Source organism: Nansenia antarctica, assembly GCF_963989245.1.
Source record: "Nansenia antarctica genome assembly, chromosome: 1".
Taxonomy (NCBI): Eukaryota; Metazoa; Chordata; class Actinopteri; order Argentiniformes; family Microstomatidae; genus Nansenia; species Nansenia antarctica.
In genome coordinates, this window is record NC_137674.1 from 24109656 (window position 1) to 24181744 (window position 72089).

At 42.1% G+C, this 72089-nt stretch overlaps 2 protein-coding genes across 2 annotated transcripts; both read left to right on the forward strand.

The window, feature by feature from the left end:
- Positions 1–10552: 10552 nt before the first annotated feature.
- cd93 (CD93 molecule) lies at positions 10553–12563 on the forward strand (the record flags this gene model as incomplete). Its single annotated transcript, XM_080541527.1, has 2 exons — positions 10553–12135; positions 12554–12563. 2 exons carry the CDS (start codon positions 10553–10555, stop codon positions 12561–12563), a joined length of 1593 nt encoding a protein of 530 aa, XP_080397653.1.
- A 15409-nt stretch (positions 12564–27972) lies between these two features.
- Positions 27973–45149, forward strand: LOC308167253 (calpain-1 catalytic subunit-like; the record flags this gene model as incomplete). The annotated part of the gene is made up of 20 exons (XM_080541642.1): positions 27973–28209; positions 29899–29968; positions 30077–30195; positions 30671–30804; positions 31342–31516; positions 32012–32086; positions 32464–32549; positions 33650–33724; positions 34515–34672; positions 37051–37217; positions 37467–37478; positions 37639–37847; positions 38378–38420; positions 38898–38955; positions 40024–40085; positions 40553–40621; positions 41431–41509; positions 44061–44177; positions 44316–44368; positions 45050–45149. 20 exons carry the CDS (start codon positions 27973–27975, stop codon positions 45074–45076), a joined length of 2025 nt encoding a protein of 674 aa, XP_080397768.1. The 3' UTR covers positions 45077–45149.
- Between the last annotated feature and the right edge of the window lie 26940 nt (positions 45150–72089).

A 72089-nucleotide genomic window follows, 5' to 3' on the forward strand; every position in this document is an offset into this window, starting at 1 on the left:
CCTATTCTAACATTTCCTATTCTCTGCAACCTTATGTACCCTAGGGTTGTCATATTGCACATAGTGTTATTGCACATTCATTTAAAGTGTCGCAGTTTGCAGGCTTGAAATGTACACATTTGTGCCTCAGCACTACACCTGATTTTCAATCCAGCAGCTGCCATCAATCCGTCCAGACTGTCCAGGGCCCAGAACCTAGGTCTTTGCTGTGTTCAGGGCCTGGATGGCCCTGGGGTAGAAGCTGAGCTTCAGTCTGTTTGTCCTTGCGAACATGGTCCTGTACCGCCTGTTCGAGGGCAGCCGAGCAAAGTGTTCGTACCCAGGGTGGGATGGGTCTCTGGAGATCTTGGAGGCCTTCCTGAGGCAGCGTGTGTTGTACAGCTCTTCCAGAGAGGGGAGGGGGGCGCCGGTGATCTTCTGGGCCGTTCTCACGACTCTCTGTAGCGCATTCCTCTCTGCGGCTGTGCAGCTGGAGAACCAGTTGCAGATGCAGTAGGTGAGGATGCGCTCCACTGCGCAGCGGTAGAAGGCCACCAGCATCTCCTGTCCGATGTGGTCTTTCCTGAGGACTCTCAGGAAGAAGAGCCGCTGTTGTGCCTTCTTGATGATGGCTGCTGTGTTGTTCTTCCAGGACAGGTCATCCTGTATGTGCACCCCCAGGAATCGGAGGGTTGAGACTCTCTCCACGCTCCCTCCGTCGATGAGCAGGGGCTGGACCTCAGATTTTTTCCTCCTGAAGTCCACGATGATTTCCTGGGTCTTTGACTGGTTTAGCAGCAGGTTGTTAACCTTGCACAGCTTGCTCAGCTGCTCTACCTCATCCCTGTACGCCGCCTCGTCCCCCCCCCGAGATGCAGCCCACCACGGTGGTGTCGTCTGCAAACTTTACAATGGAGTTGCTGGGGTGGACGGGGGTGAAGTCGTAGGTGTAGAGGTTGTAGAGGATGGGACTTAGCACGCAGCCCTGGGGGGACCCAGTGCTGAGTCTGAGGGCTGTGGAGGTGTGGGAGCCCACCCGCACCCTCTGGGGGCGGTCGGACAGGAAGTCCTTGATCCATGCACATATAGAGTGTGATAGTCCCAGGTCTAGTAGTTTGGTCACTAGCCTGTCTGGAAGGATGGTGTTGAAGGCAGAGCTGAAGTCCACAAAGAGCAGTCTCGCGTAGCTGTTTCCCCTCTCCAGGTGGGATAGAGTGGAGTGGAGAGTCGTCGCGATGGCGTCCTCTGTGGACCTGTGGGCTCTGTAGGCGAACTGGTATGGATCCAGGTTGGGCGGGAGGCGTGTGACTATGTGGGCCCGGACTATGTCACTCTCTCACCAGCCTAGCATGTTGCTCAACCGTGGTTGAAGTTTTGTTTTGTTTCCAAACATGTGCTGTCATATTTATGAATAAGCCTCATTCTTTGCTTTTCTAACAGGATTATTAATTCTCTTGCAGAATAGTAATCACATTGTATGGATCCCCCAAAAAATATACAGCAGATCCCATTCACAGGGCTCTCAAGTCTCACGCATTGGGCGTGAGACACACGCATTTCAACCCGTTCACACGCTCACACGCCACACCTTGTCTCACGCCCAATGCGTTAGACTTGAGAGCCTTGTATTCAGGTGTAAATTAATTAATTACCTCAATTAATTACATTCTCTATCGCTTTAACACGTTTAATGAAAGCATGGCTCATTTTCTCTTAACTCTTAACACAAATCCCAAAACTCACACACAAAACCTGAATGCATTACTTTCTCACAGCCTGCGTTACAAACGTCACTTCTCTTCTGCCTTCCTCTGAGAGACAGGGGGAGAGAGAGAGAGAGACAGAGAGAGAGAGAGAGAGAGAGAGAGAGAGAGAAAGAGAGAGGGAGACAGAGAGAGAGAGAGAGAGAGAGAGAGAGAGAGGGGGAGAGATAGGAAGAGAGAGAGAGAGAGAGCGCGAGAGAGAGAGAAAAAGAGAGAGAGAGAAAAAGAGAGAGAAAGAGACAGAGGGAGAGAGAGAGAGGGGGGGGGAGAGAGAGAGAGAGAGGGGGGGGGAGAGAGAGAGAGAGAAAAAAGGGGAACTTTCTGAAAGATGAAAGGCAGTGGGAGAGGGATGCAGCTGGATGACACAGAGGATGCCACCCTGTTCCTCTCTATGACTGGAGAGATTACTAAGATCACCAATACTTTTCTTTTTTCTTTTTAATGATGTTCCAAACTGTTGGTTTTGGCCAGCCTAAGGTTTTGGCTGTTTTAGGGTTTTTCTTTCCAGCCAAATAGTGGAGTCCTTGACATTCATTGGCACCTCTTTCTTCCCAACAGGACCCCAACCACACGCACACTACAAAAATAAACATATTACAGTATTACAACTACTGCACACTACTGGATTACTTGTAGACTATTGGATTTATTTACTACCGTACTGTATTGTATTAGGGGTGGCTGTGGCGCAGGAGGTAGAGCCGCCGTCTAATGATCGCAAGGTTGGCAGAGCGGCGGTTCGAGCCCCGGCTGGCCACATGTCGAAGTGTCCTTGGGCAAGACACTCAACCCCAAATTGCTCCCAGTGAGCGGGCCGGACGGCGCCTTGCATGGTAGCTTGCCGCCATTGGTGTGTGAATGTGTGTGTGAATGGGTGAATGAGAGGCCGTTGTAAAGGCGCTATATAAGTGCATTCCATTTGTATTAAAAATGCAACAGCTAGCATGTTACGAAGTTTCAGTCACAGCCCGAGCGTAACCCACTGCCTCGGTAACAACTTATCAATCTATCAATTTGCAACGACGACAGGCCTAAGATAATTAGCTCATTAGGTAATTTGCTGGCTATGAATTGCCACTGTTGGAGAGATACAGTATATCTCAAAAGTGAGTACACCCTTTAGATTTTTGCAAATATTCTGTCATATCCTTTCAGGGGATAACACTATCTTAATGAAACTTTGATATCACTTAAAGTAGTCAGTGTTCCTTGCCAGTGTGCTGCTTGAATAACAGTATAGATTTATTGTCCATTAAAAATTACTCAGTACACAGCTGTTAATGTCTAAACAGCTGGCAACAAAAGTGAGTACACCCCATAGTGAACATGTCCTAATTGTGCCCAATGATGTTGTTTTCCCGCCCTGGTGTCATGTGACTCGTTAGTGTTACAAGGATTCAGGTGTAAATGATAAGCAGGGCTGTTAAATTTTGTGTTTTGGGCACAATTCTCTCTGAATGCTGGACAACATGACACCTCATGGCAAGGAACTCTCTGAGCGGCTGAAAAAAATGATTATTGCGCTTCACAAAGATGGCCTTGGCTATAAGAAGATTGCCAACACCCTGAAAATGAGTTGCAGCACAGTGGCTAAGATCATACAGCGGTTTTCCAGGACAGGTTCCACTCGGAACAGGCCTCGCCAGCGTCGACCAAAGAAGTTGAGTCCACGTGCTCAGCGTCATATCCAGAGGTTGGTTTCCAAAAATAGACGTGCGAGTGCTTCCAGCATTGCTGCAGAGGTTGCAGAAGTGGGATGTCAGCCTGTCAGTGCCCAGACCATACGCCGCACAATGCATCAAATCGGTTTGTATGGCCGTCGCCCCAGACAGAAGCCTCTTGTTGTGGATCCCGCTTCAGCTCCACTCGTTTCCACCTCGGCACCGCTCGTTGAGACCAATCAGGCCCAATCTGAGACAGCTGCGCCGGCTCCAGCAGGTGTTTACAATCTCAGGAGGAGAGACCTGCATAAAAGGCCCCACAACCTGCCGTCTGATGCTTGATCAATCTGATCCCCAGTGGTTAGTCGTCTCGCTCCCTCGTTTGTCCCCAGTGAATGATATATCCGAAGTTAGACTTATTTATTTTTCTCAGTTGTTTTATTATTTTTCTCACCGTTGTTTGTTTTCTCTCCTCCACCAGTCCACTCCTGCCTGCCTGCCCTGCCTACCCTCCTGCCTGCCTAACGACTACTCCTCCTGCCTAAGCCCCTGCCTGCCTAACGACTACTCCTCCTGCCTAAGCCCCTGCCTGCCAGCGGCCTCGTACCTACGACCGAATCACAGCCATGCTGATATTCAGTATAACACACTCCCTCTTGTGTGATATTGCTTAATTAGACTATAGTTACCATTTAGACACTACTTACATGCGAGTGGTTACATTTCTCCAGCCCTGTCCCTCAGCTGTTTACTTTATTTATTATTTATTTATTTATTTATTTATGAAGTTCATTTATTGGAATTCCCTCCTATTAGGGCATTCTGTGTCCATGCTAAAGGACTGATATGGAATTGATATCTAGGTCTAAATAACTGTAGCGACTAGATAGAGTCCAGTAGTAAAAAAGTCGCTGAGAGAGCAGGGTCTGTGTTGATGTTATGACGCGCCCAAAACAATTCACTTGAGGAAAAATGGTACGTTTAAAGCATTTATTGAAATGGAACAATCAAACTAGTGAACGTACAAAATTAATCCATATAAAATAAGAAAATAACAAACAATATATAACGAAAATGCGGTCAACAAAAAATACAACGACCCTGTCTCCCCTCTCTCTCCACTACCACCATACAGGTGAACAGGTGTTTTAGTTACCTCGGGCTATCCCCGCCCATAATCATGTGACTTCCGGAAGGAAGAACATAACGTCATCAAAACAATAAACAAACAAGCAAATAAACTCACAAATCGTATTCATGGCTCCTACAATAACTATGAGATCTCCCACATTGCTGTTTATCTAGATAGTTACAAGATGAAGGGAAAATGTGAAATGTTATGACATCATGTTATGATGTAAGCATTAAATGTAGGGCTACATGAACTGCACTTCCAAAAGAAGTATAATAATAATAATAATAATAATAACTTGGATTTGTATAGCTCCTTTCATAAAACCCAAGGACGCTTTACAATTCTAGAGGAAAATGGTCAGACAGACAAAACAGAAAACAAACAAAGCAAAACAGAAACAGTGACTAGGGGCCAAAGGCCTTGGTGAACAGATGGGTTTTAAGGGCTGATTTGAAGGAGTCCAGGGGGCTATTCCACGAAGCTCGATAAAGTTCTAAGCCTCGATAATGTTAGCTTGCGTTCGGTTCCATCAATGTGGCTCAAATAATTCGCTGCTTGGTTGAGCTCCTTCTGAGTCAGATATAATTAGCCTGGTCGCGACCAGGCTAAAACACTGGCTATAGTAATACGTGCGTCAAAAAAGGCTCACAGGCGGAAACTAAACCCCGAACGACAGTTCCTCATGTGTCTTTTAGGAAATATTAGTTCCCACTTCACACGAGATAGATAGATTAGATAGTTTGACTGTGTGATAGATAGATAATTTGATAATTTGAAAGTGTGATCGATCGATAGATAGTTTGATTGTGTGATAGATAACTAGATATTTTGAAAGTGTGATAGATAGATAGATCGATGGATACATAAATTAAAAAGTGTAAAAAAAAAAGGAATAGGTATGTCTATCAACTTGCATTATCACTGTGGTCTGGCTGGCGCAGTGGTTAAGGCAGCCAGCTGGCGTTCCAAAGGTTGCGAGTTCGAGACTTGACTAGGTGATTTTTTTATTTTATTTTTACATTTAACCGAAGATTTCATGCAAAGGCTTCAAACACCATTGTAATCGTGTCAGTTCTTGTAAATTAGCCTGCACCATAATTTTATAGCCTACATACTTTTTTAGATGAGATTTTAGATTAGATTCAGACAACGAAATGCAGTAAAAAGTGTGTCCGAAGAGGGATTCGAACCACGTCTAAAAATGATGAATAAAACCTGTGGCAGTGGTCGATACCACTAGGCCATTGTGGCGATATGATGGTTTGTAGCCTGCTGCTGATATCACCACAGTAGTAATATTAATTTATTAAAATATTAACATATAACAATAACTGGGGCTAGTATGACCTACCGTATTTTCCGCCCTATAAGGCGCACCGGAGTATAAGGCGCACCTTCAATGAATGGCCTATTCTAGAAAAATTTTCATATACAAGGCGCACCGGCTTATAAGGCGCACCGGCTTATAAGGCGCACTGTCGTTTTTTTTTTGGGACTGGGGTTGCGTTATGCCCAAGCTCCACCTACTGCGTTGCGTCACCTCTCCATCGGTGTTGTGTCAACTTCCCGTTGTCCAAGCTCCACCTGAGCGTTGTCACCATCAACGTTCTACCTGCTCCACTGTCAAAAATATATATTTTTCCACCTCAAGTATCAGCCGTTCGTCATCCATTTTTGCAACAAGCGTCAAGGACCTGCGGTGATTCACAGCTGACTCGCGTGAATAGCAATTCGCAATAGCTGCAACCACGAGATATAGAGTAGTTAGCTACAAGCATTTTCAATCTGCTATTATCTCTATTAGTGGATTAACCGCTGTGGTGATTTAACAGCTGATAAAAATACATCAAGTAGACTACAAACAGAGCAAAACAACACCAGAAAACAACCAATAGGCTATACAATTATAACCAACAACCAATATGTGACAGCTCCTGGTGAAATGTGCAACGTACTTTTTCAGTTTTTACACATGCTTAAACTACAGATTGTAAGCTTTCAAATGATGTGTCATACATTCAAATCAGAGAAAGATTGAACACGACAGGCGTATTTGAATGTTGGTTCATCTCAAACACTGAATGGGAGAAAAGTGAATCTGACCAAACCACAACAAACGCTGCTAGCGGCTAACAGCTAACAAAACACATCGCTACGAAGGTCTAAACTGTATTTTAATAACATGACAACATACTGGGAGAACATCGACATGCTAAAAACACATAACTACACATAACTAGCTGAACACACAGTTCTTGCTTTTGAACACGAGCTAAAACGAAAGTATGTTTACAAATCAACCCTCCCTTACCGGTAGCCTCCGGCAAACGAGAATAATGAATCCAATACACAAATGATAAGTGTTTAGTGATCGTTAAACTGTTGTTTATTATATCGAGTGGGTACTTTAAAACTTCAAGTTGAAAGCACCAAGAATCTCACTTTGTTCCCTCGGAAACTCTGTTTAGTCTTCTTTACTTGGGGTCTTGTGGTGTGGGACTGTGAGTAAGCACAACACCGGTGTTTACTGATTACCGTAATGCTGCAAGCGGTGTGAGTGTCCGAATTGAACAGTTGGGTGAGTACGGCATCCATTCAGAGCACATGATAGCATAACAATAGCATTCGCGGAGATTCCAAGATGGCGGCCGTCGTTTACTGATTACCGTAATGCTGCAAGCGGTGCGGCTTTGTAGTTTACCAGTCGTACTGAAACATTTTATTATTATTAAAAAAAAAATATTGGTTATGTAATTTTTACATTTTGATCCATATATAAGGCGCACCGGGTTATAAGGCGCACTGTCGTTTTTTTTTTTTTTGGGGGACTTTTAAGTGCGCCTTATAGGGCGGAAAATACGGTACGCATTTAATCGGTCAGCAATTTCTTGCCAAACCATTTCCCTCGCCTTGTTAATTGCGGCAGTATTGCACTATTTTACATCTTATTTTTCCGTCTTCATAAAGATCAATAATTCGGGAATGCTGCGCAAATGTAGTACCCCTGCAGAGTGGAGTATCTTCATTTCGACAGATCGACTCTTCGGGGCTCTTTATGTCTGCGTGCACGCGCCCATATCGAAGATTTGTAAGCCTGTCTTCTGTGAACACTGATGACACAAGGCTGATCCTCGTTCGAGGAATCACCTGAGGCTTGAATTCCAATCCCGAGTTGCCTGATCGCCTGATTTCTTTCAATCGCCGATATACTAAGCCACCTTTAGTGGAATGGCCCCCAGGGGTGGGGGCCTTGCGGATCTCTATGGGGAGAGAGTTCCAGAGGGTAGGTGCGGCCACGCTGAAGGCTCTGTCCCCAAAGGTCCGTAGGTTGGTGCGGGGGGTGGACAGCATGTATACATTTACATTTTTGACATTTAGCAGTTGCCCTTATCCAAAGCAACTTACAATAAGGCCAGCATAAATGCAGGATTAAGACCGAAATAATATAGTCTAATATAATATACGTCTGGATTAGGTGTGTGTTGTTATTTCCAATCTTGTTGGACTGATTCAGATGAGCAAAATCACATTGCCGTGTGATAGAAGACACATTCTGAACAAAGGGTTTCATTGGCCTCTGCTGAGCGGTGCTTGTCTGGCTGGGGGGGCGTGCCGCACCGTTTCCTGCAATTGAAGTTGTGCCGCTTCCTGTCTTTAAACAAACACAGGAAGTGATCTCAGCAACTACATTTATCTACATACCACAGGCAGTCAGAGACAATACAACACTGAAGTCCACCAAAAGATGTCTCTGGGGCAGATTGTAAGTCGCTTTGGAATAAGGCGTCTGCTAAATGCCAAAAATGTAAATGTAAATGTATGTGAGCCACAAGTTATTTGTATATATTTCTCTCTTCTTTAATGCAGAATTGGTGATATCACATAACATTACATAGACATAATCAAACTGTACACCCACAACCTGACTAATCGTGACGTTAGAATTATAAGGTTCTATCTCCATTTTTGTCAAAATTGAGTTTTTTTACATAATCTGATCCATTAGGTGTTTATTAATGCCTGTGTGGTGTTATTTTTAAAATGTTGAAATGTTTGAGTAAGTAATTAATAAAATACAAAGTTTCCATCTTACAAAACATAATGGAATGTAAAAACTTTGACGCTCAATATCTCTGAACTACCCTAAACGGAGATAGAACCTTATCATTCTAAGGTCACGTAATGCCAACCTCAATAATGGCTTCCAGCCTCTCTCCTCTCCACCTTGCCGAACATTCTAGAAGTATCCCTATTGTCCCTATTCTTGGATTTCATATCACATGAAACTGTGAGCCGAATTCCAACTACATTTTTAAATGTGTAATACATCAAATAACAGAGTGAGATCTCAGGTTTATTATGGTATTTGTTGATCTTGAAGCTTGTGTCAAAATTAAAGTATTCAAGGTTGGAAAAACGTGTGACAACTAGCCCCTCTTAGATGGTTGTCACAATGGTAAACATTAGAGTTGACTAAATAATTAAATTAACATTATAAAAACCCATCCTTTTAATACTGCCTTTAAACTACAAAATAATTAAATTAAGATTATATAATGATGATTAAAGCACTTTGAGCTGCAACGTTTGCAGGAAAAGCGCTATACAAATAAAGTTATTATTATTATATTATTATTACTTCTAATGATAAGGACACACATCTCAGTGTACAATTAAAGGGGCAATCTTGGATTCAAACAACAACAACAACAACAACAACAAACTTGTCAAGTCATCCCTCCCATCCCAACTTTGGTAAACTGTTTAGGAGAAATGTAACCACTCTCAAATTCATAGAGCTTTAGCTGGACATGTGGAGTATTATCACAAGTAAAAGCAAACTACAACCTGACCATCCTTTTTCAGGATAACTAGCGGATAACTAGACATAGCTCTCTTATAACTAGACATAGCTCTCTTATGCCTGAGCAAATGATGTGATGGAACACAGCTAACCAACCATAAACATAATTTTTGTCAGTTTTAGGGGGGCTATGTATAAATATACGTTTTCTTTTTATTTCTGAATGGTGAAAACAATCTTTCTTCAGAAAGAAAACATTAAATAAAAGCTGAGAATCTCTACTTTAACCTCATAGTAATTGTTTGATTTCAAATTCAAACTGTTGTTAGGTCCAGAGTAGGAAAGGGTTCTCTCTCTCTCTCTCTCTCTCTCTCTCTCTCTCTCTCTCTCTCTCTCTCTCTCTCTCTCTCTCTCTCTCTCTCTCTCTCTCTCTCTCTCTCTCTCTCTCTCTCTCTCTCTCTCTCTCTCTCTCTCTCTCTCTCTCTCTCGTCCCAATCAGTTACAGCCCAAGGGAGACTGTGTGTGTGTGTGTGTGTGTGTGTGTGTGTGTGTGTGTGTGTGTGTGTGTGTGTGTGTGTGTGTGTGTGTGTGTGCGTGCGTGCGTGCGTGCGTGTGTGTGTGTGTGTGTGTGTGTGTGTGTGTGTTAGAGTATACATAGAGCTAAAAGAATACTAACTGTTTCTTCCTTTTTCTTTCTTTCCCTTATCAAGGGCACTGTATTTCAGCACACACCGATTGGTAGGCCTATACCGAATGAATGCTGTCATTAGACATCACAATCACTCAAATAGGAAAAAGATGAGATGACAAATGAATACAAACAAATGCATAAAAACGTAATCGAACGATTGTGACTCAAACAGAAATAAATGATGTTATGACGTTATAATGTAGTAGTAGGGCTAATAAACAACCTAACCGACGTCACGTTCTCGGGACGGAGACATCTGGAAAACAAGTCTAAACACTGACCGCTCGAGCTATTGTTTCTCTTCCCAGAACGGAACCAGTTTCTGGGGGAGACAAAAGAAATCTGCAGCTAAAGATTATTTCCGTCTTTAGTTTATGCACAAAACAGGATGCAGGAGCTTGAATGCTCGATTCAAATTCGCACATACATACACTTGCCTCCGAATAGGAAGCCTCGTGCAAAAGCCATTCATTGCCAATAAGGTCCGCATGGATTATATGCCTATATGTATTTAAATCAATGATTTCAGTTGTTTTGGATTATGTGGAAATAATGTTGTTGATCATTCTACTACACCTACCTATCTGGGGGTTAACTGGAGCCGACACTGGTGTAGCAGCAACTGTGTGTACATCTAATGCCTGCTTCACTTTGCACCTGGAGAAGGTGAGCTTTGAGGACGCGCGTATGAAATGTGAACATAACGGAGGCTACTTGGCAACAACTAAGGACCAAAGTGAAGTGGTCGAGCTTCAATCACTTTTCTACCGGATCGACGGCAGACATCGTGATTTGAGCCTGATATTTTGGATTGGATTGAAATTGCGTAAAGGGGACTGCATAATAAGTGGTATGACTCTCAGGGGTTTTAACTGGATATCTGGACATAAACATTCTCACTATTCAAATTGGGATAAGGAGCCGCGCAGCACTTGTACAGAGGAACGATGCGTTGTGATACATTACGCTCGTTCAGATCACAATGATTTCAAATGGACCGATGGATCTTGTAAAGACAACGCTTTTTACGCGTGTAAATTCAAAATCAACGGCATGTGTAAACCTCTGCTGCTGGCGGGACCAGGGGAGATGAGTTACACGCTCCCATTCTCTACAAGACCATTGAGTATGGACAATAAGATGACTGCTTTACCATTTGGAACATACGCTAAGGTGTCATGCAATGACGAGACTTACTATCCTATCATCATTTGCAAATTAATAGACGGGGTCTATGGCTGGGATGTCCCCGGTCCGTTTTGCGTTTCAGAAAAGCAAAGCTGTGGCTCCGAAAACGGCGGATGTGAACATTTGTGTTTTGATGGCGACACAGGTGTCCATTGCGGATGCAAGGAGGGCTACGAGTTAGGACATGACAGAGTGTCTTGTGCCATTACGGACACGTGCCACGGTTCTCCATGCCAATACCAATGCGTGCCAGAATCGTCAGGCTTCTCGTGCATATGTCCAACGGGCTTCCAACTAGATCAAGACGACCATTCTTGCATTGATATCGACGAATGTCAAAGGAATGCATGCGATGGACATGTTTGCATCAATACCCCAGGTAGTTACACGTGTCAATGCAAGGAAGGCTACACAAAGGTCGACGACAAATGCCGCGATATAGACGAGTGCACTGAAAACAGGTGTCCTCAAAGATGTCTCAACTCCCAAGGATCCTTCTCCTGTTATTGCGTCGCCGGTTTCACTTTATCCGATGATGGTCACTTGTGTATAGACATAGACGAATGTCTCAACATATTGAATCGATGTGAGGTCACGTGCACCAACACCCTAGGTAGTTTTAAGTGCTCTTGCCAACAACATTTCCGATTACATCCCATAAATGGAATCACCTGCCTGCCAGATCTCACGGTTGCCTCAACTGCTGCGCCACAAAGTGACGACAAAGTCACCTTTACGCACGGCGAGACGGTTGAGACCATAATCGTCTCGACGGTTGATTCACTTAACGAGTCTCAGTACACCGTCGGACTAGGCCTACTACCTCCACATGCTAGAGGCGTAATTACGCACGAGGAACCGTCCAGCAAAACCACGTTTGGAACGACTGTGCACGATAGCACACCGTTGAACTCGTGGGTGTTAATTTGTGTTATTGGTTCAGTCGTCCCGCTTCTTATTCTAGTCGCAGTCACCTCGGGTATTGTGATTTTTCGATGTAGTCGGTCAAAAAAGGACTCCAAGAAGAAATGCGCAACTGCTGATAGCTATTGTTGGGTGTCCTCTGGTTTGGAGACTCGGTTAGAAAAATTAGAAGGGTCAAAAATGACGGATGGTATATAATAACTCTCTTCCACAAGACATCCGCAATATTGACTCTCTCCCCACGTTCAAATCCTGTCTGAAAACCCACCTTTTTAAACTGGCGTATTTTGTATTGATGGTTGTTTTTTTAAGTATTTTGTTTTGTCTTGTTTTGGTTGTTTTTGTTTGTTTGAATCACTGTTTTAACCTGTTTGAATCTGTGGCTTGTTTCTAATTATGCTCTGTAAGGTGTCCTTGAGTGCTCTGAAAGGAGCCTATAAATAAAATGCATTATTATGATTATGATTATGATTATGATTATGATTATTAGGCCTATTATTAATAATAATGGCTCGGCAGAGTATAGGTACAAATTGACGCATTTATTACTGTGTGTGTGTGTGTGTGTGTGTGTGTGTGTGTGTGTGTGTGTGTGTGTGTGTGTGTGTGTGTGTGTGTGTGTGTGTGTGTGTGTGTGTGTGTGTGTGTGTGTGTGTGTGTGTGTGTGTGTGTGCGTGTGTGTGTGTGTGTGCGTGTGTGTGTGTGTGTGTGTGTGTGTGTGTGTGTGTGTGTGTTTCTAAAAAAGAAAACATTGTCATTTTAAATTGATAGGGGTTCAGAAGGATAATGCCAAACTTGACAAAGCATCAGGAGCTCGGGACCCGTTCTAACACCCTTATAAGTATGAATGTGCTTAGTAGGCTATGAAATGAAGAGTCTTGGTTGAGCTTTTAGCTTTTTAAAGTTGTATTAATTGAACTTTTAAAGTATGATTCGTTGAAAGTGAACTTCTATAGGCCTACCATTATTTTTCCATAAAATGTATTAGGTCTAGCCGACATTTAAAATGGAAATTCTTCAAGGACTTTATTTTCCATAACGGTAATATGTTCACGTCATTACCCCTCAGACATTTGCATGGTCCAGACCCATTTCCTCCCTTCTGTTCTGGATATCTTCACATCTCAGGGGTGTTTATATGAATTCCACTTCCAAGTGGCTACCGTGTGTGATCTAACCAGTAGCCGATTCGCGCTGATGTCAAGCTAGGAGAATGATTCCGTTTACGTGTTTGATAATAGTCGCGTTACTGTCGACAGTCCAGGCGGAGCGCGTGGGCTCCTGCATATGCAACGGGGGTCTTTGCAACTCTCTCAACCTAATCGCAGCCGACTTCCTGACATCGGATACAATGTGCCAGGAAAAGAACGGAGAATTGATGACGGTTCGAAGGAAAGCATCGGATAACGTAATTGAAGATTTGCTTTCGGGTTTCAAATTCAACGGAGACTTCTGGATCGGACTGCGCCTACCGAATGAGCGATGTAGCAACATCACATCTGAATTAAGAGGTTACGAGTGGACCACAGGCTCTCAAATCACAAATTTCAGCAACTGGAAAGACAATGCTGTTAATGTTTGCACACCTTTATGTGTATCGGTTTCAACTGATCGAAAGTGGACAGAAAGACCGTGTCAGGACATAACCCATGGCTTTTTTTGTGGGGAAATTCCTAAAAGCACGTGTCAAACACCACGAATGGAAGCACACGAATTCGCGTATCAAAGTAGTGTCTTTAGTAGTGATGAAGGATGCTCAGCTGCTCCCTGTCAACACACATGCACAGAGGTGTCCGGGGCCTACACATGTTCTTGTTATGAACGCTTTAGGCCCAGCAGCGAAGATCCCCATGTGTGTAAGATGTATTGTTCCTCGCAAGAATGCCCAGCAATGTGCGACCCGATTACCAAAGGATGCGATTGTCCCGATGGCTTCATCAAGGATGGTAATAGGATGTGCAGGGACATTGACGAATGCGAGATGTCCGGTTATTGTGACCAAGTTTGTCATAATTCCTTTGGTAGTTACGTTTGCTCGTGTGGAGCAGGGTATTCTCTTGGGCCTAGTAGACATGAGTGTGTCAAACAAGAGCATGACCATGAGAGTTTCACGACTCCTGCCGTCAGTGTTACTTTCACCCTAACACCAGCTTTAAACTACACAAGAAAGCTGTCCTCAGCAACAACGGGGAGATTTCTTTGGGTATGGATCTGTATCCCAGTGGCGGTATTATTAGTATTGATGTTCGTAGTTAGGTATTGTTTCATTAAGCATCGCAAGCAGAGTGTTAATGCTGTCGACACTGCTGTCTGCTGAAAGGGACATGGGAAGATCATTCTTTGAACGTTTTCAACCAAACAACATGCATGTTGTTATGCATGCAAACGTTGTTATGCATGTTTCTATATCTTTTTAAATGCCTGTATGTTCCTCTCTTCCTATCTCTGCTTCTTCTGCTGTTGCATAAATACATATACATTAATAAATACATATACTGTATAAGAACATTAAATATGAACTTATGGTTATGATTTGAATATTCTAGATGAGTATGATTGATATGCAAAGTAAGCATTCGTATTTTATGTAACAGGATTTTATGTAACACGAGTCGGACTACAATAATTTCAATTGGAAGTTGTCCAACCTGCACAGTGCATATTAAATGGTTATAGTTACTATTTAGTGTGTGATTATGAAATTATCGGTGGAATATATTTTTCATTAGATGACAAATTATACTGATTTGATATCTTATTTGCTTTTGTTGCAGTTCATTTTGGCAGTTTGGGCAAACATTTTTAAGATCTAGATATAAAATATATAATTCCAAAAGTAAGCACTTTTCTAGTCAGACTTCAGATCTAGTCATTGGTTTACAGGGGTAGTGTTGCCGAGGTGTGGCTCTGAAGTCTGATGTTTCCATATTAAGCTTGATTGTTGAGAAAAGCTGTAATACGTCTGGCGCCGTCTAGTGGTATGTTGAAGAAATGAAATGAAATCATTGAAATGTTCTGCGTCAAGATAATATGCTAAAGTAATATTATGCCAGGAATCTAGCGAATGATCTATAAAATGAGCTATGCTTTGACTATACGTGTTAACACGTAAAACTGTAACACGTTTTCTCAAAGCATACCTCATTTTCTCTTAACTCTTACACAAATCCAAAAACTCACACACAAAACCCTAAACTCCACAAATCTCTTGCAAAAGCAAACACTGCATTCAAAATAATGTTATGTCTTCTCAAAAAGAAATGTTGCTGTCAAATGACAAACCCACACCATCAAATGAATAGACACTTGTAACAACCAATTGAACACTGATGTGCCCAATGGAAAACACTATGATCAGCGGAAAACAGTACTATGATAAGATTATCAGTAGGCCTTTTGCATTTTCAGTGTTGCACTACATACATACAGTAGCCTGTTATAAACGGTTATGTTTTCATACTCAAATAGAAAACACACAAATACAAGAATATAACTTTTTAATTCTGAAATACTGTACACATCTCAGCAATGACAGTTGGATTTGTAAAGTGTTCTTCATACAGAAACAATAGAAAAAATAAAATAAGCCTTCTGCATATACTAGTCTACACAAAGGCTACAAAACCTTGTCGACATCACAGGCAATGTTCTCCCTGGCCAAGCAGAGGGGAAAGTATCGCCTGGCATGACGAATCCAGCCCTGATATACTTCAGATATATTTCAACACAGGAGAGCTCACCTTTGGCCCTTTTATTGCTAAAGCTATGATTGCTAATTCAAATGCAATAGGTGTTATCCCATATGAGGAGTGTGATTGTGTGGTTGGTGGTTTGAGTTTAGCATTCTGAATGGTCGTGTTTTCCATGTGAACACAAGAGATTTTATCAAGGAAGAGTGTGCCAAATGTAGAGAATTGTATTTAGTGTTTTGTTAACTGTGTGGTTTAGAGCTGCAAAATGAGTGATAAGCAAGAAATGTGTTTTTCATTGTGAAGAATTGGTGTGAGATAAAATACACCAGTTTCAGGTTGTGGTCATTGTGTTTGAGGTTCTGATGTTAGTGTTAGCTACATGTTCACTGGCCTCTTCAGCCATGCCTGAAAGTGATCAAATGAGACTACCTCCCCAGTTACCTGGGGAACAGGGCAACATAACAATAGAAGAGGAAATGAGAACTGCACCACAGCGACACATGATTACTCTGGAAAGTAGGATGATTGGCCCTAAAAAAAAGGATGATTGGCCCTATAAATTCACTTTATAATGTCTTTAACACTTTTTTTGAAAACTCTTGGTTCAGGTAAAGAGGACAGAGTTTGGTTATTTTAAAGAGAACTAGCCTATATGTTTCACAAAACGGACTCAAAGGGACACCATGTGAAAATACCCTTTATGTACATCTGTGGCTTCACACATTGACCTGAATTTGTTCTGTGCAAAACATAACCACTAGATGTCGTTTGTGTACTGTGGATTATTATGCTGTCGCTCGATTTTTGGGACACGATAGCCGGCTTTCCATAGCGGGGATTAATTGGTAAATGGTAATGGTAAATGGTAAATGGACTGCACTTATATAGTGCCTTTTTTGCTGCTTCAAAGCGCTTTACAACGGCCTCTCATTCACCCATTCACATACACATTCACATCACACACCAATGGCGGCAAGCTGCCATGCAAGGCGCCGGCCCGCTCACTGATAGCAATTTTGGGGTTCAGTGTCTTGCCCAAGGACACTTCGACATGTGACCAGCCGGGGCTCGAACCGCTAATCTGCCAACCTTGTGATCATTAGACGGCGACCTCCTGCGCCACAGCCGCCCCAGATAAAGTCGTTCACGTGAGGAAACGTGCACGAGCTTAAAACGTAGACTGGACTAGCCTACTCGCCATCGCCCACTGTCCAACGTATTAAACGCTGATTATTATTGCTTGATTATCTTTCTTGTCGTTACGAGCCCCTGTGTGATTGCTCAAACTGTGGTTATGTTTTTGTCATAAAACCCACACGAGGTCAAAAAAAGAATACTTAGCCTACAATATCTTTTTCAAATTAAGTTTTAGAAACTTTTTTTTTTATTACTGCAGTTTATGAAATAAACTATGAAATAACATTTTTCAAAACATGTTTATTTGTGCATGCATGTAGAAGAGATGAGCTGTCCGAATATGTGACCACACTGTACCTGCACAATAAATGAGTCAAACACTAACCAAATGTTTTCAGGTGATTTGCCATGTATTTGTTTTTGCGTGTTTGTTGCTGGTTCTGTGATGATCCCAGACAAGCACTGGCGGACTCAGGGCGACTGCCCCTCCTGGTGCCCCCACGGTTGAAACCGTCTCTCTTAAGTGCCCTTTTGAGTGGCAAAAATGCCCTTTTGAGTGGCGAAAATGAGAGGACGTGCCCTATTGGTGCCCCTCCAATGGTCTAAACTTGACCATGTGCACTGATGGGGTCCCATGTTGTGCAGTAGGTGCCCTTTTTTCCTTTTCGCCCCTGCCCTTCAAACAGCCTGAGTCCGCCACTGCAGACAAGAATACTTTTGTCCACATGAAGGTGAAAGGATGGAAAAGTGCCCGTAGCCCTCTATGGCACCTTGTTGCCTCAAGGCAACACACCCATTCTTGTCCTTTTACATTCAGACAATGCACCCCCAGTTATGATGCAATACTTAGCAAAAGAGGCAGGGCCATAAGGAACCAAAAGCAGTGTTTGAATGTGTCACAGGAGCCACCCCTCCTAAATTTCGTTGTTTGGTACCTGTACTGTAGCAATGACAATAAAGACCATTCATTCATTCATTCATTCATTCATTCATTCATTCATTCATGTCTCTCTGTAGGCCATGGCTGAATCCCTTTTTTGCAGACTGTCCCACTAGGATCAGCTATTTCTCTCCACAAACATCGTCTGAAAACATGGCCTTTCCTGGCCTGGAAAAAAATATGTTCATAATAATAGCTGAGTAAAGCTTTCTTTCTAATAGTTTAATTTACTTGATTTGCTAATTAAGTAATGGAAACTTGGTAAAATGTAAATGTTGCCTTGAGGCAACACCGTACCATTATGGTAAGTTGCTAATGTTGCCTTGAGGCAACACTGTACCACCATGGATTCACCATGACATTGGTCAGGCACGCCTCTCGGGGGGCAGGCACGCCTCTCGGGCACCTCTCGGGGGCACTCTCCGTGCCACTGGCGGACTCAGGGGGGGGGGGGCAGGGGGGGCGACCGCTACTCCTGGTGCCCCCACGGTTGAAAAACGTCTGTCTTAAGTGCCCTTTTGAGTGGCGAAAATTAGAGGATGTGCCCTACTGGTGCCCCTCCAATGGTCTAAACTTGACCATGTGCCCCCACAGTTGAAAAACGTCGGACTAAAGTGCCCTTTTGAGTGGCAAAATTAGAAGATGTGCCTTATTGGCTGCCCTTCCAATGGTCTAAACTTGACCATGTGCACTGATGGGGTCCCATGTTGTGCAGTAGGTGCCCTTTTTTTCTTTTCGCCTCCCCTGCCCTTCAAACAGCCCGCCACTGCTCCATGCCATTACTTACCATCATGGTACAGTGTTGCTTCAAGGCAACGCACCCCAAAAAGTACCCCCCCCCCCAAAATATTGTATATTATATATATATTGTGAATATATATCTATATTCTTTAGATTATGTTTATTTGGTCTATTCTGACAAAAAAACACTCCAAACATTTATTTCCCAACTGGCTTCATAATGCGTACCATAGAGAGTTAGAGGCATGGGGATCTACTGGGACAACCTAGAAAACCAAGACCATCATGTACAAATTCCTCACTCTCGTCTGTTGTCCAAAGTACTACTTTTATATAAGTATTAATAATAATATACTGTATGTTCTCTCCATGTTCAAATGTAGGGGAATGTGCATGGTCATTTCACCAAACGACGTGTATAGTACAGACATGCATGTATAGACCAAGTTGAGTGCATGCTTGTATTGTTGCTAGTTAGACATGCATGTATAGACATGCATGTATAGACCAAGTTGAGTGCATGCTTGTATTACGTTGCTAGTTGTCAGAACTCTTAAAACTGTCATAATGGGGCGTTTGGTGGTGTAACGCACTAAGCATCAGAATCAGAATCAGAATGAGAAGACTTTATTGCCATGACATGTAAACATGTTAGGAATTTGGTTTGGGACAGTGGAGCACGGTTTACAGCAGGACAGGTGCAAGACAGGACAAGACAGTGCAAACCAACATCATAGTGCAAAAGTAATAAATAAATATAAGAAGTGCAAAGATCAAGTGTTCAAGTGTTCATGTCGACCATGAAGCCGCAGGATTCCCGGTTCGATTCCGGCCGTGGACATATCCTGCATGTCATCCCTCCTCTCTCTCTCACCCATCCTTCCTGTCAAATCTCTACTGTCTCTATCCTCCTCTCTCTCTCTCTCTCTCTCTCTCTCTCTCTCTCTCTCTCTCTCTCTCTCTCACCCATCCTTCCTGTCAAATCTCTACTGTTTCTATTGCAAGAAAAAAAAAATATATATATATATAAGGGGGACTGCCCAAAAGGCTTTCATTATGTGATTATAGTCATTATGCCACGAACTTACCGTATCCTAACAACAAACCATGTGCTCACATGTTCGCATGCACAGAATGTTATTTGGTCTTTTATGGAAGGTGTTGTCTTACAGAATTGCCCTGAAGAGACGTAGTTGTGCAAGACCCAGCAAGTTTGACCTTCAAGTCTCATTCCATTGTCAGTGCAGTGCTTGTCCTGAAACCTTTGCAAGGATTTACCTTGCAGGCAATCATGACAGAAATCCATGAGAACTGTCTCCTCAGAAAACAAGCATTGTGGGAAAGGCTTAGTGAGCTGGTGCATGTTTGCATTTCAAAAGTCATGCATTTGCAAAAGTCTTCGCATCCAGAGCTCTATCTAGATGCATTTGAGAGTGGTAATTTCCCCCATTTGCCCCATCTCTCAACTTCACACCAAAACAAGTGGTGGGACAACTATTTGGTCTTCTTTGGAAAACAAACATATTTTACGAACGTCGAATGTAAAAGTAGGTGCGGATGTTGACCCAGTTTCTGCATTCATTGGACACATAAGCTTTTAAGACACTAATCTTTTCATGTTGGGTTGTAACCTGAGCTCCTGCACGTCTTTTTGTCTTCTTGTAAGTGGATAAAACTCTAACCCTGTTTTGTACTTTTGTACTCATTCAAGACTGGAACAAGATTCCAATTAAATTTAAGTATAATATACTCTTATGTGGTTACATGAAAATGGGCTTGGGATACCCTGCAACTGAAAAAGTATTGAAATACCTATTATTTCTGCCAAATAAAAACATATATTATTATGAAATGATATGCACAACACCATTGTTGAAGAGCATATAAAGAGAGTAAAATTGAAAATCTGTGGCAATGTTATCTGTATCAGAATCAGAATCAGAATCAGAAGACTTTATTGCCATGACATGTAAACATGTTAGGAATTTGGTTTGGGACAATTGAGCACGGTTTACAGCAGGACAGGTGCAAGACAGGACAAGACAGTGCAAACCAACATCAAAGTGCAAGAGTCATAATTAATATAAATATAAAGTGCAGAGATCAAGTGTTCAAGTGTTCATATCCAGACAGTCCAAAGCTCTCTGGGTGGGGGTGGAGGGAGGGTAGATAGATAGGGGTCAGGTCAGGGGGGGCGGGGGGCCCAGCGGCATTTAGGAGCCGGATGGCTGTGGGGAAAAAGCTGTGTGTATGTCGGGCCTTCACAGTTTTTAGGGACCGCACCCTCCTGCCTGAGGGGAGCGGGGCGAAGAGTTACTGAAAACAGATGGTCATGTGATGACCCTCTCCGCCCTGTCTGCCTGTTACCTGTGTGTGTGTGTGTGTGTGTGTGTGTGTGTGTGTGTGTGTGTGTGTGTGTGTGTTTGCAGCCTTGGTACTGGAGGTGGGGGTGGCAGAGGTTGTTAGCGCATTGGCAGCACCTGGGCTTCGTGTGACTGTGTACTTAAAGTCTCTTGGGAGCTCAGTTGCGGTGTGCTCTTCACCCTGCAACACCTTTGGTTTTTGGTTGACATTTGGCTTTTGTTATTGCACCACACAACATGACATTTTTACATTTTTGGCATTTAGCAGACGCCTTATTCCAAAGCGACTTACAATCAATACATTTGACTAAGCAAGTGAATCATCAATCCACCAGTCGTATCAGGAAGAGTAATCCAGCTCAGGCCCAGGGCCATTGATAGAGGGAAAAACCTTCCTCCATCACCTTCTTCTAAACCTAGCCTTTATTTTTTTTTACATTTTATTTATATAGACGGGAGAAACAGAGAAACAGTACAAGGGGGGCAATATACGTTTTTAGGGGGCACAGTAGAGGGGAAAAGCGGGTGTCTTCAGGAGGATCCAATGTAGTGGATGTCTCAGGAGGAGCAGTTAAGGTGTAACCTGAAGAGATGGGTCTTCAGTCTAGAGATGGGTCTTCAGTCTACATTACACCTACACACTCTTGCACACACCTACACTACTGACTTTACTGATTACACACGCTTGATATCTTCCCTTATGTTATTCTTTTGTTAAATAACTAATCTGTTAGTTTACTTGGTTGTGTGCGTCTCCCTCTTTTGTCATGACCGTGCGGCCCGGTTTGTGACAGTCACCAGATGCTTTTAAAATCCAAATACTGTCTTCAGTCTTTGGTGGCTAGACTATCGGGGAACTATTCTGTCTCTACTGATTTATTGTTGTCTTTGCATGGCTCAAGCATTCTGTATCGTCAAGTTTTTTAAATGAGAAAAGTAGCCCAAGGATTTGAGGGAGCCTTTTTGGTTCATGAAGACTTACACATTGACTGTGATTTATTTAATTGTATTATCTGAACACAGCCCACAGATTAGTGATAGTGTGACTCGTAAATGGACTGCACTTATATAGCGCCTTTATCCAAAGCGCTTTACAACGGCCTCTCATTCACCCATTCACACGCATTCACACACCAATGCAAGGTTATTTTTGTTATTCACCCATTCACACACACATTCACACACCAATGGCTGCAAGCTACCATGCAAGGCGCCGGCCCCCTCACTGGGAGCAATTTGGGGTTCAGTGTCTTGCCCAAGGACACTTCGACATGTGGCCAGCCGGGGCTCGAACCGCCGATCTGCCAACCTTGCGATCATTAGACGTCAGCTCTACCTCCTGCACCACAGCCGCCCCATGCCATGCTGAATCATCTGCCAAGATTCTGCTGTTCTGCCAAAATATGCTTTTACAAAAGCATTTCTCAGTGCTGGGAGTCGACCTAAGCAATGGAAGCCTTTAACACAATGGCTTTCATCGCTTAAGTCGACTCCCAGCACTGATAAATGCTAACGTCCCCCAGGCACAACAGTAGGTAGCTAATGAGCCACACACGTATGTCCCAGGTTAAACACTCACAGCAGTGCTAGCCAAGAAACATCCTCAATTCAAGATGATTTTTGTAAGGGGATTAGCTGGCTCATTGATTCCACTGAACTTTCCAAACTAAATAACGATTGCATTTCAACCACACCAAGATTTCTTGCCCAAACCCATTCCCGTTTATGGTGTGAGAATGAGAAACCTAAAGAAATCGAATGATTGTGAGAAACTAGTAAATGGGTGTGGGCATTGTTATAGCCTACCATATTTACTTACACAAAGTCATCATGAATTCAAAGTGTATGCATTGTTTATGCTGGAACTGTAAATACCACCTTGAAATGCTCATATGTTAAAGAAAATTATAATAGCAAGACAACTGCCGAAGGCTTCAATCAGCAGATAGCATTGACACTGTAGTGTACTGACATCACCAGTGGCATATAGACACTATACTGGTCAGTATAGTTTTTGGTATAGTTTTTGGTGGGTCACTGTCAGAAATGCTCCCATGCATGTCAGTGGAACCACCGTCAAACAAAACACATCCCCCATCATGAATACAGTTAGATAAAGTCTCCATCGAGACACAGCCTATTAGCAGCCTATTAAATGGCTGATTTTACCTGATGGCTCAATTTAGCTGATATCCCCCTATGCTGTGTGGAAATATTTTAATAACACTTTAGGCTACTTACTCAGTTGATTTAGAGAGTTAAGAGTTAACTGTTTGGCAAAAAGGTGTTAACATTTGAATTGTGTATGTGAAGGCAATGAGAAATCACTAACTCGTTTCTGAAAACGTTACTGTTGTACTGCTCATGTTATTGCTGTGGGCATGTGAACTTCAGTTGCATACAAAGAGTAAGCAATCGACAAAAAACGGTAAGTTACTGGTACATTCACATACCAATGTGGGCAAGTCTTGCAATAAACATAAGAGAACAGTAATACTGTTTTCGGAAAATGATCCTCCCATGCTGACAGTCATATTTTAGTGTCTTGGCAAATTATTCACAATAACGTACTACAATCAGAACCCACTTCATATGGTGTATTCTTTCATTCCATAGACACGAGGTGGGCGGAGTTCCACTACTGTCGTTGACGTATCAAACGCGCTGCCTGTACAGTAGTGTCATACGTCAGCACTCCGGTGAGTTCAGGTAGGCTATAAGAAGACAGCACAACCGAGATTGTTTACAGAAGATTCACCGTCCGATTATTTCACACGACTTAACTGGGGTAAGATGTCGTTTTGTTAAATGCACGGTCACACTGTACTGTATTTGTTAGACTCATTTGTCAGTAGTGATTTATTGCTGCATTATAAGCGAAAGCAAAATATACCACTTAGGTGGGTATACCCTGTAAAGTAGCAATGTAAAGTAAGGTCGAACCTAGAGGGACGTTTATCGACCAGATAAAAAATTATTAAATTCAATTTGCATGACAGGCGTCTACTTTAATAAAATGAAATTAAAATGCTGCATTTCGAGTGTTCGCGCGCAACTGAATTATAATCATAATAACTTTTTATTTGTAAAGCGCTTTTCCTGCAAACGTTGCAGCTCAAAGTGCTCCAATCATTATATAATCATAATTTAATGATTTACTCGTTTAAAGGCAATATTAAAAAGATGGGGTTTTAGTCTTGACTTGAACATAATTTGCTGAGGTTGCATCCCTAATGTAAACTGTCAGTGCATTCCACAATCTGGGTGCATAAAATGAGAATGCAGCCTCACCAAATCTCTTCTTTTGTACATGTGGTACACAGAGAAAACCAGCGTCAGAAGACCTGAGAGCTCTATTGGGCTGATATGATAGCAAAAGATCTTTCAGATATTCTGGTGCTTTATAGGATTTTGGATTGTTTTTTTTATAGGATTCTGCCCCAAACGAAAAATGTTAGCGGTTTTTAGTTTGTTGTAGACAATTCGTGAGCTTCGATAAGGTTCTTCGTTTAGGGCAGTTCAGAGATATTGGGCTTCAAAGTTTTTACATTCCATGATGTTCTGTGAGATGGAACCTTTGGATTTTATGGATCAGATTATGTAAAAAAAAATCGATTTAGAAAAAAAATGGAGATAGAACCTTATAGCCTAATTCTAACGTCACGAATTGACGAAAACACATAAAATTAGGTTTGAGGGATTTTAATTCCGGAGTGGCCACTGAGGTCAAGGTAAAATAAAAAAAAGTTCACCCCTAACTCAATCAAATTCCCACAAGACAGCGGTTGTCTGACAGTGGACAGGAGAGTAACGGAGAGTAACGGGCCTCTTGGTTCGTAACAGTACCAGTAGAAAGTGTGGTCGGGACTTTTGAGTTGAATAAGGTGAGCGACAAATATTTCTCTGGACACTTTGCTTCTAAATGTGTCAAGAATGGCACGGTGTTTATGGTGCCTTTTTAAACCGGATGTTTTTCTACTGGTTCATTTCACATTTATTTTGTAAATGTAGGCTAATGTATGTAAAAAATAAAATAAAAAAAAAGACACATGAATTGCTGGTTATAAATTACGTATTTATTATTACGCTTCGTCTTTTGATTTGCTTCCTCCCCAAAGCACATCCGTTTTGCTCGTCAACAAATGCTAACTGCTTATACATTATTGTTTCTGTTGTTCTGAACGGTCGGTTTCTGCAGTAAGTGTAGGCTAATGATAACATGAACTGACAAGTAAATGTAGGGAGGAGCAGGGTAGGCTGTGTTGTCACACTTTTCACTCTGTCTATTATGGGCACAACAATTCATCACAATGGTATACAAGTCATACCAAATGAAGAAGGATGTCTTGAGCACATATTTTGTTTATATATTCATTATATCTCCATGTGTTATTTAAGTATGGAGTCGTAGTCTGTTAAATAGAGTGTTGCACTTGTGGCAATTTGGCCCATAAATTATCACACTACCTCAGGCAAGTTGTCACATTGGATTATCAACAAATAAGCTTATTACACACACCTCTCTGTCTATTATCCTTGTTGCCACGATGCAATTCATAACACCACACTAAATTCATGAAGTAGTGTGTGTGTGTGTGTGTGTGTGTGTGTGTGTGTGTGTGTGTGTGTGTGATCTGAATCACAGCCAAGTTGCTTGTTTATCTTCATGCCTCACATCACACAGGATGTATGTGGTGTCGCATGTGACAGCTTGCCCCAAACAGACAATGTGTGCCAATGTTGATAAATCTCAAGGTTAGCTCAACATAGGACTGCAGCTAAAGTATCAAAAAATGTCTCCTCTACTAAAATTTTGAACATTCATACCTAACAAAAGTTTTATTGCAGAAAATGTCAAGTGCCAGTTTTTTACTTTTGAAGGGGGAAAAATAAAGAAAAATAAGTTCACCACAGAACATACGTATAGTCACACAAAGTAGCTATTTGATTTTTGAGGGGTCGCCTCTGTAGTGTTGAGTTATTAACAGTTTGACAACTTACCAGTGTGACAATTAACCCTGCTCTCCTCTACACTATTTAGCATTATTTGGGATATTTTCAACAGTTTAAAAAGTCCCAACACAGCTATTTTGCTTGACAGCGGACTCGTCCCCATTGGGATAGTAATGTGGCCAGAACATTTGACTATGCTAAGTATAGCCTACATCTATACAACAGTGCAGCGAATAATAATTGATTGAATTAAACTAAACTGGAACTGGAAGATACAACCTCAAAACTAAAAATACTTTTAAATTGTGCGCTGCTGCTAACTAATAATTAAACTTGTTGAAGGGGAATACTTTTCTTTTTCTTTTTTATGTATATCACTCAAATGGATAATGGGTAATGAGTTATGTGTCATGTGAACAATGTTAGAGGGATAGTGATGGACACTGACGGACTCAGGGGGGGCAGGGGGGGCGGCCGCCCCTCCTGGTGCCCCCATGTTTGAAAAACGTCTCTCTTAAGTGCACTTTTGAGTGGTGAAAATTAGAGGTTGTGCCCTATTGGTGCCCCTCCAATGGTCTAAACTTGACCATGTGCCCCCACAGTTGAAAAACGTCGCACTAAAGTGCCCTTTTGAGTGGCAAAATTAGAGGATGTGCCCTATTGGCTGCCCTTCCGTATGGTCTAAACTTGTTTAGATGTGCACTGATGGGGTGAGGTCCCATGTTGTGCAGTAGGTGCCCTTTTTTTCTTTTCGCCCCTGCCCTTCAAACAGTGTGAGTCCGCCACTGGGAATGGAAATCTAGAATGTCAGATCTCACTGATAAGGTCTTTGGGGCAGACTCAGAACCAGATAAATTAATTCCAGAACCTGTCATGGTTTGTGATGTCATGAACAAATATTGATCAACATTGGTTTATATATTGGGGTGGTTTCTAGTCCTGGACTACATTTTGGAATAACATTTAATTTGAGAAAATCTCCATTGAAGTTGCATCTTAGTTTAGGATTTAGGATCACAGTTTATATTGACTCTATTTCATAATCAATATTTGTCGATGTAGCAGGGTTGATATGGGCCTGTGATACTGACTAATATCATCTCATCTATCATCTGTGGGGCGGCTGTGGCTCTGGAGGTAGAGCTGGCGTCTAATGGTTGTAAAGTTTGGCAGTTTTACGGTTTGACCCCGGCTGGCAATGTGTCAAGGTGTCCTTGAGCAAGGCACTGTACCCCTAATTGCTCCAGGGTCGCTGTCTATGGCGGACCCCTTGCCTAAAGCATAAAATACCTAATTCCAACAATTAACTGACAAGTTCATTGCATGGCAATAAAACAATTATTATATTATTATTCATCAAGGATGAGATGATAAAACAATCTAATTTGTAATGGGGGTTTAAGGCTTGATTCAAGATATTCTAGTGCTCTGTGCTTTCAGGTGTAGGTTGATTTACACCGCCTACAGCTCATTATATGCCTCTGAATGAATGTGCTGTAATCCGCTTTGGAATTAGCATATTTTGATGACATCACAGCAACAAAATACAAAAGTGGATTCTAGCACAATTGAGTCACTTTTCTACAATCAAAACAGATATATCATTCAGATAAGCATACTATTGTGATGGGAATTGAGTGAACTATCCCTTTAAATGACACCATGTCACCACTTTCTTGTTCTCCAACCTTTCCATTGTTCTATTCTTGAGTATCGTGAGCTTAGAATGATAAGGTTCTATCTCCGTTCAGAGATATTGAGCGTCAAAGTTTTTACATTCCATTATGTTTTGTGAGATGGAACCTTTGTATTTTATGAATTACTAACTAAAACATTTCAATATTTAAAAAAATAATACCACACAGGCATTAATAAACACCCAATGGATCAGATTATGTAAAAAACTCAATTTTGACAAAAATGGAGATAGAACCTTATAATTCTAACGTCACGGTATCTTATTTTCACGTTTCTCACACAGATCCTCTTACAGCAGCAAAAATGCCTCCGCCAGGTGTGTGTCTAAATATCATGGATAAGCGTCACAAGAAAAATGGTCTTGGAAGCCTGGCCAACTCGGTGAGGTTTCGCAACCAAGACTACGAACAGCTGAAGAAGTTCTGTGTGGTCAGGGGGGTGAGGTTCATCGACGATGAATTCCCCCCAGACCATAACTCCATTGGCACCGGGACACTGGATGACGATACAATGAGTCGTGTGAAGTGGCTGAGACCGAGGGTAAGTTTAAGGCCTGCTCTCTTTTACAATATTTATTTATTTTTTTTTTTTTTTTTAGATTTTATCCCTTTTTCACCCAATTTGGTAGCCAATTCAACCCAACGTAGCATCCAATTATCCCCTGCCTATTGCATAGGATCCGCCGCACGACCCCGTGGCCGGCAGTCCCAGAGGAGGCCGCCAGGCAGACTAGGCTGACTGGCTCCTCGAGCCCAGTACCGTTATTCCGGCGCCCAGGGGGCGGTGTTGCGCGACGGATCCTAGTCCAGAAATACTCCTATACCCCCCTCGGAAGCGGCCGGCCAATATGCCGCTTCCCGTGTGCCTCGGCCATATCTGGATCTGGTGAGCCGGGATACGATCCCCGGCCCCGGTGGGCAGCTTGCACTAGTGGCCAGTGCTTAGACCGCTACACCACCGCGGGGCCTTTTACAATATTCTACAGGATTTTAATTATTATTGGTTATTATTGGTTTTCCTGCGCCGAAAATTATTGATAATTCATATCAACATGAATTACACATGAATTACACACACACAAACAAACACACACACACACACACACACACACACACACACACACATACACACACACACACACACACACACACCAAAAACTATGAGAATTTAATTTTGTTATCATTTATTTAACCAAAAATGAACAAAGATGCCAATTCCTACTGAAGAAGAAGTTAGGACACCCTATGCCCTAATAGCTGGTACTGCCCCCTTTGGCTGAAATAACCTCAATTAGACGTTTCCTATAACTGTCTACCAGTCTCTGACATCGACTGGGAGAAGGTTTTTCCCACTCCTCCATGCAGAATTCTTTCAGCTGTGTGATGTTTGAGGGGTGTCTTGCATGCACAGCCCTTTTCAAAATCACTCCACAGCATCTCAATAGGATTAAGATCCAGGCTTTGACTTGGCCATTCCAGAATTCTCTTATTTCTTTCTTTTGAGCCATTCCTTGGTGGATTTACTGGAATGTTTGGGATCATTGCCGTGTTGTCTGGCAAACCTGCCGTGATGTTCTTTTTACAGCAAGGGTTTCCTCCTTGCACACCACCCATGGAAATCAAACTTGTGCATGCGATCTCTTTCTGATGGTAGATGCATGCACTTGTAGGTCCTGTGATGACATTTTAGGACCGCAAGAGCATCTTGCGGTCTGCTCTTGGTCTGAACTTGACCTGGCCATGTTGGCAGTTGTTTTAAACAGCAACAGCTCTGGTGGACATTCCTGCAGTCAGCATGCCAATTGCAAAACGCTCCCTCAAAACTTGCGACATCTGTGGCATTGTGCTGTGTGATAAAACTGCAAATTTTAGAGTGGCCTTTTATTGTGACCAGCCTAAGGCACATCTGTGCAATAATCATGCTGTCTAATCAGCATCTGGATATGCCACACCTGTCAGGTGGATGGATTATCTCGGCAAAGGAGAAGTGCTCACTAACACAGATTTTAGACAAATAGGATAAGTGTACATAGAAAAAGTCTTAGATCTTTGATTTCAACTCCTGAAAAATTGGAGCGAAAAACAAAAATGTTCCATTTATATGTTTGTTCAGTGTATGTGTATATATACAGGTATATATATATATATATATATATATATATATATATATATATATATATATATATATACAGTATATAGGGCTGACGGCTATTCATTCCCTGCCTTTCAGGACATGTCTGATAATCCCGCTTTCATTGTTGATGGAGTCTCAAGGTTCGACTTTGGTCAAGGAATCCTTGGTAGGTGGTTTTAATTTTTTATTTAAAAGCAACATCAACTCACCACCCTTATTCATTACACATAGTGTGTTGCACACTACTTACATTTGTCATGCATGCAATTGTTAGGAAACTGCTGGTTCCTTGCTTCCATCGGGGCACTGACTTTTCAAAAGCACATCCTGGAGCAAGTCGTTCCCATGAAGCAATCATTTGTTGAGGAGTACACTGGACTCTTCCATTTCAAGGTAAAAGACATCCCAACATATTATCCTTAACATCATTCACAGAAATACACAAAACAGTTGTCATGATATCGTGACGTTAGAATTATAAGGTTCTATCTCCATTTGTGTCAAAATTGAGTTTTGTACATAATCTGATCCATTAGGTGTTTATTAACGCCTGTGTGGTGTTATTTTTAAAATGTTGCCATTTTTGAGTTAGTAATTCATAAAATACAAAGGTTCCATCTCACAAAACATAATGGAATGTAAAAACTTTGACGCTCAATATCTCTGAACTACCCTAAACGGAGATAGAACCGTATAATTCTAAGCTCACGATATTTATGTTGAATAAAAAGCATTAAACCATGTTCAGATGTGCTGTTAGTGCTTTGAAAAAATTCAACAGTGACTACTCTACCTTTATTCCAAGGATGTACGTTCTTGAAAGCCCAGAGGCAATAGTTGTCTAAGAACCACTGTCACTGTCTTTCAGTTCTGGAGGTTCGGAAAGTGGGTGGATGTTGTGATTGACGACAAGCTACCAACAGTTGATGGCAGGCTCATTTTTGTTCATTCGAAAACCCCCAATGAGTTCTGGCCTGCCCTGCTGGAGAAAGCCTATGCCAAGTATGTGCCATGTGTATTGGTTGTCAAACAGTTGCAATGCCCCCTTAACTGCGCATTCCTGTAAGGTTCCACGAGTGAATAGTGCAGCTCGCAGTTCTTCTATACTGGAACATTACTGTGGAGCAGCCTTCCACTTAATATAAAACAAGCAGAAACTAGGAGGGCTTTTAGAAGACAGGTTAGAGCTTACCTCTGGAGTAAGGTGAACAGAGAGGAAAGCCTACTTAAAGCCTACTTATTTTTACTCTTATTTCTTTTACTCTTTTATTCTCTTATTCTTTTATTCTTTTCTTTTTTTTTTTATTCCTAGAAGTTCCTAATCCTTTTGTTTGGGGGGAGGGAGGGGTTGTTATTTAAAGATTGTTTGATGTTATTGTTGTAGTCTTGTATGTTAATATCAAAGGACCATGTTGGAAATAAGTGTTCACACTTTCACATGTCATCGCTTGGATTACTGTTATTACTCCAACAATGAATAAACTCAATCAATCAATCAATCAATCAACTGCAGGTTCTAACCCTATCCTCCTCTGTCAGGGTGTGTGGCTCCTACGGTGACATGAACGCCGGGACCTGTGCTGAGGCGTTGATGGATTTCACTGGAGGGGTCCACATGAGTTTCCAGCTTAAAGAAGCACCGCCAAATTTGTGGGATCTCATGATCAGAGCTGCCGCATCCAAATCTCTGATGGGGTGTGGCACCCCTCAAGGGGTGAGTACCTACGGGCATGTCCCAGACCTCTATGTAGAGGCTTTCAAAGACATACAGCCACTAAGGGCCCAATCCTTACTGGAAATAAGCATGCAGCATACAGTAACTCAAATGTTTGTGTGAAAATCTGGCATTGAATATTTGTGAAAACATTTGTGAAAAAAAGACTCTATAGCCCAATGCACACAGCTGCGATTTTGTCGCACCGCCGAATTCGATTCCATTGTTTTGAATGAGACAATGCACACGGCGTGCGATGCGATATTGTCGCACGACAACATTCGATTCTCCATTTACACCCACACACTTCGGTGGTGTGAATTGAGAATCGAATGTTGTCGTGCGACAAAATCGCACGCCGTGTGCATTGGCCTTATGTCTGCTATCTCAGGATAGGATCTGACCAAAATGTTAACACAAAAGAGATGATGTGTGAGTGGTACTATAGTGTGACCTGTTTTGTGACTTAAGCTCTTTGGTCCTTTAACTCTGCAGGAAACATCTGAGAACACAGTATGTTCTAACGGACTAGTGAGAGGCCATGCTTACGCTGTAACAGGAGTGACAAAGGTACTGTATGAGATTAATGATGTTTATCCCCCCCCCCCCGACACACACACACACACACACACACACACACAACCCCTCTCCATCCCCCACCCCTGATTCTACCTGGAGTAGAGTGGGAGGGATCATGGAAGGTATAATTTCAGAATCAGAATCAGAATCAGAATCAGAAGACTTTATTGCCATGACATGGGGAATTTTGTTTGGGACAGTGGAGCACGGTTTACAGCAGGACAGGTGCAAGACAGGACAAGACAGTGCAAACCAACATCATCAGTGCAAAATTAACACATTTCTGCCATGACTCAAATGAAACCCTGTCCCTGCTCTGGATAATCTGGTGATGATAATAGCTGGTGTCATTATGGTCAACTCCGCAGGTCATGAGCAATAACCAACCAGTAAATCTGGTCCGCCTGTGGAACCCCTGGGGCACGGGAGAGTGGAAGGGAGACTGGAGTGATACGTAAGAGTGCTCACAATTTCTATTCATTTGAAGTAATTTGAAACAGAAGTAACCTTTTACAGTTTGAATAACTGCAGTTGCAGTTGAAATCATAATTATGATCCAGCCAGCAAACTATTTTGGGACAGAAAGTGAAGAACATGACACATGTCACACTCTTCAACATGCCTTGTTTGTTTAGCACCTTAACCTTATGTGGCGGCATCCCAAGTAATAGAATAGTATTCTTAGGAGTTTGTGTATCTCTTCTCTGGATCAAAACCTTGCCAAGTTTCTATAGCTAATCCGAGATCCGAGAATTTTTATCCAAGAGAACATGTTTAGTCACGACGTGACAGCTCCTCAAGTGTGACAAAAGCTTGATAATCACACCTGACCTTAACTTGCAGTGCTGCGTATGGTTCTAGTCTACAGAGGATGTGTTCCAACGTGCCTTCTTGCACTTTGTGTAGAGAACATGTACCAAGTATGTTATACACTAGATAGCATTTTGGAACACACCCATAAAGTTGTGAACAACTAGTTGCATATTGCTCTTTCTGTCCCTCTTGCTGTACAATTCAATTCAATTCAATTCAATTCAACTTTATTGGCCATGTGCAGTGCACTAGGAACATGATTTGGTATTCTACCATACTAAACAAGCTACAGTACATACAACAACAAGACGACAACACGACAATACTCAAGACAAAATATACAGTGCCAATATGAGTGAATATTATGAATAAATATACTGTACAACTAAGTGCAAGAACATGTAAAGTGCAAGGTGCAATGATCAGCAGTTATTGAGAAGGGCTATGGCTTTGGGGAAGAAACTGAAGAACATGCATTTTACTCGCTTCTGTATACACTACAATAATACTACTCCTAAGATTAATAGAAACTGATAAGACTACGTTTTTTGAATCTGGGAAACTGGAGAGGACCAAACGAACACATATTCAAATCTGAAAGCGCACAGATAATTTAGTTTTCGCCACGTAGATTATTTTGTACTACTACTTATTTTCCAAGGAGTCGTACTCCATTCAGTCCACTCACTGAATTATTGTAATAATGATATTATAATAATTATTATTATTTTATTTCATAAGGTCTTCCAAGTGGGAAACTGTGAGTGCTGTGGATAAGCAAACCTGTGTTTCCGTGCGTGACGATGGAGAATTCTGGTAAATGCTTGCACAACATTATTAACAGGCTTGCCAGATGCACGTGTATCTTGTTGCAACTGACACATTTCAAATAATGATGCCGTATACAGAGACCCTGCAGATGCACTATTGATGATACAGTGCTGCTAGGAGGGATGGGGAGGTTTTTAACACTAGAACAGCCATGAGGGTTCAGGTTTGACCCCTGTGAGTAAAGAAAAATGTTATATCTTTGCACTCAATCAAATTTCAGGACCCTCCTTTCATGACTTTTCCTAGATATGTGCGTTCTACCACCCAGTATCCTTACATTTTCTAAATAACATCAGGATAAGCTAGTATAAAGCTATTTTGCCGTTTTTCTGTGTCCGAAGCAGGCAAATTTACAAGCGGCCAGCTAGTGGTCGTTGTGTGTAAATAGCAGCGTTCCATTGTAAAGAGTAGGTCTTTTAGTAGGTAAAAACAGCTGTTCTAGTGTTAAACAGGGTTTATAGTGCTATACAGTACCTGATAATGGTCCATGAGGAGGCCACAGAGCAGAGATAGGTGAACTGAATCCAAATCATCACATTTCATGTATATGTCTTCATGTCGTAGTGCATGAAAATTATGAAAAATTATGATTAATCTGCCCATTGAAAAGTGTATGAAAAAGAATGATTCATCTGCGCATTGAAAAGTGTATGAAAAATAATGATTAATCTGCCCCATTGAAAAGTGTATGAAAAATAATGATTAATCTGCCAGTATTGCATATAATGTATATGATTTCAATACTGTAAAATTCACAATATTATGGTCTTCTTAGGATGACTATGAGCGACTTCAGTCAGTTCTACTCAGATGTGGATATCTGCTGTCTGTGTCCCGACTTCCTGGATGGCAACTCCTCCTGTCATTGGAAGTCCTCCTTCCATGATGGCAGATGGGTGGCAGGGACCACTGCTGGTGGATGCCAGAATTTTGGTATTATAATTTACATTTTTTGTTTGCTGTCCTTGCTGGTACTGGAGGTGGGGGTGGCAGAGGTCGTTAGCGCATTGGCAGCACCTGGGCTTTGGGTGACTGTGTACTTAAAGTCTCTTGGGCGCCCAGTTGCGGTGTGCTCTTCACCCGGAGACACCTTTGGTTTTTGGTTGACATTTGGCTTTTGTTATTGCACCACACAACATTAAAATGTTACATTTTTGGCATTTAGCAGACGCCTTATTCCAAAAGCAACTTACAATCGATACATTTGAATACTAAGCAAGTGAATCATCAAGGCAAGGCAAGGCAAGTTTATTTGTATAGCACATTTCATACAACAGGGGCAATTCAAAGTGCTTTACATGCATTATTTAAAAATACAGCAAGAGGAGCATAGGAAAATAAAAATTACAATGAATAAAAGCAAATATAAGAAGTAAATAGATAAAACATTTAAAAAGACAATAGTTAATGGAAAAAAGACATTGATAGAAGTGTTTGTGTTTAATCATAACTGGTGCAAAACATGAAGGTTTTTAAGCTTAGATTTAAATATTTTAAGGGTTTGGGCCTGTTTGATTTCTTCAGGGAGTTTGTTCCAGGAGCATGCAGCAGCGTGACTGAAAGCTGCTGCACCGTGTTTTGTTTTTACTCTTGGAATTATTAGCTGATTTGTCTCAGCTGACCGTAGGGACCTTGCGGGAATATAGGGTGGGAGGAGATCTGATATGTATTTTGGTCCAAGACCATTTTGTGATTTGTATGTAATTAGGAGGATTTTGAATTCAATTCTCTGAGAGACTGGTAGCCAGTGCAGGGATCTCAGGATTGGTGTAATGTGTTCAAATTTCTTTGTTTTTGTTAGGACCCTAGCAGCGGCGTTTTGGATGAGCTGCAATTTACGAACAGCTCCTTTAGATAGGCCTGTTAGTAGACCATTACAATAATCAAGTCTACTCGAAACAAATGCATGGATGAGTTTTTCAAGGTCTTGCTTGGACATGAAACCTCTCATTCTTGTTATGTTTTTCAGGTGATAGTAGGCTGATTTAGTTATCGAGTTTATGTGGCTGTTGAAGTTTAGATCGGATTCTAGAATTACACCAAGATTTCTGACCTGTTTTTTAGTGTGAAGAGAGAGAGAATCAAGTTTTGCACTGACTTTCGATCTTTTGTCAGGTGCACCGAATACAATTATCTCTGTTTTGTCCTTGTTTAGTTGGAGGAAGTTTTGTGTCATCCAGGCGTTTATTTGCTCAATGCAATTACAGAGATTGTCAATGGGACTATAGTCGTTCGGTGAGAGGGCTATGTAGATTTGAGTGTCATCCGCATAGTTGTGGTAGGCAATTTTGTTCTTTTTTATGATGTGTCCCAATGGAAGCATGTAGAGATTGAATAGAAGGGGGCCAAGGATTGACCCTTGGGGAACCCCACATGTCATTTTAATTTGGTCAGATACAAAGTTGCCAATGGAGACATAGTAGCTTCTGTCCTGTAGGTAGGATCTAAACCAGTATAGGGCAGTGCCCGAAAGTCCTACCCAGGTTTTTAGTCTATCTATTAGAATGTCATGGTCTACAGTGTCAAAGGCAGCACTAAGATCTAGTAGTATCAAAACTGAGATCAGTCCACCAGTCGTAGCAGGAAGAGTAATCCAGCTCAGGCCCGGGGCCATTGATAGAAGGAAAAACCTTCTTCTATCACCTTCTTCTAAACCTAGTTTTTTTTAATTTATATATATATAATAATAGTTGAAACATGAACTATAGTTCAAACAAGGACTATCATATGTATGACATATATTGTAGACATTCTTGAAATGAATATCTATGGGGTAAGAAAATAATCTTGAGATGTAGTAATTTGTACTATTTTGGCATGCCATTGTTTATGTACAAGTACCAGATATATCAGTATCAGACCTCCAACTGACCACGATTGAGATGACTTAAGTCAATCACAACTGACTTAAGCCACGACTCGACAAGAAACTTTTGTTTATGTACGTTTTATTTTCAATGGAAGAATAATTATTTGCAGGTCATGAATTCTATCATAAGGTTCTATCTCCGTTTAGGATAGTTCAGAGATATTGAGCGTCAACGTTTTTATTCCATTATGTTTTGTGAGATGGAACCTTTGTATTTTATGAATTACTAACTCAAAAATTTCAACATTTAAAAAAATAACACCACACAGGCATTAATAAACACCTAATGGATCAAATTATGTAAAAAACTCAATTTTGACAAAAATGGAGATAGAACCTTATAATTCTGACGCCACGAATTGTAATGAATCACTTACCGCCTGGGACAGATCTGCTACAGGCAACATGTCCTCACATGATGTTTCTGTGTCTTGTCTCTTAGACACGTTCTGGACGAACCCTCAGTACCGGATTGAGATCCAGGGGCTCGAGGGGGAGTGTGAGGACGAAGGAGGAGACAACAACATGCTGGTATCTCTGATGCAGAAGCCTGACAAGAGGAACAGACGCATGGTGAAGAACATCCACATCGGCTTCACCATCTTCAAGGTTAGAATTTAAACTATTATTACCTCAATTATAGGGGGTGAGGAGGTGACACTTGTATATTATTTACTACTTGGAAATAGTTTACAGGAGTATCTAAATAGGAGAACATGCACATAAAGAAAGTATGCACAATTGCACAATAGGCAAATCTCTTCCTTACCCTAAATGCACAAAAGCTTTCAACTTGAACTGTATTTGCTTGATACGCTTTGCTCACAATGAACTTGTGTTTGTTTTATTTTTTTACAGGTGCCCGAAGAGGTAAGTAACTTTCATGGATTCCATTGAATAGACACTTGAAAGAACAAATCTGAGTACACTTGAATCAAAATCAGAATCAGAATTGAAAGAACTAACTTGTATACACAAGAACTTCAAAGATCTACAGTGCATTATATGAATACACTTTATTTGATCTTAGTTCAAGAATCAGAAAGGAAAGTTTCCTGATACATTCTTCAAAACCCACCCGGTTGCGGCCCAAGTGAAGAATTACATGAATGCTCGTGAAGTGATGGAGTTCTTCAGGCTCAGTCCTGGTGAATACCTGATTGTGCCATCCACCTTTAAACCAAACGAAACTGCCTCCTTCATCTTGACCATCCTCTCCAAGGCGGAGACCCATACTCAGTGAGCACAGCTTCTTTCTCCAATCAATTAAATCATATCTGTGGTGATGTGAATGTATAAGGGATCTTTATCCCATACATTGATAAGACAGAGCTGGATAAAACATATTGTTTTATCCAGCTCTGTTTTTATTGTGACGTTAGAATTATAAGGTTCTATCTCCATTTTTGTCAAAATTGAGTTTTTTACATAATCTGATCCATTAGGTGTTTATTAATGCCTGTGTGGTGTTGTTTTTAAAATGTTGAAATTTTTTGAGTTAGTAATTAATAAAACACTACGGTTCCATCTCACAAAACATAATAAATTGTAAAAACTTTGATGCTCAATATCTCTGAACTGCCCTAAACGGAGATAGAACCGTATAATTCTAAACTCACGATATTTTAGAATTTGATAATGAATGTGTTGAATAATGTAATGTATCATGTCTTGATAATGAATGCCTTGATAATATTGAAATGTATACTGGATTTATTGCTCAGTGCCTAAGGGTATGACAAGACAATCTTTGTTTTTTTTCCCCCAAGTGAAAATTCTGGTGACCATGACCACCATGAAGTAGTCACAAAGGTAAAGGCAAAAAAAGCTTTAAGTTGGACTGAGAAGGAAATCATTATTTGACGCTTCTAGTAGTAACTTTATCATTGTATTTATTGGCTTTTCAAGGACAGGTCAATGTGGTTGAATGAAATGACTGTAAATTGATTAGCTTTATTTCCTTCAGTTTTATATATCTAATTATACAATATTTTACATTTTTCAGCCCAAACCCGCAGATGACGGAGTAACTGAGGAGGACAAGAAAAAGTTGTTCCGACAATACTCTGATTCAGCAAGTCTTCATTTTACCACTTAACTTAAGCAAACTTAGTCTTAATTTAAGTCTAAACCACAAAGCAATATAGACATTGCAGTACCAGATATAATGGACAGAGATAGATATGTAACAAACAGTATGAGAACATCACTAAGTTCAGTCTTCTATTCTATTGTTTAATCTTCTACTGTTTATTAATAACATACTTTCATTTTGTCGTCACTTAAAAGTATGAGGAGGTGGGGCCTGAGCAGCTGCAGAAGATCCTGAATGAGCAGATTCTCAAAGGTAGGCGAGATCTTCCCTTTTTCCCTCTTAATGAAATTACCTTCTTCCTTTATTTAATTTTTTATTTCTCACCATGACAACAATGTTCACTTTCATTTTCTTCCTGTATACCGTATTCTTACAGATTGCTTTTATTATTATTATTTATAATAATTATTATTTTCTTGACATTTATTTTTACTATTATTTATTATTATTTATTTATTTTTATTTTAATCTTTTTATTTATTTAGTTGTGGCCCAAGCATACCTGTAGGTGGGAGGTGGGGGCAAAAACAAAAATTTTAAACAAATGTAAACAAAGACTGCTATTACTACACTTGCCACTGACTGTTGTTTGCAATAAAAAGATTAGTAAAAAAAAAAAAGAGTGAAAAGGTAGGCTCTACCATATGATAATGCGGTAAGGGTACCGGCTCGAACACACCGGCGACCTCCATCTCAGCAGCAGGATATCCGTGACTTTTATTGCGAAGAGCTTCGGGCCAAATGTACGTGTTTTGTTTTATTCGGCTTCCGTAATGATGAAGCTCTCGTCAAGTTTATTATTAGCTCTGGTCACAAAAGGATAACGTAAAAGAAGAAAGGTTTAATGGACCCGTATGAGGCCATAAGTTCTTACGGTGGAATTGGTTACTTTATAGAATATATTACATGTGGACTTTCACAGTTGAATGATTGTAAGAGGAAAGAAATAAACAAGTAAATAACAGCAGTACGTTTCAAGCCATTTCATATACGGGGATCCGTAGATGGTGTGTCGCAGCAGCCAGCATGAGACGCGCACCTCACACGTGCTGTACGGCCGAAATGAAAAGCACACGAGCTGCTGTGGTAGAGGTTGCCGGTGTGTTCAAGCCGTAATACATGATTCACAGTTGTTATATTACTTTGATGATAGTGAAGTATTATTATTATGGAGATGTATTTCCATGTATAAAAGGAAATACAATGAAGAGGGTATGGATATACTGTATGTTGATAAGACTAACGAGACTAAGAGGGGGGGGGGGGGGGGGGGGGGGTCTGTATGATTCTAAGTCTTCTACATGTTTACTTTTTACACAGACGACACAAAGTATGGAGGTTTTAGCTTGGACTCCTGCCGAAGCATGGTTGCCCTGATGGATGTATCTTTTTCTCACACTGCCCCTTTTTTTCAGTACTGCAGTACTACGGAGCCCCCCTGGGGTCACATGGTAGAAATAATTATTTGATGTGTTAATCTGTTCCCTCGGTTTAGTAAATCCGTTCCCTCGGTTTAGTAAATCTGTTCCCTCGGTTTAGTAATTCATTAGGGTTAGGGTTAGGGTTAGAATCCTTGCGATCTTTCTGGCTCGTAGGGCCTAACCCTAACAAATTACTAAACTGAGGGAACAGATTTACTAAACCGAGGGAACAGATTTACTAAACCGAGGGAACAGAATCACACATCAAATATTTTTTTCTACCATGTGACCCCAGGGGGGCTCTGTACAATACTAATAAAAAGCTCTCTCCCATTCCCATGTGACAGCCAAAACTGTCAATGAATATGGGAGTGTTTATCGTGTCAGTGCCTGCTCTTTAGAAACGACCTTAACCATTCCTTTTCAAGACATCAATCACTGGAAAACTGAATGGATCTGAATTTGTTCGTCTGTGGAAGAAAGCTTCCATGTATAAGGTAAATTAATGAGCCTGCGGTAAACCTCAAATTTCTGTCTGGTCATGGTTGGCCACTATGGTAAAATAGTAAAAGTGCGTCCTCCCAATATGGTATCTCATTGGACAGAGGAGCACACACCTCCACACCCAGGAGCATAAGCGTAGGAATGTACAGTATGTTACAGTTTCATTAATCTCCACCCCTTATCTTCACTACATGTGGGATAGATTGTTATCACGGCAGTTTTAACTACTGCTACTGTAACTTGTAGCCTGAAGTCGTTTTTTTATTTAATGTACTGATAACCAATAATTAAGCAATGCTGTTATACTGAATATCAGCACGGCTGTGATTGGGTCGTAGGTACGAGGCCGCAGGCTGAGTAGAAGACAATCACAGCCATGCTGATATTCAGTATAACAGCACGACCTCGAGTGTGATATTGCTTTTATACAACAGTTCTACAGCGCAATTTATTAGTTAACAGTAATAAGCGACAACAGATTATGATTTGTTTGTTTATTTAATCATAAAAATAAACAAAAAATAGTTCCGCAACTGAACTTCAAATGGACTGTTGCCTAGTAACCTGAACACAAACAATGTAGTCTAATTAACGGTCATTTAATAGAACATCTGTGCGGCGGAGTGATACATAACAGTTAAAAGTCCCAGTGCTGTTATACTGTATATCAGCACTCATGGAATGCCTCGTCCAATCAAATTACTTGGTCGGAACTAACTGTTGTATAAACTAATTTATTTCCTGTTTAATGTAGAGAACATTTTGTGTTTGTGACGTATTCTTTTGCTCTTGTCTCTACCAGGAGATCTTCGCTCGTACAGATGTCTCTGGCGATGGAACTTTGCAATTGGGTGAACTGAGGAACGCAATCATGGCTTCAGGTAACTTTGACTATCACTCAGGCGGACTCAGGGGTGGGGGGCAGGGGGGCGACCGCCCCTCCTGGTGCCCCCACGGTTGAAAAACGTCTCTCTTAAGTGCCCTTTTGAGTGGCAAAAATGCCCTTTTGAGTGGTGAAAATGGAGGACGTGCCCTATTGGTGCCCCAATGGTCTATCTTGACCATGTGCCCCCACCGTTGAAAAACATTGCACTAAAGTGCCCTTTTGAGTGGCAAAATTAGAGGATGTGCCCTATTGGCTGCCCTTCCAATGGTCTAAACTTGACCATGTGCACTGATGGGGTCCCATGTTGTGCAGTAGGTGCCCTTTTTTCCTTTTCGCCCCTGCCCTTCAAACAGCCTGAGTCCGCCACTGTTGACTATACATTCAACACCTGAGAACAGCTTAGTGTGCACTTAACCACAGCATATACACAAGTTATCTGGAGCAATCAAAATTATGTAGGACTGGAAAATGATAATACAACATCGCCTGTGCCATTTTTGGTGACGGGTAAGAATTAAGAATTGCAAGGTGTTGTGCAACACCGCCAAGCATATTGAATATTTACCATCTTCTAAACCCAAAACATTGACATGGCATGGACCACACACATTGAATGTTAGAATGACGTTAGAATTATACGGTTCTAGTTTTTTACATAATCTGATCCATTAGGTGTTTATTAATGCCTGTGTGGTGTTATTAAAAAAAAATATATATAATAATAATGTTAGTAATTAATAAAATACAAAGGTTCCATCTTACAAAACATAATGGAATGTAAAAACTTTGACGCTCAATATCTCTGAACTACCCTAAACGGAGATAGAACCTTATAATTCTAAGCTCACGTTTTGTGTTTGTCTTGTAGTGTGGCATACCGCTCATAAAAACATAGCAGCTGTGGAAAGAGACTTTGGGGTCTGGGCTTTCACTATGGGGTATTGTGACACTCATGGGTGTAGAGGTCAGCTTCACTTTGGAGGGGGGGGATTTTGCTTGCAGGGTTAATACTGGTTCATACTAAGTCTCAGGGGTTTAGTCCTAGGGCCATTCATACCCAGTCTCAGGGGTTTAGTCCTAGGGTCATTCAGACTGTTTGAAGTCACTTTTAGAAGCATTTATATGCAGTTACGTTTGCACAGCTGAGGGTAAAGCACTGGTTTGTTTCATGTGAAAGGTGACTGGCTTAGCGGGTACCTTTCCTGTACTAAAAGTAAATAACGACTGCATCTTAAACCGCAAAAGTCCTTTGCTAATGAACTATCCCATGAGCCTTTGCGAAAGTGTGGGTGAAAGTTTGAGGTGTACAAACTGATCCCTCTATCCCTCTAACACAAGGAGCACTATGTTTTTGCATGACACAAAATGACAACTCTAGCAACACTTGTGCACCTGTGAATGTACAATTAAAGGGTCTTCTCATTTATCTCTGTGTAACAACATAGTCGATGCGGTAAAAAAACAATGCTAGTCAGGAAACATTCTTGTGCAGAACTTCATTGCATTTCATCGACTAGTATGGATTAGTCCAGCCACTACAAATATAAATATGAGATGAACATAGCATAAACCAAAGATAAAGATGGTAAATGGACTGCACTTATATAGCGCCTTTATCCAAAGCACTTTACAACGGCCTCTCATTCACCCATTCACACACACATTCACACACCAATGGCGGCAAGGCGCCAGCCGGCCCGCTCACTTGTCTTGCCCAAGGACACTTCGACATGTGGCAAGCCAGGGCTCGAACCGCTGATCTGCCAACCTTGTGATCATTAGACGGCGACTTTACCTCCTGCGCCACAGCTGCCCCTGAACATAACATAAACCAAAGATAAAGATAAAATGTGTGGTGGCCTGGGAAAACCCTTCACATGGTGGCATTTTGACATTTTCATTTTTTTATATTTTCATAAATTAGAAGTTCTCAGCTATTCATAACTGGTTGAATGACTGAGATAGCCCTTTATTTTAAAAAGTTATGAGCATTTTAATGTATCATGTCAAAAAAAGTGAAAGGGGAGAAATGGCTCCGGGTCGGGGGAGGAGCCTATGCAGATCGGCCGGTCTCGTTTGTCTGCTTGTGATGCGGTGTTAGTCTGCTCACCTCGTCGGTATGCGAGGGACAGATCCATTTGTGTGTCTTCTAGTTAAGATGTTATTACTTTATGCTTATTGTGAGCATCAGTAAACTGGCAATAACACAGGTGGAAGTATCGTCTCTCCTTTCGCTCATGTGTGCGTGCGTTGCTTAACTGAGAATAAGACACGTTCAACGTGACGTTGTTTTGCTAGCAAACTACCCACCACAAAAACATAAAAATAAGTACTTTCTCTTTTGTTTTCTTAAAATGTTTATTCACCATAATGTAGTATGGAGTTCAAAGTACTAGAATACCACATAATATCAAAATCGCCAAAATCGCGATTTCCATCTATTTTTGCTCTTTGCCACAAACGAACGCCAGCGACATCCGACGGGTTTTCCCAGGCCACCACACAAATACATGTGAGATAATCCCAGGTGTGTGTCTCCAACACAGGTACGAGAGTGAGCGACGACATGCTCAACCTGATGGCTTTGCGCTACGGCGACGCCAATGGAAACTTGACGCTGGACAGTTTCATCGGCCTCGTCCTGCGAATGGACTGCATGGCCAGTAAGTCCACGTCGGAATTGGGGAGGGACTGCTTTTATTTCTCAAGGCCATTTTCTTTGACGTATTTCTTTCTCTTTCTCTCTTTTTTTCTTCTTTTTTTTATACTACAAGTAACAAACTGAATGTTCTTCCCAACAGAAATATTCAAACAACTCTCAGATGGAGTGAACATGTCTCTGCAGGAGGCTGAGGTAAAAACTGACTTCACGATTCCTGACTTTGTTCCCACGGTTTTCTCACTTGATCTCTTTTTAACCTTGAGTGGAGCCACACTGTTTAGAGCACTAGACATAATATTGTTAAAGGCATCCACCATTTGATTAACACTACAACAGCCGTGTCTATTTTACCTACTAGTAGAGCCGCCTTGGGGGTCAAATAGACCCCCTTTTTAGAATGTAAATCTGCTATTTACACACAGAGATCACTAGAGGGCGCTTCTTTTTTTAGCCTGCCTCCTACACAGAAAAACTGCAAAACAGCTTTATACTATCTTATCCTGAAGTGATTTTGAAAATGTAAGGATACTGGGTGGTAGAACGCACATATCTAGGAAAAGTCATGAAAGGAGGGTCCTGAAATTTGATCGAGTGCACCGTGAGTTAATGTGAACAAGTTTGAATGAACTTGATTTAAGCGATTAACTCCTTTTTGTCATAATCTATTGGAATGTTCAGTAGATTAATCATCTAATAGGACATATATTTGTATCAACTGACAGTAGTAGGCAGTTTTATCACCACCTGTATAGTAAAGTGTTACACAATATTCCTTGATTCAAGCTAAAAATGTTCTTTACATACATTTTCACATGTATACTGCTGCCAAACTATTTCATTAAATGTTCTCATCACTTTTTGCTTTTTTCCCAGTGGATGTATATTTCAATGTATACATAAACTACCGGGCGTTATAGAAGAGGTCGGACAGAGAGAATCTGCTGGGATTGTGAGACATCGTGAGGAAACAAGTCATACATTCATGCAAACCGCACAACAGTGCTTTTCTAATTGTGTTATGTAAGCATTTTATCAGGACATTTGTCAAGAACTACAAAATAATAGTTTAGTAGTAGTAGTAATACTAGTATATTAATCAGTACCACCTTTGTATATGAACGGTGATTCTGCCAAATGTTTTGATAAGTTGTCCCTTGTTTATTGTTTTATTCTGCATGTACTACTTTTCCTTTTTTATCTTCACTCTATCAATATATGAGCTATCTCAGTGTAACCAGACCATAGTAACTAAAGTCAAGTTGTTTTATTCTAGCAATCTATCAATGTTGAATTTTACTGGTGAAATAAAATACATATATAGTTACTATTCAACTTTATTCTCCAGGTGCCTTTGTTGACAATTGCATACAGGGTTTATCTGAAATAAACATGACCTGCCAGTCACTTATAGGATACATGCACCTACACAATACAGTTACCGACTAGGTGCTTAGGTTGCAAGGTGGTGTGTTGTGGGTGGGAGATGGTGTTGTTGTGGTTTTATATCCTTTTATACTGAGAAATGTAAGTCTCTCTACAGTTTGGTGAATCTAGCAGCACTCAAGGAAGGCCCATTTCCTTCCTGTAAGGGATGGGCCAAGATCTGCGCAGTGAATAATTCTGACTATGGACAGGGCCCATAACTTGTGTAATCACAGATTTGTATAAATATGATTGGTTCCCAAGAATAGTGACCTCATGACCAAGGACAGTTCTATAAATATGAGTCCGACCCATCGTTGGGGGCTTTTGGCTTTTTGGCTTTCGCTTCTTGCTTATTGGTCTGCTCGTTTCTCTCTGCGCTCATGTAACTTTGCTTAATAAAAGGCCTCTTTGGAGACAATTGATCTAAGCTCTTTGTGCTTTAAAAGTTTTGCTCAATCTATTAAGAATCAATTAAATCCACAACAGTGTCTAACCAAGAATTGCAATCCACACGTTTGTGCTTTTAGTGTTTTTGTTTATTAATTCTAGTTAATAATGCAATAACTTTCCCTGACAACATCCCCGTACCTTTCCACTGGTAGTTAATGTCAAACCCTAACCCTATTACCGTAACCACTCCAGGTTGTTTGTGTATGAACCTGTTCACATGCCCACCACAATAACAAACATGAGCACAACATAACAAAAACACTAACCATTTCTCATTGCTTTCACATTAAATGCAAATGTTAAGCACTTTTTGCTAAACGGTTAACACGGTGTGTACTTATTTACAGCCTATAGATGAGGAACATTTCTGCCATTGTATAGCATTAGTTATCCCCATCCTCTGGGACAACTGTCAAGGTCTTTACATAGTCCAAAACATTTTTTTTTTCTGCATTTCTCAGTGACCCTTTCAGGGTTTTTAGAAATCTAATCTTCTTTTGGTTCTACACAAAAGTTTGGTTAAAACAATTATAGTGAGTGTAATGCACTGGCGGACTCAGGGGGGGCGACCGCCCCTCCTGATGCCCCCACGGTTGAAAAACGTCTCTCTTAAGTGCCCTTTTGAGTGGCAAAAATGCCCTTTTGAGTGGCGAAAATTAGAGGACGTGCCCTATCGGTGCCCCTCCAATGGTCTAAACTTGACCATGTGCCCCCACAGTTGAAAAACGTTGCACTAAAGTGCCCTTTTGAGTGTCGAAATTAAAGGATGTGCCCTATTGGGACAATTGGTGTTTCTGGTAAGTCATGGACTGTGCATAAGAAATCATTCCATGGTCCTACATCATACAGTAAGACAATGACCCCAAACATACTGCCATAGCGACCATACTGCCATAGCAACAAGGGAGTTTTTAACAGTGAAAAGAAAGTGGAAAGTTATTGACGGGCCAAATCAATCTTCAGATCTATTCAATCCAATTTAACATCAACATTTATGCGTTTAACTTGATTTTAGGCAAATATATCTCAAAACAAACAACAACTGAAGATGGCTGCAGAACAGTACAGGCAGTGTGCGAATTAAATCACGGTGTGCGGGGGAGCCCTGGGATTAAAGCAAAAAAAAAAAAACTGGCCAAATCGGGGCCGGTGGCTTTCCGTCCGCAAAGCGCGCGTGCGATTTTCCGTTCTACGTTCTAATGCTTTGACTTTTCTTTCGAAAAATGTGAACACATTTCCGCGTTGTCGAAAATCAATGACACATCGCTAGTCAACTAACACGGCTTGTTTTGTGAGCCTGCTAACAATGTAAAGTAGTGTTCTAGTTAACTAGGTAACAGTCCAATCCATTTCGCTGCAGTATTTTGGCTTGACTAGCGAGTTTGTGTTGTGATTCTCAACAACGTAGTTTCACCCTTTTCCATAGTTTTGAATAATAAATGTGTGGACTGACGATGTATCGCAGCCTAACTTATTCTAATAATTATTTAACATAGTTTTATTCCGATAATGATTCCCCCCTCCTCCCAGACTTACAAGGTCACATTATTATTAGATTGGTTGTTTGCGTGCTGGGTGAAGTCAGCTAAACATTTAACCTGCTAGCTAGCAAAAGAAACATCATGTCACTCTCCAAAGGTCTAAAGAGGAAAGTTGACGGTGAAAACAGGGCATTTAAAGAGGAATGGACAGCGAACTATGCTTTCATCCTACCTGGTTTCCAGTGGCGGCTGGTGCCCAAAATTTTGGGTGGGGCACAGCAGTGTGGCGTGGGGGTCGTCTTTCGCGCGCGCATCGCGCGCGATTTTTTTTCCGCGTGCACGACTTTTTTTCGCGTGCACGCGCATAGAACACGCACTGGCATTACAACCACTGTATAATTTCAACTTTCACCCTTAAAATGACCGTGTGGGCCATGGAGAAGTTACCCTGTCAACTACAGACACTGAGGTGGAAGAGTGACCGGTCTATGGACGTCGGTACGGTCCAATACCCAGTGTCAGACAAGGAGGAAGTCTAGTCAACAAGGCTAGTACAGGCCTCACAGCTACACTCAGGTTAATAAAGGTAGCAGATGAATATGTGTACTATGTGTCTGTGTGACATGGCTACATCAATGAGCAGAGATGAATGCTGCAGTCAGTAGTACAGTAACTATCTATTTCATAGACACATGATGGATGATGATGGAGAGTGATGGTGGTCAACACATCACAGCAGGTCAACACATTCAATGATGTATCACAACCAGACCATGTCAGAAACACAACCAGACCATGTCAGAAACACAACCAGACCATGTCAGAAACACAACCAGACCATGTCAGAAACACAACAATGCATCAGCTGAGTTAAAGAAAACCAACTCTTACCTTTGATGACAGAACATGAGCCGTGTTTACCCGTACCTCCGCCTTGCCCCGCGCATATTGCTATGAATAGTTCGAAGATAGGTGCTTGCACGTTAGGTGCAAGGCTGCTTGGTTAACCCATTAGCGGGAACATTATTAGTTGCACAAAATAGGCTGATTTAATTGACCATGAACATCAGAGACAGACATTACGAATGTTCATTTAAAATACTCCGGAAGCCCGAAGTCCGGAAAACCGGAAGTCGAAAGTCCTCAGCATAATGCATTGTCTGCAATACAACCGGAGATTCAGGGACGCACATTTGTGCGCCCTGGCCAAGAAATAGAGACAGCCAATTGGAGCGCTGCTACAGCTCACGTGTAAGCCAAAAGTATTCGTCCTGGCATAGACTTTCATTGACCGGCGCCCCGCGTTCTCCCCCCTATGTATTTTAACAGTGAGTTTTACACACACACACACACACACACACACAGATAAAAATGTTTATTGTATTGGAGGATTTTTAATGAATGCTGATAGGCGCCGACAGAATATCAGCCACATTTTGTGAATAAACAATGTTTATTTAAAAAAATAACTTTTACAAATCGCAACAAGGAAGTGAAGGTGGGGGCGGCGCCCCAGCGCCCTCTATCGGCCAGCCGCCACTGCTGGTTTCATCAATGCAAAGCCGTTGTGAGAGACTCACATTTTCCGTGCTCACAATGAATGTTCCCTTCCACCTATACATGCGAGTCGTCCTTTTCGTCAATGAATGTGATAAAGACGGACTAGAGGAATCGATTGGTGCGTAAAAACCTTGAGAACTGCCGGATTAAAGTGACGTCCATAATAATAATAAATAATAATAATACATTAGACTTATAGCGCTTTTCTAGACACTCAAAGACGTCCATATCACCAGATAGCCAACAAATAGTGACCGATGGGAGATGCCAGTTTTCTCATTAAGTGAGATTTAATAGCCTAATATAATTTTTTCTATTTTTAATGAATGGCTCATTGTAATTATTATCCATAGTAATGTAGCGTGTTTGCTCTGTCATTAAATGTTTTTCAGGAGCATATAGGCTAAGCGGATTCAGCTTTTTCTTTTTTTTGCGCCGATTTAGTTGTCAATGTTTTTCATAAAATTAAACTGCATTTGCTTTGTTACTGTTCACATGTGTGGTGCAGTCACATTCACATAGCCTATAAGTAAACATTACGTTTGAATGATTTACTGAGCTGGCGTTACTTTTTTCAAACCACACACCGCATGTCGGCTATTTCAGCACCACGCATTGTCCACCTACTTCTCACTATGAGGCGTTCAGCGTCAGTGCACCCCGCTCTGTTACTGTCGCATAGTAGTAGCCAATAAAGGCCTATATGTAGGCTATATAGGCTATTATACATCATTTACTGTATATACCTAATACCAACATCAAAATAGATTGTATGCCTCTACAAATCATATTACACCAGGTAAAATCCGTCACAACTTGGAATAAATCCATCGCAATTTGGAATATTTTAGAGCTCCCCCAAAATTTCACAAACCATGTTTCCAGGGGAGCTCATGTCACCACTAGGGGAGCTATAGCACCCCGAGCTCCCCCCTATTTCGCACCCTGAGTACAGGCCTGGCAGAGCATCACCAGAGAATAACCAGAGTCAGTTAAGGTCAACGGGTCACAGACTTCAGGTCGGAATTACTGGACATCAAATTCAATTCAATTCAACTTTATTCGCCATGTGCAGTGCACTAGGAACATGACTTGGTATTCTACCATGCTGAACAAGCTACAGTACATACAAGCAAGACGACAATACAACAATACTCAAGACACAGTACAGTATATACAGTACCAATATGAGTGAATAAATATACTGTACAACTAAGTGCAAGAACATGTAAAGTGCAAGGTGCAATGATCAGGAGTTATTGAGGAGGGCTGTGGGTTTGGGGAAGAAACTGTTCAAGTGTTGTGATGTTTATGTCCAGGGGGCCGTTCCACTAAGCGAGATTATCTTCTAATCGGCGATAATGTTCTAATCGGCGGTTCCATCAATGTGGCTCAAATAATTCGCTGTTTGGTTGCTATGCAACCTAGCCTCCCGAGTTATTCTGGTTGCGAGCAGGCTAAGAGGTTGGTTTAGGTAATACGTGCGTCAAAATTGTCTCACAGGCGGAAACTATATCCCGAACGACAGTTCCATCAAGTGTCTTTTAGGAAATATTAGTTTCCCACTTTTTACGAGATAGATATATAGATAGTTTGACTGTGTGATAGATAGATAATTTGATATTTTGAAAGTATGATCGATCGATAGATAGTTTGATTGTGTGATAGATAACTTGATATTTTGAAAGTGTGAGATAGATCGATAGATAAATAAATAAAAAAGTGTAAAAAAAATAAATAATAATAGGTATGTGTTTCAACTTGCATTACTGTCATCACAGCGGTCTGGCTGGCGCAGTGGTTAAGGCAGCCAGCTAGAGTTCCAAAGGTTGCGTGTTCGAGACTTGATTTAATTGAACGTTTTTTATTTTATTTTATTTAATCGTTGCTTTTAGGAAATATTAGTTCCCACTTCACACGAGATAGATATAGATAGTTTGATTGTGCGATAGATAGATAGATAGATAGATAGATAGATAACAACAAAATATAAGGAAAAAAAGACACAAAACACAAAAGACATGAAACATATGCAGCATAACCACTAATCTCTTGCTAAAGGAATGACTTTGCTCTGCCACAGTGTCATGTAGGTTAATAGCTTAATTAGTTAATTAATTAATTGACATGGGCCTATGCTATATAAGCAGAGCCTGCTCATATACCTATAGGCTAGACAACTATGACAACTAGACAACTATGGCATGTCCATTTCTTATCAACCCTGTGCATTTAGAGGCGCAGACCTGTGGGAGAGGTATAGGTTCAGAAGGCCAACCATAGTTTATTTATGTAGTTTGCTGGAGCCACAAATTAGGAGGCACACACACCGCAGCCATGCATTGACTACGGGCCTTTCCTCGTCATATAGATCAACAATTAAAAGTTGCTCTGCCCTACTGAAAGAGCAGGCGCGAGGGCTTTTTTCTGGGTTTTTTGCCATTGTATCTTCATTTCGACTATCGGCTCTTCTGGGCTCTTTATATCTTCGGCCACGCGCCCATATCGAGGATTTCTAAGACGGTGTTCTGTGAACACTGATGACACAAAGCTGATCCTCGTTCGAGGAATCACCTGAGGCTTGAATTCCAATCCCGAGTTGCCTGATCGCCTGATTTATTTTAATCGCCGATATACTAATCAACGTTAGTGGAACGGCCCCCTGGTGGCCCTGTACCGCTGTCCAGAAGGGAGTAATTCAAACAAGCTGTGAGATGGATGTGAGGGGTCAGCCACAATCTTGCCACAATCTCTTCAGTGATCTGGAGCTGTGGAGGTCTGTGATGGGAGGCAGGGGGCAGCCGATGATCCGCTCAGCTGTCCGTACGACTCTTTGTAGCTTGGCCTTGGATCGGGCAGACGCAGAGTCGTACCAGACAGTGATGGAGGATGTCAGGATGCTCTCTATGACGGCCCTGTAGAACTGGACCAGGATGTGACGACTGATGTGGAGTCTCTTCAGATGACGGAGGAAGAACAAGCGCTGCTGGCCTTTTTTTTAACTAGATGGGTGATGTTGTTCTCCCATTTTAGTGTGTTGGAGATGGTAGTGCCCAGAAACTTGAATTCATCCATTATTGTGACAGGGGAGTTATTGATGACCAGTGGAGAGTGAGCTGAGAAATGCAAGCTGAGAATCTCTAATTTAACCTCATAGTAATTGTTTGATTTCAAATCGAAACTTTTTTTAACCCCTAGTAGTCCTTTGTGGAAACGTGCAGATTCAGCAGTACAGAAACATGCAAATTAGCATTTTATGACAGCCTTGTACTATCCTTAACTTACCTTGTACTAGAGTTAAATTCTATCTTTCAACTAACGACTAGAGCAGCAATTAGTGTACACCTGACCTGGGGCTCATCTCCTCATTAGATAATCCAGGTCTTACCAAACATTACAATCAGTCTGTTAGACCCCAGCCACCCCAATCACAGTCTGTTAGACCCCAGCCACCCCCCCAATCACAGTCTGTTAGATCCCAGCCCCCCCCCCCCATCACAGTCTGTTAGACCTCAGCCCCCCCCAACCACAGTGTGTTAGATCCCAGCCACCCCAATCACAGTCTGTTAGATCCCAGCCACCCCAATCACAGTCTGTTAGATCCCAGCCCCCCCCCAATCACAGTCTGTTAGATCCCAGCCCCCCCCCCAACCACAGTCTGTTAGACCCCAGCCACAGTCTGTTAGATCCCAGCCACCCCAACCACAGTCTGTTAGATCCCAGCCACCCCAATCACAGTCTGTTAGATCCCAGCCACCCCAATCACAGTCTGTTAGATCCCAGCCCCACCCCAATCACAGTCTGTTAGATCCCAGCCCCCCCCAATCACAGTCTGTTAGATCCCAGCCACCCCAATCACAGTCTGTTAGATCCCAGCCACCCCAATCACAGTCTGTTAGATCCCAGCCCCACCCCAATCACAGTCTGTTAGATCCCAGCCCCCCCCAATCACAGTCTGTTAGATCCCAGCCACCCCAACCACAGTCTGTTAGATCCCAGCCACCCCAACCACAGTCTGTTAGATCCCAGCCACCCCAATCACAGTCTGTTAGATCCCAGCCACCCCAACCACAGTCTGTTAGATCCCAGCCACCCCAACCACAGTCTGTTAGATCCCAGCCACCCCAATCACAGTCTGTTAGATCCCAGCCACCCCAATCACAGTCTGTTAGATCCCAGCCACCCCAACCACAGTCTGTTAGATCCCAGCCACCCCAATCACAGTCTGTTAGATCCCAGCCACCCCAATCACAGTCTGTTCAAACTGACGCCGTTCAAAAGACAAAGTCTCTTCCGTAGCCTCAGGATTAAAACTCAGAATTTGACTCTATTATACTTGTATAATGGGACGTAACAATATATTTGAAACTTGAAACTTGTTATGTAAGAAACAAGGTTTGTTATTTGACACTTGTACTGACAATGTACCTGTTGTTTTTTCCTTTTGACAGTGATAGATTGCTCTGAGTGAAAGGGACAGGCTTAACTCACAAAGATTTGTTAATAAAAGTTAACAATAACAACGTTTGTTATTGTATGGTGTGTGTGTGTGTGTGTGTGTGTGTGTACGTGTGTGTGTGTGTGTGTGGGTGGTTGCAGTGTTGAATCAATACGCCCTTTAATTATATAAACGCTGATTCATTTCCACAGATCATGAGCCAATGTAAACCGGAAAATCTGGTCCACCTGTGGAATCCCTGGGGCAAGGGAGAGTGGTGTGGTAAATAAGATACCAGTGACAGTACATTTTCAGCCATGCACCTTCAGTGCCCTTTTGTCTCTTACCACAACACAGCAGGCATGCCAACATTGGCCCGCTATGAGGGCATTCTGAGGGCAATGCAGGCAAGTAACACCTCCACCCACTATCAGAAGCCATGACAACACCTGGCAGGTACCTTATGTTTCCGCATTCTGGTTGTGCTTGAGTGGCAGGCACCTTTTGCACTTCTGAGACTATTCCATTGGTTCCATTGTGCCTGACAAGAAATCTGATTGTGAACCAAACTGTTGACTTTATTGATTATGTATCTGCCCTTTGTCTATAATGGAGACCATAGGCAAATATCTTCCTTACTCTAAGTCCACAATAAAGCTTTCAACTTGAACTGTATTTGCTTGATAAGCTTTGCTCACAATGAACTTGTGTTTGTTTTATTTGACCTGAATTTGTCCTCACAGTTGATTGCAGAGGCAAGTAGCTTTAGTGGCTTAGTGTGCACTTATTAACCACAGTTATCTGGAGCAATCAAAATAATTTAGGACTGAAAAATTGTAATTCAATATAGTCTGCACCATTTCTGGTGACAGTAAGAATTGCGAGTTGTTGTGCAACAAACACCACCAAGCAAATGGAATCATTTACCATCTAAAACAAAACATATTGTAATGGCATGGACCACACACATTGAAGTAAAGCAGAAAGAATGTATTGAGAAAATACAAATACACACAAATAGGAAAAGAGGAAACCAAGGACTGTAAATAAAGGACCCATGGGGTTACCTTTGTAGTGTTTGGAGTCTTGTAGACGGGCACGCCACTCATAAAAACACAGCTGTGGAGGACTGGGCTGTTATTATGGGGTGTTGTGAGGCTCAACCTACATACAAGCATACCTATACTTTAGCCACTTTACTCTATTATACTGAGCCAATTACCACTATTGCACTATTGTCATTGTTCATATTGTATTCCACCCCTGTACATTGTAACGCACATTTCAAATCTTTTATCTAGTATTTTTGTACATATAGTTATTTTTTTAATCTTGTCGTATTATATTGTTATTTATTGTTTTTGTTTGCTATGCACCGTGGATGAGAGGGAAACGCAATTTCAACTCTCTGTATGTCTGTAGATATATTGGATTGACAATAAAGCTGACTTTGACTTTGAAGAGCATAGAGGTTATCTTCACATTGGGGGCGTGGGGGGGAGGCGGGTGGACATTTTGTTTGCAGGGTTAAAGGTCCAACGTTCTGAAAAACGTTTTCAGTGCTAATGCACCTTCATTTTGGTCCCTGATGGGTAAATGGACTGATTTATATAGCACCTTATTCCAAAGTGCTTTACAGCGGCCTCTCCTTCACCCTTTCACACACCAATGGCGGCAAGCTGCCATGCAAGGCGCCGGCCTGCTCACTGGGAGCAATTCAACATGTGGCCAGCCGGGGCTCGAACCGCTGATCTGCCAACCTTGCGATCATTAGACGGCGGCTCTACCTCCTGAGCCACAGCCGCCCCATTATATCAAAGCTAAGAGCTAAGCATGGCAACTGCTCAGTGGTTGGCTGCAAAAGACCAGCACAAATCGCTAATTGGCCCCTAGTGTAAACATCACGTTTTGAGGACCGCAGAGACCGATATTAACCTGTTGAAAAAGAGTTCATACTCAGCCTCAGAGGTTGAGTACTTGCGGGGTATCCGCGGTGTCTTGAAAAGTATTAAAAGTTGATAAATCAATTTTGGGAAAATCAAGACCCTTAATAAGTATTAAAAACTCTTATCGCGATTTTATGAGGTCTTGAATTTTGTGGGTATTTTTCTGAATTAGACTCTGTCCAAAGAGTTTGAGTCCTAAAACCTTTTAGTAAAAGTTTGTGAATTTATTAGTTTTATTAAAAAACAAAGATGAACCAGAAATTGTGTTGTGTTTCTCAACCCTCTCCTCGGGGCGCCCCAGCCGCTCCACATATTTGATCTGTTCCAACACCAGCTCACCTGATTCAACTAATCAAGTACAAACCATAATTGCTTTGCACTTTATTAGTTGAATCAGGTGTGCTGGTGGTGGAACAGATCAAATATGTGGTGCGGCTGGGGCGCCCCGAGGAGAGGGTTGAGAAACACTTGCAAACTAAAACTGTTAAGTTAAAGGTGTCACTGATGTAAACGGTTACAGCTCGAAGTGGCAGTGAGGTCTGGAAAAATATTGACAAGGTATTTAAAAAGTCTTAGAAAGGTATTGAAATTAACCTCAAGATTCCTGTATATACCCTGGTTGAGTACTTGGGCTATTTCACACTGTTTGAAGTCACTTTTAGGAGCATTTAAATGCACTGTTACGTTTGCACAGCTGTGGGTAAAGGACTGTTGTGTTTCATGTGAAATGCGACTGGCTCAGGAGTGGTCTTTTAACATTTCCTGTACTAAAACTAAATAACGACTGCATCTTCAAAAACTATCATTATATATTTGCTGGGTTCACCTCTGCAAAAAAGACTATTCTTCAACATTGGATGACACCTGATTTCTGTATGAACACGTTTTGGTTTTACTCTCTACAGAGGGTTGTGGATCTTGATGCACAATGGCCAGACTGAACAAAGCGAGGCCCAGTATAGTTGATGCGTGGAAGGCTTACTCATTCAACTTGACAAACCTGACTACTCTGTAATTTGATTTTCCATTTACCCCAATCCGGATTGTGTTCTATTTCTACTATTTGGCTATGACTTGTCTGCTATGTCTAGCCCTTTTCTTTTCTGTTTTCTTTCTTTTTCCCCCTCCTTTCCTTTCTTGTTCTGTATTGTCATTGTTATGTGTTGTTAAAAGCAATAACAAATCTTGATCACAAAAAAACTAAAAACTATAATTCTAAAAACTAAATCAGGCAACCTGTTTAAGGGGAAATGAGCTGTAACTGCATCTTCCCAAATGTAATATTTGATACATGGGACTGACGGGGACTAACATGTAAATAATAGAGCTTATGTATGTATGTATGTATGAATGTTATGGAAGTGTATTGTCTGTATTTAAATGTTTAAGATGAAAAAGTTTGAAAGTATGGTATGAGGACCCCAGGAAGAACAGCTACTGCATATTTGCTGTATCTAATGGTGGATCCAAATAAACAAACAAACAAACAAACAAACGTGACTGCAGCATTCTCACCCAAACAAGGAAATGAAACGTAACGCATGAGAACTTTTGTTCACGGGAAATTGAAATAAAAGGAATGTTATCATCAACACCAACTAACAGAGGCAGTACATCAGATATGACATTCTGGAAAGGATTGTGTTGAAGATCTGAGAGATAGTAGTCTAGTTGACTGCCCTCTGCCAATTATTCCAAAATGATGGGAAGCAAGTGGTCTGGCGTACATGAGTTTATCACTTTCTTACTTTATTATGCTTTATTGTTACTTACTTTACTTATTTTTTACTTTATTCTATTATTGTTGATTTTGTACCTTACTGCAATGTCAATGTTGAAGAACCTAAGCCTAAGAACCTAAGCCTACTCTTGTGTACCTGTACATTGGATGTAATAAAAGCAATTCTGATTCTAATGAAGCTGGATTCATAGTTTGCAAAGCAGTGTAAAAAAACATCATAGTTCCAGTTGTTAAAGGGTGGAATAGTGCCCTCTACTGGTGGGAGTTGAGAAAAGCTTACAGCACCGGGTATTCCCAGGCGGTCTCCCATCCAAGTACTAACCCGGCCGACCCTGTTTAGCTTCCGAGATCGGACGAAATTGGGCGTGTTGTTTTTTGTGGTTTTTTTGTTCGCTTTTTAAATAAAAAAAATAATCATGATACTACCTTTCCCTGTCTCCTTTTCTCATCTCATTTACTTATATCATTTCCTTTATAATGATTGATTTCAAAATGACCATTTATTATCATGTAACATGTATTGTGAGCCCAAGAATAATCACTGCTCAGTTTGCCACCCAGAGAGAGAACATCAAGCTAAATGTCATCCAGTGCTATGCTCCAACCAATGAAGGCACAGAGGAAAACAAAGACAACTTCTATGACCAGCTACAGGGTGTCTTGGACAGACAGAGAGGGGGCGATGTCACTGTTCTCATGGGAGACTTCAACGCCAAGATCGGAGCTGACAACACTGGGTATGAAGATATCATGGGAGCACATGGGCTGGGCCAGATGAACGAAAATGGAGAAAGGTTCGCAGACCTCTGTTCCATAAACCAGCTGGTCATAGGAGGCAGCAGATTCCCACACAAACAAATCCACATGGATTTCCCCTGACAAGGTAACAGAAAACCAAATAGACCACATATGTATCAGTCGAAGGTTCAGAGGGTCATGCCAAGATGTGCGAGTGAAGAGGGGAGCAGATGTATCATCAGACCACCACCTCCTTCTGATGACTGCAAAGCTCCGTCTGAAAAGACACCACAACACCAGCAACACAACAGCAAAGTATGACCTGGAACTTCTTAGGAAAAGGGAAGTTGAGAAAAGTTTCCAGATAAGCCTCAAGAACAGATTCCAGATACTGCAGGACGAAGGAATGGAGGGAAAGGGAGATGTGGAGACCCGGTGGCAGCAGTCAAAGAAGATCTGGCTGGACACATGCGAGGAGGTCCTTGGGAGGAGGAAGACAAAACACCAGGACTGGGTCTCGGCCGAAACACTGCTGAAGCTAAAGGAGAGGAAAGGGAAGAAGGAAAGGATGAACATAGGTAAGACAAGAGCAGCGAAGGGAAAGGCACAGGAAGCTTACAGCAAGGCGAATAAGGAGGTGAAGAGGGGTTTCAGGAAGGACAGAAAGGCCCACATGGACAGTTTGGCCTCACAGGCCGAAAAGGCAGCACCACAGGGGAATATGAGGGACCTATACAGTATCACCAGACAGCTAGCAGGCAAGTTCCACCAGTCTGGTAAGCCAGTGAAGGACAAGCAGGGCAAACCAATTTCCAGCATTCAGGATCAGCGGGGAAGATGGGCAGAGTACTTCAAAGAAGTTCTTAATCAACCAAACCCAGTAGTAAGGCCAGACATACCACCAGCAGATACACCTCTACCAATAAATTGTGAGGAACCAAGCAGGGCAGAGATCAGACAGGCTATCAGGGCTCTGAAGTCAGGAAAGGCTGCAGGGCCGGATGGAATACCAGCAGAAGCAATCAAGGCCGACATCGCAACCACCACGGAGATGCTCCACAGCCTCTTCGCAACAATCTGGGAGGAGGAGAGGGTGCCGGAAAACTGGAAGGAAGGAGTTATTATCAAAATTCCAAAGAAAGGAGACCTAACCTGCTGCAACAACTACAGGGGAATCATGCTTCTTTCAGTACCAGGCGAAGTCCTGAACAGAGTGTTACTGGAGAGAATGAGAACTGCAGTTGATCCCCTACTTCGAGACCAGCAGGCAGGTTTTAGGAGTAACAGATCCTGTGCCGACCAGATTGCCACGCATCACTACGCATCATAGTGGAACAATCTATAGAGTGGAACTCCTCCCTATTCATAAATTTCGTAGATTACGAAAAGGCCTTTGATAGCGTGGACAGAGAGACACTGTGGAAACTAATGAGGCACTACGGAGTCCCTGAGAAGATCATCTCCCTGGTCCAGAACACCTATCAGGGAATGACTTGCAGGGTCTTACATGCAGGCCAGACGTCAGACAGTTTCGAGGTCAAGACCGGAGTGCGACAGGGATGTCTACTGTCACCCTTCTTGTTCCTCCTGGTCATAGACTGGATAATGAAGACCATCACAGCGGGCAATAAGGAAGGCATACAGTGGACCCTCTGGTCACAGCTTGATGACCTTGATTTTGCTGACGACCTGGCACTCCTGTCACACAGCTATAACCACATGCAGGACAAGACCACCCAGCTTTCAATCACATCCCTTGCAGCAGGCCTCAGGATGAACAAGGAAAAGACCAAACTGATGAGGATCAACACCCCGAACACCACCCCCGTCATCATAGACGACAGACCCATCAGAGAAGTCGACTCCTTCACCTACCTTGGCAGCGTCATTGACAAGCAGGGTGGCACAGACAGTGATGTCACTGCTAGGGTAGGCAAAGCCAGAGCAGCATTTATCATCCTGAAGAACATCTGGGCCTCAAGGGAAATAGTTACTCCAACGAAGGTGCGCATCTTTAACTAATGTCAAAAGTGTCCTTCTCTATGGCTCAGAAACATGGAGAATGACAAAGAAAATATTGCAGAAAATCCAGACTTTCATCAACATCTGTCTGAGGCGCATCTTCAAAATCAGGTGGCCAGATAAAATCATTAATAAGGAACTGTGGCAGAGAGGGAGCCAGGAGCCAGTAGAGAGCCAGATCAGGAGACGGAAGTGGGGATGGATTGGTCACACCCTGCGCAAACCAGCAGCTACCATCACACGACAGGCCCTGACATGGAACCCACAGGGAAAGCGGAAAAGAGGAAGGCCCAGAAACAGCTGGAGGCGGGACTCTGAGGCGGAGTTGAAGAGGCAGGGTACCAGCTGGGGAGAGGTGGAAAAGAAAGCCCAGAGCCGTGATGGATGGAGAAGAGTCGTTGATGGCCTTTGCTCTGCAAGAGATTCAACGGCATTAAGTCAAGTAAGTCAACATGTATTGTGGAAGTATTTTGCTTGAAGCCAACTCTATTATTGAAAGGAAGTTTTATTCCCTTCTTTAACAAATTCCCATTCTAATGAATACATTGTTTAATGTGTTTGACTTTGTAGGGAAGGGATAGGATCAGGTTACCCTGGAGATACAGGTGACCTCTGACCCTGACATCCAGGTCACATGGTACAATGTGAGGCAGCCTGATTACCCAGTGCACTGCTTATGACCATGAAGGGGAGACCGAAGATGGACATTTCTGCTGCCAAGGTGCAGGTCACAAGAGTCTGCCTGTATGACTTTGTATATTATTATGACCCCATATAAGGTCTAGGGATATGGGGGGTAACAATTAGATAAAACCAGGGGGACAAGAACCAGAGGAGATGGGAGAATATAAATAAGATTTATTGTATAAGGATAACAAAAAAAGGTTTCCGTGAAACACTGACTGAAAAGTACTCTATAAAACGAAGAGCGGATGAATATAATATAGTAATAAAGGATAAAGTAAATTAGAAAGATAGCCAAGTAATAAACAGTTAACAATTAAACAAGAGTGAAACAATTAACTTAAAGTGACTCAAAACACAAGGCTAACAGACACACTCCCTCAGCATGGAGGAGTCAAAATCACACACACTACAAGTAATAGCAACACAATGACTATACCAGTAGCTTAACTCATTGACTGCCAAAGACGCCAATTGGCGTCTTATAGAATAGTAACGTTGACTGCCAAAGACGCCAATTGGCGTCTTATAGAGAAAAAAAAAAATTCCGCGGGGATCGCGTTATTGACATGTTCTACACCTAGCGAGTGAATTTCAGACTTGGGTGTAATGTATTTCGGTCCCAGATGGGGGCAGTAGTTCGATAAAAGCCTGGAGAAGGAAGTGGCTTGCTGTGGGTTGTAGTAATGGCGAAACGGATCAGGGTATGTGCCAAACGCGGCGCGGAGCATCGCGGAGCAGCGCGGCCATCGCGCGACTCTTCAAACAGTTCAGAGTCGGATGATACAGAAAAAGTGCAGAAAAAAATAAATAAATAAAAAGTTCTGCAGAAAAAGCTCGTTTTCTCTGTTTATTGGTCAAAATCAGGTGTTTTTGCTGAAACCACCCTATGTTCTACGGCCGATTTCTAAACACTCAAAGAGTAGAAACAAACTTTCTTTTTCTGATGAAAGAAGAGAGTCTAAAGTTTTGGTAGATATGTTCAATGTTTATGTAGTCCGAAAAGTAAATATTTGGTGGGTCTTCAAAGTTCAGCGAAAATGCCCCAAAAGTCTGGCAGTGTGGAGCTCTCCGCTCTGAACATGGCTGGCAGTCAAAGCTAGCAAGCAACACACCGTAGCACACTATGGGGGTAGCTTGCGCTAACTAGAAACAAACACACAGAACTATACTACAGAAGAACACAAAGTAGCAAACTATAGTAGAACACAAAGTGACAGACTAGAACTTTAACCCAAACACAGAGAAAGATACTACAGCTGAACACACAGTAGCAGACTATACTAACAAACTAAGGGTGTGTTCTTACTAGAACATTTGCTTCACTTGGAATCTGAGTTAAGAATAACATTTGCTTTGCTCTGCGTCGTTTGGAGCTGTGAGAACGCGCATTCGAAGTCGCTCCCGGAGCAAACAACCAACGCATGCTCCGCTTGAAAAGAGTGGTTTTGCTCGGGTTAGAAACGACGCATCGAGGCTGTCCATAGGAAAACAACAGCGCATGCGTGTTGATCTGGATAAGAGCGGGACGAACGGGCAATTTTAAATGTTTCTGATCAATCAACTACCACGTCTGTTGCTTCGATTGCGTATGTTACTTCGTTTACATAAAGGGCTGTGAGAACGCTATTCAGAGAAATTATTTATGCAACACTGTTGCAATCTCATCCACTTGCTCCGGGTCATGATTCAGACTTTCATGTGAGAACATGACCTTAAAGTTTTAACCGCACACACAACAGTTATGGAATGGCCACTGGCACCATCTGAGTGTCTCTCCCAGGCTTTTATCCTCCCTCCACCCTTGATTGAGGATTGAGCACAGGTGTGCCCAATCAGGCCGTCACCATGGCAATAGGCAGGGAGGAAGGACAATCACCTGGGAGAAACACAGGAAACAAACAGAACACACACACACACACAAACACACTACGGACATAACAATATGATTATGTTACGGTTACATATCTATTGGGATATTGCTTCTTAGCTGTAAACATGCTTAGCTACTATATTTGTTGCTGTAATGTTATGTCTATAATTTAACATCACTTAACCTCCCTCTTGTGTTCACGGTCAAATCTGACCGAATGACTTTGTTTGTAATCATAAATATTGTGTTTTTTATCCCATTGCCTCAAGACCTTATGTTATCCTCCACCCTAGGCCCCTGAGCATATACACTTGATTGCATTGAATTGCATTGCATTTTGGGGGATTTATTGAACCGTGTCACACCTATGATGTTTCCGGTCAGAATTGACCGCCATAGGATAATTTTTACCGAAAGTAGCAAAGTTGGAAAATGAAAGATGAAAGTAGGCTACACAATGAAACACTGGCTTGCCTGTATCAAATCAATACATCCCATGCATCAATGGAACGGGAAGAATCCCAGCTACAACACTAACTAAATAATTTCCATCCAGTACACACAGCCTACATGGCAGGCATTTTTATAATACACAGTAATGTACAGTAAACACTAACTTTTAACTTGCTGCAAAATTATAATATTAAATTAACCCCTGGTGCCATTCTGCCACCCCTTGATTCTACTTGCTTTGACTGTTCAAATTAGATGTCAACCATCAAAATTGGATAAGGGGTTCCAGAGATATCACTGTGCAAAACACACTGGTCAATTTTGACCAAAAGTAGCAAAGTTGGAAAATGAAACAAATGGAAGAGGAAGGTTAACTAGTTACACAATCCTTAGTATAAGTTCATAAACTTACACAATCAAAATGAATGGAATGCTGTTGTGACGTTGGAGGGAACAGCAAACAGCTGCAGTGCGCATGATCATAGAAATCTACGCTCATGATGACGTGACGAATACAAAAAAAAGTCTATCTCGTCCACACGTCACGTAGCCAGAGTTTTTCAAAATGTTAGTTTTCAGTTCGTGTGGACGATCGTGTGGACGAACCCCCCAAAACGAATATAAAAATCCATGTTTATCAAAAAAACGTATTGGTGTGGACAGCTCCACTCTCCTCATAGGGAGAACCCCCTCCACCCCTGCCTCCTCAATGGAAGCAATCTTATTTGCTAGATTTTGGATCCTACATTCAAATTGAGAAATCTTCCTCCAGCCCCCTCCTAAACTCCCAAAGGTTGAATCCAGGCTGACAGTTTCGTTCGTTGACCGGTGGTCCACCACCTACGGACCTTCCGGTTATGGCGAGGGGCTATGAGTAGGGTTGGGTACCGAAAACCGGTAACAATATGGTACCAGTACCTATACATCCGGTACCTACCGGACCGAATTGCAACAGAGATTTCGGTACCTCTCTCTCGCCCCCTGTAGGGCGAGGCTCAGCTCCCTCCACACACACTCTCTGACCTAGCTAATCTCAGACAAGCCATTCGTCTCTATTGTCAGTGCAATACAAGTCAAATAAAGGCCCACAATATAGTTTTAGTAATGGACGGACGTAGACCCCAAACATCTGACAAGCAGGCTAAAATATCCACAATATCTAAATCTGGCGACAGTGGCAAGCCCATGGGCTCGTTGTATTGGTAACGTTAGTCCGCCAGTAGTCTCGCATAGCCAGACCTATCTCTCCACACGTTCTGTGCCAGCGCTGAAGATAATTTTATTTTATAATCCTAACCCTATTATTTTAGTTTTTGTGTGAGTGTGAGCACGCGACGCAAGATAATTTTTGCAGGGTGAGATATCTGCAGATGAAAGTAAGCAAGTTGAAACAAACAATAATTATTATTATTTTTAACATTAATAATAACAATATAATTGTGTAAGAGATTGAAGTTGGTTCAAATTGGACATTATAATTGTGACTAGAAAGTGTCTGACTATAGTTCCATGGTGTGAGTAGTGTCAAAGAACTGCCAAGCTAGCTAGCTAGCTCAGAGGTGATGAGATGAGCTAGCCTTCTTGTACACTTGCCAGCTTAAGAGTTAACTGGATGTACTTTATTCTTTTAGTTAAAGTGGACAATATTTCTTATTCTGCTAGAATTGGGCTTTATGGTAATACCATAATGTATATTTACAGTATATGGACAGTGGATTGAAGCATTGGAACAAACCGTCACTCCGGTTGTCTGTGTGAAATGTCTGTTTTTTATAGACATAATATAAGATAGACATAAGCTTTTTTTCATGTGAGAGGGTAAGGTCAAAATGACATGATCTGACTGCATTACACACAGCAACCCAATATTCAATTAGAAAATTGGTATAAATTGATATGGATTAATGTATACCTCTTATTAGATTAAAAATACATAACTGATTAACATAATAATACATAACAAGCTAGCTGTCTATGACCGAAAGACACATGTAAAATGTATGCTCCAGTCTCTCTCCCCGTTATGAGTGACTTAATTCATTTAGATAGGGTTAGACAAAACAAACACAACAAAATTGCACGCCACGTGCATTGGCCTTTACTGTTAAAACTCCTTCATTCCTACAACAACATTATGCACAGTTTATAATAATAATAATTATTATTATTATTATTATGTTTTATTTGCCATGCAATAAACGTGTCAATCAATTGTTGGAATTTGGTATTTTTTTGCTCTAGGCACAGTTTGACTGCTGTTTGGTCTTGAATGGAATGTGGCATTCTTATACATTTGCTGTATATTTCTGTTTGACTTTGCTCTTGAACTTTGAAAGGAATCCACATTTCCCTGTCTCCTCCTGCCCAGTAGCGTCAATCTGAGGCTCTGTGAGTGAGCCTGGAGCTGGTCTAGTTGACAGGGTGTCCATCACCTGGTGGACAGATTCACTGTCTCATCGTAAATCAGTGAAGAGCTATTGGACAGTGACAGCAGGCTCTTGTGGCTGGAGGCTCTGGTCAGGGCTTCGGTGTTGGAGGCGTCCTCCTCCATCCTCCATGATGAGGGACAGGGTATCTGCTAGCAGAATTGTGTCTTGAAAAGTAGTTCAGTTGATAAATACATTTTGTGAAAAATCAAGACCTAGTATTAAAACGTCTTATCACGATTTTATGAGGTCTTGAATTTTGTAGGTATTTTTCTGAATTAGACTCTGTCCAAAGAGTTTGAGTCCTAAAAACTTTTAGTAAAAGTTCGTGAATTTATTAGTTTTAATTAAAAACAAAGATGAACCGGAAATTCTTGTTGTATGATAGTGGTCTAGTCTATTGCAAACTAAAACTGTTAAGTTAAAGGTGTCACTGAGGTAAACGGTTACAGCTCGAAGTGGCTGTGAGGTCTGGAAAAATATTGACAAGGTCTTTAAAAAGTCTTAGAAAGGTATTGAAATTAACCTCAAGATTCCTGTATATACCCTGAGTAGGTAACATAGACACGGCTGTTCTAGTGTCAACTGTTACTTAGATCCAACTGTCACTTTCAAATTAACCTCAAGATTCCTGTATACCCTGGAGGGAGGGACTATCTGGGGAAGAAGCAAATGCTTCACCGACTCCTCCACAAAGGCGTAGACCACCTCAGAGAGGTCGGGAGAGGTGCCGTCTTGGAGAATCACAGGGTCCATGTTTTCTTTTTTTTATTTAGCCTTTATTTAACCAGGGTCGGTCCCATTGAGATACAATGATCTCTTTTTCAAGGGAAGCCTGGCCAAGACAACAGCTTAAAAACATAACGTTTCAACAGTTAAAAACAAACAGCACAATTACACAATAAAACAACACCAGATCAACAACAAAAAATAGACAAAATACAATTTGATCAGAGCAATAGGATAAAAAATAATGGGACTTCATATAAAATATAAAACAGGAGCAAGAACGATATGAATAAATAGAATAAAATAATGGGATTTATATAAAACGGGCAAGAACGATACGAGGCTGATTCCAAGTTACTCACAAGGTTTTTAAATGTTCCAAGATAAATTAATCTTTCAAGTTCAAAGTTCATGCTCTGTAATGAATTCATGTGATCAGTTCGGAATGTGGCTGCAAGTTCACCAAGGACTTCTTTGTGACATCATCATAGTTGCTGGCCTGAGAGCAGGGCCGTGTTACAATAGGATATTTTAGTTCAGTAAAAGAAAAGGGATGTTACAATAGGATTGTATTAAAACATAAGGTTTGTTTCCGCACGGACGAAGTGGAGTGTGACACAGCTATGTGGAGAGCTGGATGTAGAAGGTCAACACGGAGTTATAATAAAAGTGTAAGCAACTTGAGAGAATGCTTTAATCGTCAATTCTGTTAGTCAGAGTACAGTATAGGACTAGGCAGAATTTAACATGGTGACAGCGAGGTGGACACGTTCCTGACGTGAGAAAACCGAACTTTGCTAAAGTGAGGAATAGCCTAGCATCGGAGCTAACTAGCTGGTTAGCAATAACGGCGGATGGACAGAGGGGAAGAAGAAACTCCTGCAGATTCAGAAGTGATTCCAGTAAAAGCGGAAAAGATGGAAGGACTGAGACCTCCACAGACGCTATGCTTGGACTCTGGAAACCTGGCGAAGACGTGGAAATCGTGGAAGGAGGAGTTTACACTCTACTTGGAACTTTCTATGCCAGATGCGACCGAAAATGTGAGTGTGAAGCTGTTCTACTACCTCATTGGAGAGGCGGGTAGGGAGCTCTGTGAAACGTTGATGAGTGACAGCACTTCGGCTAGGAGGAAACTGTTGGACTTGATCACCGCATTTGATGAACACTGCAATCCCAAAGTGAACGAGACAGTAGAAAGATATCGTTTTTTCACAAGAAATCAAGGTCAGAAAGAAGGCATTGACTCGTATGTTACTGATCTCAAAGTGTTAGCCAGTACATGTAACTTTGGAGAAATAAAGGACTCGCTCATACGTGACAGAATAGTATGTGCTGGCAACGATGCAGGGCTGAAAGAGAGGCTGCTAAGAGAAGAGAAGTTAACACTGGAAAAATGTCTACACATGTGCAGGGCCACAGAGTTGTCTCGTGAAAATAGCAAAACCCTCTCAGGGAATAGCGTGGAAGTACACATGATGAAACAGGCAGAAAGGCAGGAGTTGGATACAGTGTCATGCAAGTTCTGTGGGATGACACATGAAAGGAGCAAGGCAAAATGTCCAGCCTACGGAAAGAGCTGCAAGAAATGTGGTAAAGAAAATCACTTTGCAGTTAAATGTAAATCCAAACTGGAGAAAGAGAAAAAATAGGACAAAAGAACACGGAAAGTGCACCAGATGACTGACCAGGATAGTGAAGAGGAATATGAGGACGTCATGAGTATCACCACAAGAGGGAGACAGACTACTGAAGACCGAAATGACAAGGCCAGGCACAGCCAGCTGTTTGCAGGAATGCTAGTAGGCAGAGAGCTTGTGAGGTTCCAGATAGATTGTGGGGCCACATGTAATGTTATCCCGATTAACCTGCTTAATCCAGACACAAAGCTAGAAAGTACAAAGAAAGTGCTGGTGATGTACAACAAGTCCAAGCTGCACCCACTGGGAAAATGTAAGGTTAAGGTGAGGAACCCAAGAAACCATAAACTGTACCAGTTGGAGTTTGTAGTAGTAGAAGAGGACTGCAAATTGCCACTGCTTGGCAGGAAGGCGAGCGAAGCAATGAAGCTGATAAAAGTGGAATACGAGAACATACTAGCCATCGACAGCATTGTGAGGGACGAAACAACACCTGAGAGAGAACTGACTATGGAACAAATAAAGAGGGAGTATGGAGATGTGTTCACAGGCGACGGCTGCCTGGACGGAGAGTATCGAATCGAGATCGACAAGAGGGTGGAGCCAGTTAAACTCCCCAAACGACGAGTTCCGGTGGCTATGATGACATCACTCAAGGGAGAGTTGAGAGATCTACAAGAGAGAGAGATCATCACTCCTGTGGAAAAGAGCACAGATTGGATTAGTAGTTTGGTTACGGTGCAGAAGCCGAATGGAAAGACAAGAGTGTGCATAGACCCGCGACCACTCAACAAGGCACTGAAGCGCAGCCATTTTCCCCTGCCCACCATAGAAGATGTTCTCCCAGACCTGTCGAGAGCAAAGGTGTTTACAGTCTGTGATGTCAAACATGGATTCTGGCATGTGAAACTGGAGGAGGAGTCGAGCTATCTGACAACGTTTGCCACACCATTTGGCAGATATAGGTGGCTCAGGATGCCAATGGGGATAAGTCCGGCTCCGGAGATATTCCAGCAGAAGCTGACCCTGGCGCTGGAGGGACTGCCAGGCATATACATTATCGCAGACGATATCCTCATCACGGGAGAAGGGGACACACAAGAGATGGCTGACAAAGACCACGACAGGAAACTGAGACAGTTCCTCACCAGATGCAGGGAGAGGAACATAAAACTGAATGCAGATAAGCTCAGATTGAGACAGCAAGAGGTACCATACATCGGACACGTACTGACAGCAGAGGGGCTGAAAGTCGACGCTGAGAAGGTTCGAGCAGTGAGAGACATGCCGAGGCCCACAGACGTGAAAGGCATACAGAGACTAGTCGGCATGGTGAATTACCTGGCTAAGTTCTACCAACACCTATCAGACGACTGTGGGATACTGAGACAGCTCACCCATAGAGACAGCATATGGGAGTGGACAGATGTGCAAGAGGAAGCATTCGGCAGGCTGAAGGACAAGATAGCCAAAGCGCCAGTACTCAAGTACTATGACCCCAAGCAGGAACTTACGCTGCAGTGTGACGCGTCAGAAACGGGACTCGGAGCAGCACTGACCCAAGGTGGAAAACCGGTGGCGTTTGCGAGCAGGGCGCTGACTCAGACAGAAAAGGGCTACGCCCAAATTGAAAAAGAATGTCTGGCCATCGTCTTTGGCGCAGAAAAATTCCATCAGTACACGTACGGCCGGAAAGTGACTGTACAGAGCGACCACAAGCCTCTGGAGAACATCGTCAGGAAGCCACTGCTGAGTGCACCCAAGCGACTGCAGAGGATGTTGCTGCGGCTTCAGTCATATGAGATAGAGGTGACATACGTTCCCGGACGTGACATGGTGCTCGCAGATACATTGAGCAGAGCGTACCTGCCTGAGAGCTCAGGCGCGGGGTCATTGGAAGCTGAGATAGAGACAGTTAATATGGTGGACTACGTACCAATCTCAGAGGCGAGACTCAGCACAATACGCTCTGCGACCCGAGACGATGACACCCTACAGAGGTTAAGTGAAATCATACTGAAGGGATGGCCGAAGAATAAGAGAGACACACCGATAGATATCAGACATTATCACTCGGTGCAAGAGGAGCTGAGTGTTCAGGACGAAATCGTCTTCAGAGGAGAGAGAGTTGTGATTCCAGACACACTACAAAGCGACATCACTCGCCGCATACACTCTACTCACCTGGGAGTAGAGGGTTGTCTCAGACGGGCGAGAGAATACGTCTACTGGCCAGGAATGACCGAGCAGATCAGGACAGCCATATCCAAGTGTGACATCTGCAGAGCAATGGACACAAAGCAGCGGAAAGAGACACTGCACTCACACAAGGTGCCGAGCAGGCCATGGGCCAAGGTGTGGACAGACTTGTTTACCCATAACAACATGGATTACCTACTGACGGTTGACTACTATTCTAACTTTTGGGAGGTCGACCATTTACCTGACACAAAATCGAGTACAGTGATAAGAAAGCTGAAGGCTCACTTTGCTCGTCAAGGGATCCCGGATGTCGTGGTTTCAGATAATGGGCCACAGTACTCTTCCCATGAGTTCGATAGGTTCAGTCAGCTGTGGGGATTTCAACACCGGACGTCATCCCCTGGCTACCCTCAAAGCAACGGGAAAGCCGAGTCGGCGGTCAAAACGGCAAAGAGACTCATGATGAAAGCCAAGGTGGCAGGGGAGGACCCATACCTGGCAATGTTGGATCACCGCAACACTCCATCTCAAGGGCTAGATACAAGCCCAGCTCAGAGACTGATGTGTAGGAGGACCAGAACCCTGCTACCAACGAGGGATAGTCTTCTGCAGCAGGAGGTGAAACGCACAACGCCAGAGCAGATGAGACGAGGACAAATGAGACAAGCAAAGTACTACGACAGAACAGCCAGTGATTTGGACACGCTGAAAGCAGGAGAGCATGTCAGAATTCAACCCTTCGAACCACACACAAGCTGGAGAAAGGCGACAGTGGTGCAGCCTGTGGACCACAGATCCTACAGAGTGGAGCTGGACACCGGAGCTGTCCTTCGACGGAATCCTGTTACAATAGGATTGTATTAAAACATAAGGTTTGTTTCCGCACGGACGAAGTGGAGTGTGACACAGCTATTGTCAGTTGATGCTCAGCAAGCTAGCTGTCTATGACCGAAAGACGCGTGTAAAATGATGCTCCAGTCTCTCTCCCGTTATGAGTGACTCAATTAATTTAGATAGACCAGTTGAAGTTTTCCCAATTGTCCCATTGTGATGCAATAATCCGTCGCACCACAAACTTTAAAAAAATGTGACAGTGCGACAAAAATCGTCCGTCGTGTGCTTTGTCCCATTCAAAACGAATGGAATCGAATTTTCGCGGTGCGATTAAAATTGGGGCTGTGTGCATTGGGATGAGATTTTCTCATAGACTTCAATTCAAACTTCAAAATCGAATTTTGTCCGGCGACAAAAATCGCACGCCGTGTGCATTGGCCTCTAGGCATTTAGGTGCCCTAGGTGAGAGTATGATTTGATGCCCCCCCTCCCCCCAAATTTTTGGGGCGCCACCACCAGTACTGCCTCATCACCACCCACACATTCAACAGTAAGCCACCTTCGAGAGAGGGCACGCACGTTAGTTGCGGGCAGGTGGGCGGGAGGTTGGGGGGAGGTTCGCAAGAGGCGAGTGTGACTAATCGCGAAACATAATAGAGACAGTAGGCTGAGACATATTTTCATAGAGACATGAAAGTCATAGAGACATAAAACTATTTAAATGTTAACTATTAAAACAATTGTTTTGCCATTTGGCGCCCTAGGCGACCGCCTAGTTCGCCTATGCCTAGGACCGGCCCTGCCTGAGAGACACTACCAGACCTCAGGGATGTGGAGCTCTGACTACCAGCACTCTGAATGGAGGCAAGTTCCTCATCACTGATGTCTAGTAATTCCAGATTTGGTTACACTCCATTAGTGACCAACTCTCTTGTGACTAACCCAGCCAATCTCCTCTGCATATTCACAAACATTCTACGGGTAGCAGCAGAGAAGATTTTATTATCATTTGTAATAGACGCATCTAAACCGGTGGTCTGAATTACATCTTTAACGTCAGACACAAAAGCGTGGATGACGTGGGATGCCTCTGAGTCTACATCCCTAGGAGTGGGGGAGGTAGTCATTGCGGCGGCCATGTTGGCCTGGCCAGTGACATCACTAGAGGAGGGTGAACAAAATCCACAGAATCGCACCCACGGCCTTAATAATAATAATAATAATAATAATAATAATAATAATAATAATAATAATAATAATAATAATACATT